Source organism: Macaca fascicularis, chromosome 18, assembly GCF_037993035.2.
Source record: "Macaca fascicularis isolate 582-1 chromosome 18, T2T-MFA8v1.1".
In the NCBI taxonomy this organism is placed as follows: domain Eukaryota; kingdom Metazoa; phylum Chordata; class Mammalia; order Primates; family Cercopithecidae; genus Macaca; species Macaca fascicularis.
The window spans coordinates 73,524,997-73,597,085 of NC_088392.1; the positions used below are offsets into that span (position 1 = coordinate 73,524,997).

Genomic DNA, 72,089 nt, shown 5'->3' on the forward strand with positions numbered 1-72,089 from the left:
ATAGCCTCAATAAAAAATGATAAAGGGGATATAACCACTGACCCCACAGAAATACAACTACCATCAGAGAATACTATAAACACTTCTATGCAAATAAGCTAGAAAATCTAGAAGAAATGGATAATTTCCTGGACATTACACTCTCCCAAGACTAAACCAGGAAGAAGTTGAATTCCTGAATAGACCAATAGCAGGCTCTGAAATTGAGGCAATAATTAATAGCCTACCAACCAAAAAAAAGTCTAGGACCAGATGGATTCGCAGCTGAATTTTATTGGAGGTACAAGGAGGAATTGTTACCATTCCTTCTGAAACTATTCCAATCAATAGAAAAAGAGGGAATCCTCCCTAACTCATTTTATGAGGCCAACATCATCCTGATACCAAAGCCTGGCAGAGATACAACAAAAAAAGAGAATTTTAGACCAATATCCCTGATGAACATCAATGCAAAAATCCTCAATAAAATACTGGCAAACCGAATCCAGCAGCACATCAAAAATCTTATCCACCATGATCAAGTGGGCTTCATCCCTGTGATGCAAGGCTGATTCAACATATGCAAATCAATAAACGTAATCCAGCATATAAACAGAACCAAAGACAAGAACCACATGATTATCTCAATAGATGCAGAAAAGGCCTTTGACAAATTTCAACAGCCCTTCATGCTAAAAACTTTCAATAAATTCGGTATTGATGGAACATATCTCAAAATAATAAGAGCTATTTATGACAAACCCATAGTCAATATCATACTGAATGGGCAAAAACTGGAAGCATTCCCTTTGAAAACTGGCACAAGACAAGGATTCTCTCTCTCACCACTCTTATTCAACATAGTGTTGGAAGTTCTGGCTAGGGCAATCAGGCAAGAGAAAGAAATCAAGGGTATTCAGTTAGGAAAAGAAGAAGTCAAATTGTCCCTGTTTGCAGATGACATGATTGTATATTTAGAAAACCCCATTGTCTCAGCCCAAAATCTCCTTAAGCTGATAAGCAACTTCAGCAAAGTCTCAGGATACAAAATCAATGTGCAAAAATCACAAGCATTCTTATACACCAGTAACAGACAAACAGAGAGCCAAATCATGAATGAACTCCCATTCACAATAGCTTCAAAGAGAATAAAATACCTAGGAATCCAACTTACAAGGGATGTGAAGGACCTCTTCAAGGAGAACTACAAACCACTGCTCAGTGAAATAAAAGAGGACACAAACAAATGGAAGAACATACCATGCTCATGGATAGGAAGAATCAATGCTGTGAAAATGGCCATACTGCCCAAGGTAATTTATAGATTCAATGCCATCCCCATTAAGCTATCAATTACTTTCTTCACAGAATTGGAAAAAACTGCTTTAAAGTTCACATGGAACCAAAAAAGACCCCGCATTGCTAAGACAATCCTAAGCCAAAAGAGCAAAGCTGGAGGCATCACGTTACCTGACTTCAAACTATACTACAAAGCTACAGTAACCAAAACAGCATGGTACTGTTACCAAAACAGAGATATAGACCAATGGAACTGAACAGAGCCCTCAGAAATAATACTACACATCTACAGCCATCTGATCTTTGACAAACCTGACAAAAACAAGAAATGGGGAAAGGATTCCCTATTTAATAAATGATGGTGGGAAAATTGGCTAGCCATAAGTAGAAAGCTGAAACTGGAACCTTTCCTTACTCCTTATACGAAAATTAATTCAAGATGGATTAGAGACTTAAATGTTAGACCTAAAACCATAAAAACCCTAGAAGAAAACCTAAGTAATGCCATTCAGGACATAGGCATGGGCAAGGACTTCATGTCTAAAACACCAAAAGCAATGGCAACAAAAGCCAAAATTGACAAATGGGATCTAATTAAACTAAAGAGCTTCTGCACAGCAAAAGAAACTACCATCAGAGTGAACAGGCAACCTACAGAATGGGAGAAAATTTTTGCAATCTACTCATCTGACAAAGGGCTAATATCCAGAACCTATAAAGAACTCAATCAAATTTACAGAAAAAACAAACAACCCCATCAAAAAGTGGGCAAAGGATATGAACAGACATTTCTCAAAAAAAGACATTCATGCAGCCAACAGTCACATGAAAAAATGCTCATCATCACTCACCATCAGAGAAATGCAAATCAAAACCACAATGAGATACCATCTCACACCAATGGAAGATACCAATCTCACACCATGAGATACCATCTCACACCAATCTTTCAATGGAAGCATTCCCCTTGAAAACTGGCACAAGACAAGGATGCCCTCTCTCACACCAGTTAGAATGGCAATCATTAAAAAATCAGGAAACAACAGGTGCTGGAAAGGATGTGGAGAAATAGGAACCTTTTACACTGTTGGTGGGACTGTAAACTAGTTCAACCATTGTGGAAAACAGTGTGGCGATTCCTGAAGGATCTAGAACTACAAATACCATTTGACCCAGCCATCCCATGACTGGGGATATACCCAAAGGATTGTAAGTCATGCTCCTATAAAGACACATGCACACGTATATTTATTGCAGCACTATTCACAATAGCAAAGACTTGGAATCAACCCAAATGTCCATAAGTGACAGACTGGATTAAGAAAATGTGGCACATACACACCATGGAATACTATGCAGTCATAAAAAAGGATGAGTTTGTGTCCTTTGTAGGGACATGGATGCAGCTGGAAACCATCATTCTCAGCAAACTATCGCAAGAACAGAAAAGCAAATACCGCATGTTCTCACTCATAGGTAGGAATTGAACAATAAGATCACTTGGACACAGAAAAGGGATCATCACACACTGGGTCCTACTGTGGGGAGTGGGGAAAGGGTAGGGATAGCATTAGGAGTTATACCTAATGTAAATGACGAGTTAATGGGTGCAGCACACCAACATGGCACATGTATACATATGTAACAAACCTGCACGTTGTGCACATGTACCCTAGAACTTAAAGTATAATAAAAATAAATAAATAAATAAAATAATTGAATAAATAAAAGACAAAGAGTGTCACACTGGATTCAAGACCTGTCAATACGTGGTGTTCACAAAACCCATCTCACGTGCAAGGACACATAGGCTCAGAATAAAGGGATGGAGGAAAATTTACTAAGCAAATAAAAAACAGAAAAAAGCAGGGGCTCAGTCCTAGTTTCTGACAAAATAGAGTTTAAATCAACAAAGATCAAATAAGACACAGAAGTGCACTACATAATGGCAAAGGGTTCAATTCAACAAGAAGAGCTAACTATCCTAAATATACATGCACCCAATACAAGAGCACACAGATCCATAAAACAAGTTCTTAGAGACCTGCAAAGAGACTCAGATTGCCAACAATAATAGCACAAGACTTTAACAGCCCACTGGCAATATTAGATAGATTATTGAGACAAAATTAACAAAGATATTCAGGACCTGAATGCAGCTCTGGATCTAGTGGACCTGATACATATCTATAGAAGTCTCCGCTCAAAAACAATAGAATATACATTCTTCTCATCATCACATGGCACTTACTCTACAATTGATCACATAATCAGAAGTAAAACACTCCTCAGCAAATGCAAAAGAACTGAAATCACTAAAACACAAGCCTCTCAGACCACAGCACAACCAAATTAGAACTTAATATTAAGAAATTCACTCAAAACCACACAGCTACACAGAAATTTGAACAGCCTGCTCCTGAATGACTCTTGAGTAAATAATGAAATTAAGGCAGAAATCAAGAAGTTCTTTGAAACTGATGAGAACAAAGAGACAACACACCAGAACTTCTAGGACACAGCTAAAGCAATGTTAAGAGGGAAATTTATAGCACTAAATGACAATATCAAAAAGCTAGAAAGATCTCAAATCAACAACCTAATATCACAACTAAAAGAACTAGAGAATCAAGAGCAAAAACACCCCCAAATCTAGCAGAAGACAAGAAATAACCAAAATCTGAGCAGAACTGAAGGAGACAGAGACATGAAATGCCATTAAAAAAATCAATGAATCCAGGAGCTAGTCTTTCAAAGAAAAAAATAGATAGACTGATAGCTAGACTAATCAAGAAGAAAGAGAAGAATCAAATAAACACAATTAGAAATGATAAAGGGGTATCACCAATGACCCCACAGAAATACAAACAGCCATCAGAGAATACTATAAACACCTGTATGCACACAAACAAGATAATCTAGAATAAGTGGATGAATTTCTGGATGCATACACTCTCCCAAGACAAAACAGGAAGAAATGGAATCCCTGAATAGACCAATAACAAGTTCTGAAACTGAAGCAGTATAAATAGCCTATCAACCAAAAGAAAGCCAAGAAGCAGACATATTTACAGCTGAATTCTACCACAGGTACAAAGAAGAGCTAATACCATTTCTACTGAAACTATTTCAAACAATTGAAAAGGAGAGACTCTTCCCTAACTCATTTTATGAGGCCAAAATCATCCTGATACCCAGACCTGGCAGAGATACACCACCACCACCACCACCACCACCACCAACAGCAAAAAAAAAAAAAAAAACTCCAGGCCAGTATCCCTGATTAACATTGATGTAAAAATTCTCAATGAAATACTGGCAAACTGAATTCAGTAGCACATCAAAAATCTTATCCACCATGATCAAGCTGGCTTCATCACCAGGATATAAGGTTTGTTCAACATGCACAAATGAGTAAATGTGATTTCATCACATAAACAGAACTAAAGACAAAAACCACATGATTATCTCAATAGACACAGGAAAGGTCTTTGATACAATTTAACATCCCTTTATATTAAAAACTCTCAATAAACTAGGTATTGAGCGAACATAACTCAAAATAATAAGAATCATATATGACAAACCCATAGCCAGTAGCATACTGAATGCGCAGAAGCTGGAAGCACTCCCCTTGAAAACTGGCACAAGACAAGGATGCCCTCTCTCACCAGTCCTATTCAACATAGTGTTGGAACTTCAGGCAAGGGAAATCAGGCAAGATAAAGAAATAAAGCATATTCAAATAGGAAGTCAAACTCTTTTTGTTTGCAAATGTCATGATTCTATATCTAGAAAACTCCATCATCTCAGCCCAACAGCTTCTTAAGCTAATATGCAACTTCAGCAAAGTCTCCAGATACAAAACCAATGTGCAAACATCACTAGAATTTCCGTACACCAACATATTTAGGGGGAGAAATTCATCTGTGGTGTTGTGTACGGCAATAGTTAATTGATCTCACTGTTATATATGACTGTGTAAATATACCAAAATTCGTTTACTTATTCTACTATAAATTGGATTTTTTGTTTTTGACTCCACTTAAGAGTTGATGTGAACAGAGCTGCTATGGAACATTCTTCTATATGTCCTTTGGTGTCTACACAAACTTAGTATTGTTAGATGTATAAGAGTGGAATTCCTGGGTGATTGTGTATGCATATGCCAAGTGGTTTTCCAACATGGCTGTGAATGTACACTTCCACCACTAGTGTACAAGAGTTGCATTTGCTTTGTATTATAAGTAGGATTTATGCATGCATATACCTACTGTAGCTGACAGTATTTATTCTCCTGCAAGCCCCCTTCTTATTTCTAAAGACTTTTCTTTTCTTAGGCATAAGTTAGGGATCGTGTCCTCAAATGCCCCAATATGTGGGGACAGAGTAGCACGGGGAATAAATATCAAGCTTCCAAATGGTTCCTTTGAATAGCCTCTCATTGTGCTTGAAGTGCAGAAAACACACCCCCACTTCTTCCCGTTAGAGAGAGGAAACTCACAGTAAGTACAACAATAGATTTCTCTCTTTAAATATGTTGGCAAAATATATATAACATAAAATTTGCTATTTTAACCATTTTAAGTGTAAAATTCAGTGGCATTAATCACATTCACAATGCTATGCAACCATCACTACTATCCATTTCTGGAACTTTTTCTTCATCCAAAACAGAAATTGTGTACATGTTAAATAATAACTTTCATTACCCCCTGCCCCTACACCTGCTAACCACCATTCTACTTTCTGTCTCCATGAATCAATACCTTTCTCTTGTCTTCCTCACTAAATTCTCTGCCTACACTTAAGAAGCCTACTTTTCTATGGCCTTTCTACAGGTGAAATGCCAAAGAGTCATGGAATACATTCTAGAATACTCTTTTGAGTGTTTCCATCTTGGTTTGACACTTAACTTTGGGATTCCATTCTCTGTATGTGTTGATGGCTCAATCAAAACTTTTAAACTTTTTAAATTTTATGAAATTGCTTTACATGAACATGCAACATTGGAAAAAATTACTTTTTCCCTTTAATCATCTCTGACCTCTGACTGCATTTTTTTTACTGTCCTTCTAAAGAGTCAGAAATTTTTCACTGAAGAGTTGCCATTAGCTTTTCTTGCCGTATGCAGCTGCTGTATGAACTTTCTGTTTTTACTTTGACAATTTAGGTAGCAAAGTGTTTCCCAATTTGAAAAATGTGGGTTTAATATATCTACTGTGCATCAATTGGACTGGGCTGAATTTAGCCGATGGCGTAGGAGTGCCTCAATAACTCAGCATTGCTATAAATGTATCATCCTGCTAAAGAATGTTCTTACGTATTTGCAAAGCTCTTTGGCCTCTACAGTAAATTGAACATAATGAGAACTGGTAGTAAAGTATTAGAAATTTTCTCTTCGTGGTGACACAGGTAGAAATTGCTCATCATTGTGATCTATTATCTATAATGAGTTTTCTTGAAATCTCCTTATAATCAAAACAAATTATTAAACTCTCACAGGATGCTCCAAACTGGATAAAGAATACATATTCCCTTCTATAGAGTTTATCATCTGCCTAATATGAAGAAATATATATAGATTCATAAGTAATCTTCCAAAATTGTGCTGTCATTTCTTGGCCAGAACTTTACATTTTTCCAAAGCTAGGCTTAAACATGAAAGGGCCTCAAGAGACCTTTAATCTATGATTATTTCCAAGAAGCTGCTCAAACTGGGTGTAGAGAACTTTGCACCAACTATATAACAGACAGTACCAGTTCTCAAAGAGCTTAAATAATCCCACAGACCAGCAATTATCTCACAAAAGTACAAGTAGTCGTCACCTGCAGTAGAGAATTTGGTGCAGCAGAGAGAGCTTCCCTGTATAAAAGTTTTCCTATTTAGGCTCTACATCAGAGGTCAGCAAACGTTAAGGGCCAGATGGTAAAATATTTTAGACTTTGTGGACCTTATGGGCTCTGTCACAACTGTTTCCTTTGCCAGTAAAGTGCCAACATGGTCATAGACAATATGAAAACAAATTGTCATGGATCCTTGGGATGTCACTTTGCCAGCCAGAAACCTCTGTGGCCAGTGGCACTTTTGCCCAAGTTTTGCTTGGGCCTGCTAGGCTTGTTCTGCTCACTTGACCTGGCAGGCTGTGCTCGGCTCGCACTACTGGCCCAGATCCCATGCTTGCCAAGGACGAGCCAGGCACAGAGTGGGGAGGGGTGCATGAGTGAACGAGTGCAAGGTCTGGCCACTGTGTACAACCGGGCACACTGGCTGTGGTGGGGTGGGCAGCTCCAGGTGCTGTCATGGGCACCAGTTTCCTGTGAGGCTATGGGTGGGCCAGGAATACTGCCAGCAGTTTCCACTGCAGGCACTGGGGAATGCAGTGGTGCCTGGAAGCTTGGAGATGCCAGGAACTGCAGAGTCCCAAAAAGGGTGTCACAGCCCTGGCGTGGGGAGCTCCTAGGTCTGGGCTCCCTGAAGGGCTGCAGCTCTTCACTCCTTTTCTCTCTTTTCTCTTTCTTGTCACCCACAACGTAGTGAGTTGGGGGTGGGGGGTTCAGCACTATCTGTGTTACAGCTCTTTTAGTACCACCATTCAGCAAGTCCCAAGTTCTTGTCTTGTGTCCAGGAAGAAAGAGGTAGGCGGACAACTGGAGGATTAGCAAGGTGAAGAGAGGTTTTATTGAGCGACAGTACAGGTCTCAGGAAACCTGGAGTGGGTAGCTCCTTTCCACAGGGTGGTTGTTTCATTGTCTCTGCAGCCCTGGGCAAAGAGGAGATCCAAATTGTGTAGCTCCTATCTGCACTCAGTTCATCCCATCATCTGTCAAAGTCTGGCTGAGTCCGGGTTTTTTATGGGATTGAGAGGGGAGAAAGTTCATGACGATTGGTCCATGGGTGACCATGGGTGGGCCTGGAAAAAGCACCATAAGTTCTCACTCTGGTCTGCGGAACAGGCACCCTGGCCCCTAGTCATCAGGCTGCCCCTGGCTTGAAGGTGGGGCTTCACTGGGGACCCAACCCTTTCCACCAAAGAGTCTGTCTGCCTCTTGCCACCATCAACCTGCCATCCACGGTGCTGAGGTTGTTCAAGCGTAGGGTCACCTGCAGGCCTGCACCAGGTCACTCTCAGCCCCACACTTGGCCTCTCTTCCATTCTTGTTAGTGCCCAAAGTCTGGAGGGGGCCAAGGCCGCAGGGGGCTGGTATGTCAGCACCACCCTGAGTGCATGCCAGGTCATGACAGTGCCTGGCTCAGTCTCAACTTTGCTCCAAAAATCAGAGCAGACACTGGCAGCAGAGAGAGGCCAGGCAACAGGAGCAGGTACTTCCAAGCCTGCAGGGTCAGGGGGGCTTCCTAGGTTACCGAGAGTGCAGGGATGCCTGAATCCACAGCTGACACTAGGCAGCTGCAGCTGCATCCAGGATGGTGGGGCTCCCGCCTCACCAACTTGGAAGGGGGCGGGACTTCTGTCTGTTTCCAGCTCCTGCTGGCTCCACAGAGTGCACAGCCTTAGCCAAGTCTCCCCCACTGCAGCTGGCATCTTTGTAGTGGCCACTCCAGATGGGCTGCCGCTGCCATCAATCCCCCCTTGAAGAGGTACAACTAACTGCTGTTAGGATAGGGACAATAACTGCTCTTAACTGCTTCAGGCTGAGAGGGGCCATTGTTTTGGTGAATATGGGAGTCAGATCTCTCTCAGAGGCCTATCTAAGGGTCCTTAGTATAAAACGGAGTCATTGTCTGAGCATCTAATTGAATAACGCTTGGAGTTTGATGGCCTCTTGAGAATAAACAAATTTTAGAAGGAGGCTAAGTATACATCTACCAAATATGAGTATTATACAAAAAGGAGCTAAAAGGAAAAAAACAGACTATTCTGATAACACTGTTGTGGCTAGAGCAGATTCACCCCGGTGGAAAAAATTTAATTTTGTATGGGGGAAGTTAAACTTTAATAGAGAAATTGTTGTTTAGGGGTGTAGCTAATCCCTTGGGAGTTCAGGATTAAGGAGTCCTTGACAAAGATGCCTTATAATGAGGAACAGAATAAAGATGAGAACAGTAAGGAAGAAGTCTTCTCAACTACAACTAAGGGGTTAGAAAAAATACTGGGTTAAAAGTTTTCCTGAGATGTCCCCCACAGTTGTGCTAAGAGAGAAGGCAGGGGGCTGAATTGGAGAGGAGAAATGAAAGGCTCACTCCAGTATCCAGGAGGAGGTCCACCTTCCTCTCTTCAACGTCTAAACCACTGGAGCTGGGGTGAGGGGACTCAGGACCCATTAATCCTGCTGGATCATTTGGGCTGGGCCAGGTGTCCTGTGTCTCCAGAGACACTCCGCCCTCCAGTGATCCCCACTGCAAACTGGACAGGGTCAAGGTGGTTTCCTCCTGTTGTCCAGACAGTCCTCCTAAACTGCCCTGGCTTACCACATTTGTAGCAGTTATCAAGCATATCCAGGGACTCTGGGGTTTGTGAGCAGGTAAAGTGGCTGTTAGAGCCTCTGCCTTTTTCTTGTGTCCCATTTTCCTGCCTTGGGCCTCCTTCTGATCTCTATTGCAAAACCAAGGGGGGCACTTTCAGGAGGTTCTCTAAAGCACTATCTGGTCAAATGGCCTATCTCTGCAGCTTCCTCCTGATGTCAGGGGCTGCGTGAGTAATAAATTTATCCTTTAGAATTCGTTTTCTTTCGACTGAATCAGGAGATAGAGAGGGGTGCTTTACCAAGGCCTCTCTTAGCCTTTCCAGGAAGGCAGTGGGATTCTCCTCTAATGCATGGTCTATCATGGATAGCTTGGAGTAATTGACTGGCTTAGTCCTAGTTCTCCCTAAGCCCTCCGGTACACACACCTGAAAGTGCTTCCTCTTCCATTCTCCGATTTCTTCATTGGGGTCCCATTTAGGGTTCTCCAGTGTTACTGCTATTCTTCCAATTGGATAAAGCTCATCCCCTTCTGTGGCATTAAATGACACCCAGAGTTCATCTCCAAAATTCTCTGCCACTTGTACAGCAGTCTGCTTTACAGTGGTAGTGAGGATCTGATTCAAAAGTAACATAACATTCTTCCAGGAGCGTTCAAATACTTGGATTAAATTCTGGAAAGCATCTATATACTTATCAGGGTCATCTGAAAACTTGCCAAGATCCCCCTTAATTTGCTTTAAGTCCTGTAGAGAAAAGGGGACTCGACCTTAATGGGGCCATATTCACCAGGCCTCTGTTGTAGGGGCAGGAATGAGATTGGGACCTGCCTAAAATGAGGATTTCTAGGATGGGGCAAGCTTGAGAGACAACCTGCATAAGGAGGAGTGGAGGGAGTTGATCCCCCCACAGGAGATACTTCTGGGTTTGCTTCCCAAGTTCCCTGGGATTGCACCTTGCAACCTCTCCTGAGATGGCTGCTAGGAGGACTGAATCAATCTGACAGTCTTGGCAATTTACACTCCTGCAAGGGAAAGACAGCCTGCACATATGGGACCTGGGACCATTTGCCCTCATGTCTACCGAAAAGGTCCAGCTGCAGGATGGTACTGAAATTAATGCTTCCTTCCTGAGGCCATGCTTCTCCTTCCTGCAGAACATAATTCAGTCGCACCTTCGAACAAAAGTATATGAGATATTTTTTCTCCAGAGACTGACAGTCAAAGGAGCCACAGTGATTCAGGATACACTCTAGAAGAGTGTAGGCTGAAGATGATTTGTTACCCATATAGAGGAGAGGACAGAGGAGAAGAAAATGCATTTTTCCCTCTCTCCAGAGTCTGAAGGTCAAAGCAGTCCCAGTGGTTCAGGATTCACTCAACAGGAGTCCAGGCTGAAGATGACTGGTTGCCCATTTGGAAGAGAAGACAGAGGAGAGAAAAGAGGTGCTCCAGAGTCTGAGGGTCAAAGGGGTCCCAATGACTCAGGATGCATTACAGAGGAGTGCTGGCTGAAGATGGTTGGTTACCCATATGGAAGGAGGGAAAAGTCACTCCTTTGTTCGTTTTTCTTCCCAGCAAATACCGGGGGTACATGATGAAGAGAAAAACAGGCATCCCCTTCTTTCTCCTGACCTTATATCTCTGAGTCCTGGTGACCTGCATGTGCTGACCATGGGTGCAAGTGCAACCTTCACCCATGAAGCAGAAAGGTATAGTCAGCAGGAATGTTAGCACTCACCTACTCGATGCCTAAGCCTCTGACTGTCAGTAACCTTTGAGTTTCCTAGAACTTATCTATGCCATGAATGTGAGCATAACTTCCATCCATGAAGCAGGAGGGCCTAATCGGAAGGAATTAGTCATGCTCACCTGTGCTGTGCCCCTAGACTTCCCCTGTCTTCTGCCTCCAGATCTCTCAGACCTAGGGCCTCAAATCGAAGCTTGGGAAAAAAAGGTGCCTTGGGAGAGTGTAGGGACCCATTAAATTGGGCCCAGATGGCCCTTGCTAAATTGCAGCCAGCAACTGGTGAGGCTGCTCCTCCATTGCTTCCCTATCATAAGAAGGTGAAGCTGTGGGACCAGGTCCTCCTCAAATAAGGGAGAGAAAGGGATTCCCAGGAATTAGAGACCTGGCCTAACAAGATGCCTCCCAAGAGGAAAAAATTAGTAGAAAATCTCCCTGTATTTGCAGGTCTTTATTGACTCAATATGGTGGAGGAAAGAGAAAAGAAACAGCTTAAATACAGGGGAGGGGAAGGTGCTTGGAGGAAAAGCCTCTTGTCCTACGCAACATGGGAAAGAGAAGTCTCAATTGTTATTGATTCTAAGAATAGACAGACACTAAATTGTTCCAGTTTACACCCCTGATGACCAAGCCAAATACACATTCTACCCAGTAATATTATCTTTGTGGTTTGCAAGAACACCCTTAACATTGTATATAAAGAAGATCTAGGAGCCAAGGAAGGAAGGAAGGGAGGGAGGGAGTGGGAGAGACAGAGAGGGGAGGGGAGGGGAGGGGAGGGGAGGGAAGAAGGGAAGACTGGAGGTTCTAGTGCTGACACCCTAACAGGCAGTTGGGAACCGGAGTTAGTCTAGGGGCCTTTGGATAACACCAAGGCGTAACCTCAGTCACATACCATCAGTTGCCCCAGGACCTTTTCTGATCCCACATGACAACTAGACCTTTGTGAAGGAAAACTGGATTGGAACAAAGCCAACATTCCCAACACCCAAGGTTGATGGGGGATTGACAGTGTCTTCTTCAGCAAGCCTGTCCTCTGTGTCTTAAGTCCAGCAGCCACATGAGTTGCTTTTAACAGGCTGATAGAGGTGTGGCAGTTTTCTTTCATTTTGGCTATTGTGGAGTTTAGGGACTCTGAAAAAAGGACAGAAAGCAGCAAATCCACTTTTACTCACCCTTCCACAGATCCCGGATGAGCCCCCCAAAATGCCACAGGATCCTTCTGGTATCACTTCAGCTGGAAACCTCTGTGGCCAGTGATGCCTTTGTCTGAGTTTTGCTTGGACCTACTGGGCTTGTTCTGCCCACTCGGCCTGGCAGGCTGTACTCAGCTCATGCTTCTGGCCCAGATCCCATGCCTGCCAAGGGCAAGCCAGGCACAAAGCAGTGAGGTGTGCATGAGTGAGTGAGTGAGTGTGGGGTCCAGACACTGTGTACAGCCAGGGATGGTGGTTGTGGCACATCAGGCAGTTCCAGAAGCCGGAACAGGTGCTGCTTCCCTGCAAGGCTGCTCTAGACAAGGTGCATTGCAAGTGGCTTCCACTGTGGGCACCAGGGAACGTGGTGGTGCCTGGAAGCTTGGAGATGCCAGTAACTGCAGAGTCCCAAAGAGAGTGTCATAGCCTTGGCTCAAGGAGCTCCTAGGTCTGGTCTCCCTGAAGGGCCACAGCTCTTCTCTCCTTGTATTTTCTCTCCTTCTTGTCATCTGCAATGTGGTAAGTGGTGGGGGGATGCATGTTTCAGCCCTGTGTGTGTTACAGCTCTTTTAGTCCCACCATTTGGCAAGTCCAGAGTTCTTGTCCTGCATCCAAGAAGAATGACATATGCAGAAAATTGCAGGGTGAGCAAGGCAAGGAGTTTATTTAGTGACAGTACAGCTCCTAAGAAACCCAAAGTGGGTAGCTCCTATCTACCTGCAGGTCATCCTATCCCCGGCCCAAGTCTGGCTGAGTCTGGGGTTTTATGGGCTTCAGAGGGGAGGAAGTGCATGCTGATTGATCCATGGGCAGTGATGGGCAGGCCTGGAAAAAGCACCATAAGTTCTCACTCCAGTTCGCTCCACAGACAGCCCCAGCCCAGCCCCCAGGCTTCAAGCCATCCCTGGCTTGAAGGTAGGGCTTCACCAGGGACCCACCTCCTTCTGCTTAGAAGCCTGTCTGCCTTTTGCCACCATCAACTTGCTGTCCATGGTGCTCAGGCTGTTCATGCCAAGGGGCACCTGAATTCCTGTGTTGAGCCACCCTCAGCTCCTGACTCGGTCTCCCTCCTATGCTCGCCAGCACCCAAAGTCTGGAGGGGGCCAAGGCAGCAGGGGGCTGGTGTGTCAGCAACACCCTGAGTGTGTGCACATCTAGTCGGGTTATGATAACACCCAGGCTCGACTTCAATTTTGCTCCAAAATCTAAGTGGCTGCTGGGAGCAGGGAGAGGCCAGGCAGCAAGAGCAGGCATTTCTGAGCCTACAGGGGCAAGAGGCTTCCAGGGCCCCCAAGAGGGGAGGGATGCCTGGGTCTGCAGCCATGGCTGGGTGGCTGTAGCTGTGTCAGGGAGGCTGGGGTTCCAGCCCCACCAACGTAGAAGGGGGTGGGACTTTTTCCTGTTCCTTCTCCTTGAGAGAAGGTCATCTTCGCAGGGGCCACTCTAGACAGGCCACCTCTGCTGCCATAAAAATGTTACAGTTAAACTTTATTAGTATCACAATAAAACTTTACTCAAACAGGCAGTAGGCATGATTTTGTTCACCATCCACAGTTTACCAATACTTGCTCTACATTGTCTTGAACTTGAAATTGGTTATTCATAACTTTGCATTAAAAATTATCCTTTGCATACATTTAAAATGTAGCTATGTCTGTAAAAAGTCACACATGCCAAATTCCTCTGTATGGTGTTGCAGACCCCACCCCACATTCATTCCGTCTGAATTATTCTCTAGCTACTTCAGTTTCTAGTAAGCTGACAGCAACCTATTTTAAGAGCCTGAATCTTTCTTCTTTTATGAATGAGGATGTCTCCAGAACTAGGTAGACATCAGTGTTAATCCCTCCAGAGCAAACGTCAGCCATTGGAAGATGGGAGTCAGAGGGTAAGTGGAAGCCTCCCTGTCCCCAAAGAGATAACTGTGAGACATGATCCATATGGTGTCTCAGAGGATCCCAAATAGGATTAAGCTCCAGTTGCCTAAAGCATAATCAGTTCATTACACGCAATTTATTGGCATTTTTTAATTTCCCGGTCTCTCTTTCTCATTTGTGCTTCCTGGAATCACACTTCCCAAATCAACTGCTTGCACTGATATTCTTGCCTAGAAGCAAGTGAGATGCATGCAGTGAAAACCTGATGAGTGAGAAGGAAGAGAAATTCTGACAGTGGGTAGATGGCACTAAAATTGATGGTGGCACATAAAAGACATAATGTGAGGTGTTGAAACGAGCCATTGAGTCCAAAGACATAGCTCAAACTCCCAACTTGCCACTTACTGTATGATTATCTGACTTTGGACAAGTTATCTAAGCTCTCTGAAGCTGTGTTTTCTCATATGAAATATAGGAAAAGATCTCTCCTTATGTTTTTTTAAATAAATGTTTTTAAGTTTTAGATTCTGTGAAAAATTGTGATGATAGCACAGAATTTACGTATTCTCGGTACCCAGATTTTCCTATTATTTGTTTCTTAGATTAGTATGATACATTTGTTACAATTAATGAGCTAGTATTGATTCATTGTTATTTACTGATGTCCATACTTTATTCAGATTTTCTTAGTTTTTACCTCACACCCTTTTTCTGTTCCAGGGCCCCATCCAGTCTAGCATATTTGTCAAATGTCCTTAGGCTCCTCTTGCTGTGGTAAATCCTTACACTTCCCCTGTTTTTGATGACCTTGACAGTTTTGAGAACAATCGTCAGCTATTTTGCAGAATGTTCTTCCACTGGGATTTGTTTGATATTTTTCTCATGATTAGACTAGGGTTATGAGTTTCTGAAGGAAGATCACAGAGGTAAAGTACCATTTTCATTCCATCATGCCACGGGTAGATATCAGTATGATTTTCAAAGTTCATGTTGACCTTAATCATCTAGCTGAGGAAGTGCTTGCCAGGGCTCTACACTATAAAGGCAAATTTCCCCCTCTATCAATACTTTACTCTGAGGAAGAAAGTCACAATGCATAGCTCACACTTAAAGAGTGAAGAGTTTTGCACTACCTCCTTGAGGATGAGGCATAAATTAATTTAAATTCTTTTTTTTTTTTGTCTGAGATTTGTCTCTTCTCTTCCCATTTATTTATTAATCTTATTATTTACTTATATGACTAAGGATTTGTGGATATTTATATTATATGTGGGGTTCATACCCAATTCTACCTTATTTATGTTGTTGCTCAAATTGTTTCAATTTGGTGAGTGAAAACTCTTGAATCCTGTGCTCTTTGATACATCCCCCATCAAAGTGAGCTTTTCCAAAGCACTTCCTTACTTTCTTATGCTACAAGATGACTCAGCCTGTATAATTCCTGTCCCAATCCAGTCACCTATTTCTCCAAGAATCCCTGATTCCTTTAATTGAGAATGTTATTAGAAGCCAAGGTCTGGGTGCTAGGTGTGCTCACTATGTTGTTCTAATTCTTGAGTGAGATAAAAATAAAGAGCCTCAACATAAGACTCACATGAACTATTAACAAACTTTAGTTAAATATTCATTCTGACTAGCTCCAGCCCTGATAAGGATAGTTCTTAATAAAGTCTTAGCATATTTCTGAAATAGTAAGGAATTAATGTTATAATATCCTTTGTATATTTCAGGGAAAGAGAAACAGATTTCCTTTTTCAGAAATTAGGCAAAGAAAGGAAATTATGACCAAAGTAAGTAAAAAGGAGGACATAATGAGAGAAGAGCAGTAATAAACGAAATGGAAATGGACAAAGAATAGGAAAAACTAACATGTTAAAAGTTGGGTTCTTTTTGAAAACGTTGATAAAAATGGCAACACCCTAATAAGACTGATGAAGAAAAAAAGATCAAGAAAAATTACAGATTACTGGCATAAGAATAAAGTAGGGAATAATATCACAGATAACACAGACCAAAATGATAACAAGGAAATCTCTTTAACAACATAAGGCCAATAAATTCAACAACTTAGATGAAATAGATAAATTTCTTGCCAATTACAACTTATCAAAACTGATATGTAGAGAAATAGAAAATATGATTAACTTTTTTTTTTGACGGAATCTCACTCTGTCGCCCAGGCTGGAGTGCAGTGGCCAGATCTCAGCACACTGAAAGCTCTGCCTCCCAGGTTCATGCCATTCTCCTGCCTAAGCCTCTGCCTCAGCCTCCCAAGTAGCCGGGACTACAGGCACCCGCCACCACACCCAGCTAATTTCTTGTATTTTTAGTAGAGACGGGGTTTCACCATGTTAGCCAGGATGGTCTCAATCTCCTGACCTTGTGATCCGCCCGCCTGGGACTCCCAAAGTACTGGGATTACAGGCATAAGCCACCGCGCCAGGCCATGATTAACCTTATATGTAGTAAATAATGGAAGTCAGCCGGGCCCAGTGGCTCACACCTGCAATCCCAGCACTTTGAGAGGCTGAAGTGGGTGGATCACGAGGTCAGGAAAGCGAGACCACCCTGGCCAACATCGTGAAATCTCGTCTCTATTAAAAACAGAAAAACTAGCCAGGCATGGTGGTGTGTGTCTGTAGTACCAGCTACTCAGGAGGCTGAGGCAGGAGAATCCCTTGAACACAGGAGACAGAGGTTGCAGTGAGCTGAGATTGCCGCCACTGCACTCCAGCCTGAGTGAGGGAGTGAGACTCCATCTCAAAAATAAAAAATTAAAAATTAAAATTAAATTTAAAACAATGGAAGTCATAATTAAAGCTTTCCCACAAAGAAAACTTCATGCCCACATAGCTTCACTGGTAAATTCTATCACACATTTATGAAGAAGAAATAATATGGATTTTACACAAATTCTTTAGAAGAATACAAAAGAAACATCTCACAATTTGTTTTATGAGGTCAGCATAATCCTTCTATCAAGCCTGATATTATTTTTAAAAATAATTACAGACCAATGGCATTAAAGAACATAGACAAGTTAGCAAATCAAATCCAGTGTGTTTTATTACAACATGACCAAGTAGTATTCACCTAAAGAATGCAAGGTTCGTCTAAGATTTGAAAATAATTCAATATAATTTACTACATTAAAGAACAAAATCACACAATCATTACTTTAAAAGAACAAATTCTCATCAAAGAAACACTACCCTTACATTACACTTACTGGGAAAATATGAAAAGCTTTTCACTTGAAAATCAGAAGCACGACACGTATGTTTACATTCATAACTTCTAAGCAACTGTACTGGAGGTCCTAGGTAGTGAAATAAGGCAAGGAGTAAATCACAAGAAGCCTAAAGATTAAAAAAGGAAAAAGTAAAACTGTCTTTATTCATAAACACCATTTTTCATGTAGAAAATGCAATGGAATCTACAAACAACTAGTAGAACTAGTAAATAAATTTAGTAAGGTCTTAGAATGCAAGGTCAACATACAAAAAAGCAATTGTATTTCTAGACATTAGCAGCAAACAATAGAAAAATGAAATTTTAAAAGCACTGCCATATAAAATAGCATCAAGAAAACATAAAATAGTAACACATTTAATAAAAGATAGGCAATATCTCTACAATAAAAACTATCAAAAACCTCTAACAGAAAAATTTACTAAATGAAAAGATATAGCATATTTATAGACTGTAAGATACTATTTTGTTACGATGTTAAACTAGAACAAGGAACAGAAAACTATTTCTATAAAGATTCAGATTGTATGTATTTCAAGATTTGTGGACCATACAATCTCTGTTGTAACTACTCAACACTTAATTTACAAGACCAATCAACCACAGACAATATAAAAATTGATGAGCATGACTATGTTTTAATGAAATTTTATTTTAAGAAAAGATTGCAGGTCACATTAGCTTGGAGCCATAGTTTGCCAAATTATAATTTAGAATATTAATTTTGTTTATATTAAATACTAGTTTGTTAATGCTAGTATTAATAACATGAATATATTAATGTTAATTTAGCATATGTAAGGAACTCCTATAAATCAGTTTTAAAATGTGAACAACCCTTTAATAAAATGGGTACAGACTTAACTAGACACTTTACTAGAGAAGATATACAAATGGCCTACACATACATACACAAAGGAAATAAATGGCCAACACGTGAAAAGTTTTTCAACACTTTTTAACACAAATCAATTAAGTTCTACTTTCTTGAGAATAAATAGTGTAGCCTTTTGATTAGTTTAATCCACAGAGAAAGTACTCTGATTTTGATTAAGAGATGTAGTCTCCCTTCTCACTACAGAGCTACTTACGCTAATACTGGGTGGGAGATGATGGGAGCCCCCCATGTTGGAGAAGGTGAACTTCCCAGCACTGTTGGAGCAGGGTCAGAATTCAAGGTACTACAGATGCTTTTCCTTAAAATCTAGTCATCAGTTTTGTTGAATCTATCTGTGACTTTTAAAAAATACATTTCTGAACTAAAAATGACACTACCGTTCAAACTAGCAATCTCATTACTGGGTATCTGTCCAAAGGAAAATAAATCATTTTATCAAAAAGACAGCTATAATGGGGCAGAGCAAACTGCCTACATAGTTAGTTCTCTGCTGGAACACCAAAGTTTAACAATTATCTGCACACAGAATATTGCCGTCACAAGAACCAAAAATCAGGTGAGCAATCATAGTATCTGGTTTTAATTTCATATCACAGAAAGAGGCCTTGAAGAGGGCAGGAGAGCCTTGAATCACTGATACCACCCCTCCTTCATCCCCAGCAGCAGTTATGTAGCAAAGAGAGAGGAACTTTGCAATTTGGGGGAGAGTGCAGTGACTGAGGAACTTTACATTGAACTCAGTGGTGCCCTGTCACAGTAGAGAATAAAGCTGTGCTGGACTCAGCCAGCACCTTCACATGGAGGGAGCATTTAGAACAGCCCTAGCAAGAGGGAAATTGCGCATCCCAGCAGCTAGAACTTGAGTCAGCAAGCCTCGCCACCGTAGTCTGAAGTGCTCTGGGGTCCTAGGTAAACTTGAAGGGCAGTCTAGGATACAAGGACTGCAATTTCTAGGCAACTTCTAGTAATAGGCTGTGCTTAGAACCAGTGGACTAGCATGTGACCTAGGGAGACACCAGCTGGTGTGAGGAAGGCAGTGTTTGCCCAATCTCTCCCTCAACCCCAATCAATGCAGCTTGCAGCAACAAATGTGACACCTTCCTTCTACTTAAGGAGAGGAGAGTGAAAAGTAACAAAGTCTTGCATCTTAGGAACCGGCTCAGACATGGTAGGATATGGCAGCAAACAAAGGCTGCCTTATCGTGAGGCCCTAGGTCTTGAACAACATTCCCAGACACACCTTGGGCTAAAAGGGAACTGCTTCCTTGAAGGAAAGGACCATTCCTGGCAGAATTCATTACCTTTGATGAATGGTATGGCTCTGTGTCCCACCCAAATCACATGCCGAATTGTAATTCCCAGTGTTGGGGGAGGGACCTAGTGGGAGGTGATTGGATCACGGGAGCATATTTCTTCCTTGCTATTCTTGTGGTAGTGAGTTCTCGTGAGATCTGGTTGTTTAAAAGTACGTGGCACTTTTCCTTCACTTTCTGTCTCCTACTCTGCCATGGTAAGACGTACTTGCTTTCCCTAAGCCTTCTGCCATGATTGTAAGTTTCCTGAGGCGTCCCAGCCATACTTCTTGTTCAGCCTGTGGAACTGTGAGTCAATTAAACATCTTTTCTTCATAAATTACCTAGCTTCAGGTAGTTCTCTATAATGGTGTGAGAATGGACTAATGCACCTGCTGACTCAAGAACCCTTGGGCGCTGAATAGCCAGCCAGCAGAAATACCCAGAAAGTACATCATGAACCTTGGGCTCTGAGACATGCTGGCTTCAGGGTTTACCCAGCACATTTCCAGCTGTTGTGGCTATGATGAAAGGCTCCTGTTTGAGAAAAGCAGAGGTAAAAATAAAGGGAACATTGTCTTACATTTTTAACACCAGCTTGGCCACGGTAGGGCAAAGCAACAAGAAGCCTCTCAGAGTCCCTAAGTCCAGGCCTAAGTTCCTGGACAGAATTTCTGAACCTACCTTTGGCCAGAACAGAGTCCACTACCCTGAAGGGTAAGTTCCAGGCCTACCGGCATTTACCACAAGCTTATAAAAGTGCTCTTGGGATTTAAGTGAACATCAATAGTGACCTGGAGAAGCCCCATGGACTGATTGTGGTGGTGACCATAGGGAGAGGCTCCTCTGCCCGAGTAAAGTGGAGAGAAGAATGGGAAGGACTTTGTATTGTGGTGTGAGTGTCAGCTTAGTTGCAGCAGAATATAACATTAAGTAAACTGGTAAGGTGTTTGACTTCAATTCCTGGCTCCCAGACAGCATCTCTGCACATGTTTGGTGGCTGGAGGAACTTACCACCCTGAAGGGAAGGGCCTTAGGCAAGACTCAGTGCTGTGCTGACTTTAGGTCTCACCCTGCACAGTCCCCATGGTGCAGGCCACAGGGGTGCCTGCATCACCACATCCTGAGCTCCAGGTGTCTCAGCACACACACACACACACACACACACACACACACACACACACACACACAGAGCCTCCATTTCTTTGGGAGAAACCAAGGGAAAAGAGCAAGAGTCTGCGTGGTAATCAAGATAATTCTTCCAGATCTTATTCAAAACCACCCAGGTGTTGCTTCCATGAGTCTAAAAGAACTACAGCAGTATTCGGCTTGGGGCCTAGGTTCTTTTCAGTACCTGGAAAGTCTTTCCAAGGACAGGTACAAACAAGCACAGACTGTGAAAACTATAGCAAATACCTAACTCTTTAATGTCCAGACACTGATGAACATCTATAAGCATTAACACTATTCAGGAAAACATCTCACCAAATGAACTAAATAAGGCACCAGGGACCAATCCCAGAGGATCAGAGATATATGACCTTTCAGACAGATAATTCAAAATAGCTATTTTGAGAAAACTGAATAAATAGCTATTTTGAGGGAACTCAAGAAAATTCAAGATAACACAGAGAAGAAATTCACAATTCATAGAATTAATGATTAGATTTATTAATAAATGATTTATTAATGATTAATTAATGATAGAATTAGTGATTACATTAATTCTATCAGATACATTTAACAAAGAGATTAAAATCATTAAAAAGAATGAAGTAAAAGTAACAACCACCATTACCATGGGTAGTGTTAATTACCGTTGTTAACTAGAAAGACTAAATGATAAACCAATCAAAAACAATGACTACAACGACTTTTCAAGATGTAGACAGTACAATCAGACATAAAGAGAAACAACAAAAAGTTAAAAAGTGGGGGATCAAGTTAAAGTGTACAGTTTTTCTAGTTTTCTTTCTGCATATTTGTTTGTATATGCAATCTGTGTTGTCATCAGTTTAAAATAATAAGTTATAAGATAGTATTTGCAAGGCTCATCATAACCTCAAATCTAAAAACATACAATGGATATGCAAAAAATAAAAAGCAAGAAATTAAAGCATACTACCAGAGAAAATCATCTTCACTAAAAAAGACAAGAAGGAAGGAAAGAAAGAAAGAAGATAAGACCACAAGAGAACCAGAAAACAAATTTTAAACCAGTAGAAATAAGTCCCTAGTAGTCAATAATATTGACTGTAAATGCATTAAATTCTCCAATCAAAAGACATAGAGTGACTGAATGGATTTAAAAAAATAAGATTCAATGATCTGTTGCCAATAAGAAATATAGTTCACTTATAAAGACACACATAGACTGATAAAAGAAATAAAAACAGATATTCTATGCCAATGGAAACCAAAAAAGAGCAGGAGTAGCTATCCTTATTTCAGACAAAATAGATTTCGAGACAAAAACTGTAAGCGACAAGGAGGTCACTTTATAATAATAAAGGAGTCAATTCAGCAAGCAGACATAATGATTGTAAATATATATGCACCAAATACTAAAGCACATGATATATAAAGCAAATATTATTAGAGCTAAAGAGAGAGATAAACCCCAATACAATAATGGCTGGAGACTTCAACACCCCACTTCCAACTTTGGACAGATCTCCCAGACAGCAAATCAACAAAGAAACATCAGACATACTCTATACTATAGACCAAATTTATCTAACAGATATTTTTCAGAACATTTTATCCAGTGGCTACAAAATATACATTCTTTTCCTCAGCACACAGATCATTCTTCAGCACACGGATCATTTTTAAGGATAGATTGTATGTTAGGTAAAAAAAGTCTTTTTTTGTTATTTAGTTTTTACTTCATAATCATAAACTTAACTCTGCAATCCAGCTAGGCATGGAAGGGAACACGAACCCCAAAGGGAACTGCAGTGAGAGCACAAAGATTATAGCATACTGTAAGCAAATGGGGTAGAGGAGTACTCTCCTGAGTTACAGAAGGAATAGTTTGATGGTTAAGATAAAACACAAATCAAACTTATTAGAATTATCCACAGTCAGCAATGGTAATCTTCTTGCTGGTCTAGCCATTCCTGGACCCAAAGTGCTCCATGGCCTCTACAATATCCATGCCTTCTTTCACCTTGCCAAAGACCACATGCTTGCCACCCAACCACTCAGTCTTGGCAGGGCAGATGAAATACTAGGAACCATTTGTGTTGGGTTCAGCATTTGCCATGGACAAGATGCCAGGACCTGTATGCTTTAGGATGAAGTTTTCATCACCAAATTTCTCTCCATAGATGGACTTGCCACCAGTGCCATTATGGTGGGTGAAGTCACCATCTTGACACATAAACTGGAATAATTCTGTGAAAGCAAGAACCCTTATAACCAAATCCTTCCTCTCCAGTGCGGAGAGCATGAAAGCTTTCTGCTGTCTTTGGAAACTTGTCTGCAAACAGCTCAAAGGAAATATAGCCCAAGGGCTTACCGTTGATGGCGATGTCAAAGAACATGGTGGGGTTGACCAGGGCTGAGGTACAGGGCTCTCAGCAGCAGCAACATCTGCAAAGTAAAACAAAAAGTCTTAAAACGTTCCAAAAATTGAAATATCAAGCATTTCCCTGATCACAATGGAATAAAACTAAAAATCAATCAAGAATTTTGGAAACTATACAGACACATGAAAATTAAAATCTATGCTCCTAAATTGATCAGTGGGTCAATGAAGAAATCAAGAAGGAAATAGAACATTTTTTTGAAACAAATAATAATGGAAACACAACATATCAAAACCTATGAATTATAGCAAAAACAGTACTAAGAGAGAAATTTACAGCTGGATGTGCCCACATCAAAAAAAATTAAAACATCAAATAAATAACCTAAGGATGCATCTTAAAGAACTGGAAAAGCAAGAACAAATCAAACTTAAAACTAGGAGAAGAAAAGAAATAATAATGATCAAAACAGAAATATATGACTTTGAAATGAAGAAAACAAGACAAAATATCAATGAAATAAAAAGGTGAATTTTTGAAAAGATAAACAAAATTGACAAATCTTTAGCCAGACTAAGAAAAAAAGAGAGAAGACACAAATAAATAAAATCAAAGATAAAAATAGAGACATTACAACTGATAACAGAAATTCAAAGGATCGTTTGTGGCTACTATGAACAATTATATGCCAATAAATTAGAAAATCTAGAAAAAAATGAGTAAATTCCTAGACACATGCAACTTACCTAGATTGAACGATGAAGAAATCCAAAACCTGAACAGACCAAAGACAAGTAATGAGATCAAAGCCTTAACAAAAAGTCTCCCAGTTAAAAAAAAAAAAAAAAAAGCCCCAAACCCCAATGTCTTCACTGCTGAATTCTACTAAAAGTTTAAAGAACTAATACCAATCCCACTCAAATTGCTCCAAAAACATAGAGGAGGAGGGACTACTTCCAATACTTCCAAACTCATTCTACAATGCCACTATGACCTTGATAACAAAACCAAAGACATATTAAGAAAAGAAAAATATGGGCCAACATCTCTAATGAACATTGATGCAAAAGTCCTCACAAAATACTAGCAAACTAAATTCAACGACACATTAAAAAGACTTTTTTAAAAAGATCATTCATCAGGACAAGTGAGATTTATCCCTGGAATGCAAGGATGGTTCAACATATGCAAACCAAACAATATAATACATCATATCAAAAGAATGAAGAACCAAAACCCCATGATTATTTCAATTGATGCCAAAAGGCATTTGATGAAGTTCAACATTCCTTCATAATAAAAACCCTAAAAAAACTGGGGATAGAAAGAACATACCTCAACATAATAAAAGCTATATAGCTTTTATTCTACAGACCCACGGCTAGAATCATACAGAATGGGGAATAACTGAAAGTCTTTCCTCTAAGATCTGAAACATGACAAAGATAGCCACTTTCACCACTGTTATATAACATAGTACTGGAAGTCCTACTTAGAGTAATCAGACAAGAGAAGGAAATAAAGTACATTCAAATTGGAAAGGAAAAGGTCAAATTATTATTGTTTGCAGGTGATGTGATCAGATATTTAGAAAAATCTAAAGACTCCATCAAAAATCTACTAGAATAAATGAACAAATTCAGTAAAGTTGTAGGATACAAATTCAACATACAAAATTGAGTAGCATTTCTGTATGCCAATGGTGAACAATCTAAAAAAAAGAAATTAAAAAGTGATCCCAATTAAAACAGCACACATAAAATTAAGTACCTGGGAATTAACCAAAGAAGTGAAAGTTCTCTACAATGAAAGCAATAAATCACTGATGAAAGCAATTGAACACGACACAAAACTGGAAAGATATTTCATGTTCATGGATTGGAAGAATCAATACTGTTAAAATGCTCACACTATTCAAAGCAGTCTGCAGATTCAATGCAATTCATACTAAAATACAAAAGACATTCTTCACAGAAACAGAAAAACAATCCTGAAATTTACATGGATTCACAAAAGACCCAGAATAGCCAAACCCCATCTCAAGAAAAAAGAACAAAATTGGAGGAATCATATTACCTGACTTCAAATTTTACTACAGAACTGTAGTAATCATAACAGCATTGTACTGACATAAACACAGACACATAGACAAAGTGAAGAGACAACCCACAGAATGGGAGAAATTATTTGCAAACTACCCATCTGACAAGGGATTAATAACCAGAATATATAAGGAGCTCCACCAACTCTATAGGAAAAAAGAAACTAATAATCCAATTGAAAAATGGACAAAAGATTTGAATAGACATTTCTCAAAAGAAGACATACAAATGACAAACAGGCATATGGAAAGGTGCTTACCATCACTGATCATGAGAGAAATGCAAATCAAAACTATAAGGAGATATCAGCTTACCCCAGTTAAAGTAACTTATATCCAAAAGACGAATGGGGGCAAGGATGTGGAGAAAAGTGAACCCTTGTACAATGTTGATGGGAATGTAAATTAGTACAGCCACTATGGAGGACAGTTTGGAAGTTCCTCAAAATCTAAAGACTGAGCTACCAAAGAATGCAGCTATCCCACCACTTCCCAAAAGAAAGGGAATCAATATATTGAAGAGATACCTGTATTTCCATCTTTGTTTCTACACTGTTCACAATAGCCAAGATTTTGAAGCAATCTAAGTACCCAGCAACAGATGAATGAATGAATAAAATATCTTTTTGTACATATACACAGTGGAGTACTAGTCAGCAATAAAAAAGAATTAGATCCCATCATTTGCAGCAACATGGATGGAACTGAAGATCATTTTGTTAAGTGAAATAAGCCAAGCAGAGAAAGTGAACATCACATGTTCTCACTGATTTGTGGGATTTAAAATTCAAAACAATTGAACTTATAGAGATAGAGAATAAAAGGATGGGGCTACCAGAGGCAAGGAAGGGTAGTTGGGGGTGGTGGTGGGATAGTTGAGCATGGTTAATGGATACCAAAAAAAAGTAGTTAGAAACAATGACTAAGACCTAGTATTTGATAGCAAAACAAGATAACTATAGTCAATAATACTTTAATTTTACATTTCAAAATAACTAAAGGAGTATAATTGGATTGTTTGTCACACAAAGACTAAATGCTTGGGAGGATGGATACCCAATTTTCCATGATGTGACTATTACACATTTAACGCCTGCACCAAAATATCTCATGTACCCCATAAATGTATATACCTGCTAGGTACCACCAAAATTATAAGTAAATAACTTAAACAGAAAGACACATGCTCCAAGTCATGGAATCAACATAGGTGCCATGGTAAACAGGGTAAAGAAAATGTAGTGTCTATATATATATATATGTATATATATGTGTATATATATATATAATGGAATACTATGGAATATTATGCAGCCATAAAAAAGAATGAGTCATTTCCTCTGCAGCAACATAGTTAGAGGACATTATCCTACATTAAATAACACAGAAACTGCAATTCAAATACCACATGTTTTCATTTATAAGTGGAAGGTAAACAATGGTACACAAGTACATAAAAGTGGAAACAATAGAAGCTGGGGACATCAAAAGCAGGGAGAGAGTAATGGAGGCAAGGGTTGAAGAACTCTCTATTGGGTACTATGTTCATTTCTTGAGTGATGGGCTCACTAGAAGCCCAAACCCAGCATTATACAATATACTCATATAACAAATCTGTACATGTACCCCCTGAACCTATAATAATGAATAAATAAATATACATTTTGTAGACACTCCCCATCCCCACAATGAAAACTGCAGCTGATATTAGCTTCTTCTGTTCATTTTCTCCAATTACTTTTTATTGTATGCTTAATCTGTTATTTTGTGAGGGTTGAAAAGAAAAGGAGAAAAACAATTAGATTTTGTTCTTCTCTTACTTAAAACTAACTGATCAAATTAAGACATTGTGTAAATAGAAACAAAGTTTGATTACATTAACACATTTTAATATTTGACAAACTCAATCATTTCCCCTACAGATATGCCACACATGCTTAAGAAATATTTGATACTTAACAGATGAAAGGCATCCTAGGATGTATATGAAGAACTGATCTTTGGAATTTCACAGTTTAGTTTAACAGAAGCTGAGAAATCAGGTAAATCTGAATTCAAATCCCCTATCTGCCTTTTAACTATCTGTATGAGGCTGGAGGAGATATGGTGACTCCTTTGTTTCCTCATCTGGGAAGTGGGTATAGTAACACCTACTTCACATGTCCTTAGGGAAATAAATGAGATTGTGCACATAAAGCACCACACAGTATCCAGACATACTAGCAACTAGATATTAACTGCTTTTCCAATTTCCTTCACAGATTAAAACGTCAGCTGTAAAGAATTAGGTAAGGGGTTGCCAAGAATACCATGCACCAAGCTTCAGAAGTACACATGGTCTTTATCCTTCTGACCTGTAAACATAGAAAGGTACTGATCACCCAGTAGTGATTGTGCAGAGCACAGAGCATCCTCATTGCACTCAGAACACAGAGACTCTGATTGCAGAAACAGCAACTAGCAAAAGCTCTGCTGAAGACACTGTGCCTTCCTAGAGGTAAAGATATCATAGAACTTCCCCTTTCAAATATTATTTTCCAGTTTGTCTGCCCACATTCATGGAAGTGTTTAATCTCACTTTCCTTATGAACTTGGATAAATAATTGATTATGATAGTGAGTGTTTGCTATGCTTACATTCCTCAAAGCAGATTTCATGATGCATACCAGGGTCCTGAGAGACACAGATAGAAGCAAACATCAATTTCTTGTCATACCCTGTATACTTTCATTCATACCTGCACAGAATTTCTCTAATTCACAAGCCAAGGAATAGACCACATGTTGAACTACAGCAATGCATTATGCATTGAACTATAGCAATGCATTATGCGTTTTACACAATTAATATAGTAGTGCCTACCCCAAGAACCTTTTGATGTTGCTGACATGTCCACAATGATTACATTTCTTTCTCCTCCATGTCAGAGGTTATGGCTGTAATTTCCTGCTTTTAGAAAATTATAAATTTTCTTATCTCATACTATGGCAAGATAGTATCTTTTTGAATCCTCCCCAAGCCTTGCCTTTATTTCTCAACACTCCAATATTAACATGAGAATGACCGAGGCACGTGCACATGCCCTCATGCTGGTGTGCAGACCCTTTAGAATCTCTCCATATTCATCTTATATGCTAAAAGAAACCCACACCACTTAATTTACCAGAATCGGTTTAAATATTCTAATGGCTACATGAAGAATCAGTTGTACCAATCTGTAAAAATGTATTTAAAATTTTTAGAATAGCTAAAGCAATTTTTTTAATAGAAGCCAGGTTCCAAAATTAAGGACTCATTGGAATGGTTAATGTATAAATATCAGTAATCTGATAAAAATTCATTTTAAACAGAGGTCTGCTTCTAAGGACTTGGATTTGGAGACAGAAAATTAATCATAAGAAAAAATATTAACTGGAAAATAACATCAAATTTTATGAAATCTGGAAACTTCAGATAATTGCATAGCAAGGTGCCCAAAAACAGAGCTTCTTTTTTTTTTCACTAACCAGCTAGTTGGCCCGAGTACATTGTTTTATCTCTGCAAGTCCTAGTTACCCTGACAACAAAAGAGAAATTATGACATAATTTGCTTCATAAAGTTGCCATGAAGATTGAATGAACTAATGTGTGTTGAACTACTTAAACGACAAGGACAAATGCATTCTTGAATGAGTTTTCCCATGTTTCTCTCCTTCCCAATCCTTTAAAGGAAAAGGGATTTTTCTTTTTTCTTTTCTTTCTTTAACTTTCCTTTCTGTTCATTGCATTTCTTTAACTTACCCTTTAAAGAATTCTAGCATTGCTTACTCCATTCTCAGGCTTTTGTGATATAGATTCAGAATAGTGGTGGGGGCCATTGGGTGGAGAGTAACAATGCCAGAGAGAAATAAAAAAGAAATAGACAAACCCTGCAAAAACCTCAGGGAGAGTGAGAAGCAGTTGTCTGAGAGACATCAGAGCAATGACGTATTGCATATTTTAGGAGAAGAAAAGACTTTTGAGATGTGTTGAGATCTATGTTGCTGTGGGTTCACGATTGAAAACCGTTTAATGATCTTTAAGAAATGCAAATAAATATTGGCATTTCCTTTTAATCACTTTCGCTTGATGGACAGTGCTTCTTTGACTGTGACTCTGTACAGATTCTGAGTCACATGGGACTTCAGCTTAAGTTACCACCACAGTGACAACAATGATGATGGTAACGATGATGATGATGATGATGCATGATCTTCCTGTACACAAGGGTGTGGGGGAGCCATCATTACTAATTTTCCATCGAAACAGGATACTGGTTTTGGTTTTGGTCAAAGTATACGCAAAGGAGATAGCATTAAAAAAAGTTCTGCCTTCTAAATGGCAAATTGATACTATCTCCTTGAGGAATTATAAGCAAAATTGTAAAGTTTGTAAATTTAAGCAATATTTGACACAATAGCTTCTCTAAAGTCCCCAAACTGGACAACAAAAGTCAGTCAGAAATTCCTCAAACTTTTTTTTCCCTTTTTTTTTTTTTTTTTTTTTTTTTTTTTTTTTAGAGACAGAGTCTTGCTGCGTCACCCAGGCTGAAGTGCAGTGGCACGATCTTGGCTCACTGCAAGCTCCACCTCCCGGGTTCATTCCATTCTCCTGCCTCAGCCTCCTGAGTAGCTGGGACTGCAGGCACCCACCACCACACCCAGCTAACTTTTTGTATTTTTTTATTTTATTTTTTTTTTTTTTGAGACGGAGTCTCGCTCTGTCTCCCGGGCTGGAGCGCAGTGGCCGGATCTCAGCTCACTGCAAGCTCCGCCTCCCGGGTTCACGCCATTCTCCTGCCTCAGCCTCCTGTGTAGCTGGGACTACAGGCGCCCGCTACCTCGCCCGGCTAGTTTTTTGTATTTTTTTAGTAGAGACGGGGTTTCACCGTGTTCACCAGGATGGTCTCGATCTCCTGACCTCGTGATCCGCCCGTCTCGGCCTCCCAAAGTGCTGGGATTACAGGCTTGAGCCACCGCGCCCGGCCAACTTTTTGTATTTTTAGTAGAGACGGGGTTTCACCGTGTTAGCCAGGATGGTCTCCATCTCCTGACCTTGAGATCCACCACCTTGGCCTGCCTAAGTGCTGGGATTACAGGCGTGAGCCACTGCGTCCAGCCTCCTCAAACATTTTGATATAAAAGAAACCACACCGGAAGTACAGAATAGGGAAAGCCAAAATCAGATTAAGAACAGCTTGTAGTAATTAACATTTAATAAGAAAAAAACCTTTGGTTTTCCATTTCTACTTCTGTAAAATAATGAAAGGAGTTAAGGATAATACTGTTCCAAGAGGCACTAACATCCCAGAAAGTTGTCTTTGAGATAGAAATGGTGAAGTAAAAAACAGAGCTGAGTAATCCAAGCTCTGAAGGCTTCACCTGAGCTCCAATTAAAGAGAGGTATTCTCAGGCCAGGGGTGGCAGCTCATGCCTGTAATGCCAGCACTTTGGGAGGCCAAGGTGGGTGGATCACCTGAAATCAAGAGTTTGAGACCAGCCTGGCCAATATGACAAAACCCTGTCTCCACCAAAAATACAAAAATTAGCTGGGTGTGGTGGTGGGTGCCTGTAATCCCAGCTACTCAGGAGGCTGAGGCAGGAGAATTGCTTGAACCCATGAGGCAGAGGTTGCAGTGAGCCCATATCGTGCCATTGCACTCCAGCTTGGGCAACAGAGTGAGACTCTGTCCCCTCCACAATCAAAAAAAAAAAAAAAAAAAGAGACCTATTCTCAAAAACTTTATTGATTGAGTATAAAATTACATATGAAATTTTTTAAAAGGAATTCTTCAGTTGAAAAATGTTTTATATTAAATAAGCAGGTCTACTTATTGCTAACTCCTAAATGCCTCCAGATGTAATACATTTTAAATATTGTTCAAAACAATATTTTCCATGTAAAATCTGTACAATTGGCTGGGCGCGGTGGCTCAAGCCTGTAATCCCAGCACTTTGGGAGGCCGAGACAGGCAGATCACAAGGTCAGGAGATCAAGACCATCCTGGCTAAAACGGTGAAACCCCGTCTCTACTAAAAATACAAAAAATGAGCCGGGCGAGGTGGCGGGCACCTGTAGTCCCAGCTACTTGGGAGGCTGAGGCAGGAGAATGGCATAAACCTGGGAGGCAGAGCTTGCAGTGAGCTGAGATCTGGCCACTGCACTCCAGCCTGGGCGACAGAGCAAGACTTCGTCTCAAAAAAAAAAAAACAAAAAAAAACTGTACAATTGTGTTCAACCAGTAATTTATTCTTAATGTTTTCATGATGTAATTTTACTAAACAATAGCATTTTATTAGAAAGGCCATTCTTAATAAATTAAGTATTCAACTCTAGAATTTAAAAAAGCAAAAGCAAAACAAACTCAACAAAATCAATAGATTAAAAAATGAATTACTGTGACAATGGTAAAATCCTAAGCACAGTGACCAATACAGAATAAGCCATCATATACTTTAGCTAAAGAAAAAAATAAAAGATTGATTAATAGTTTAGAAAGCAGAAAATTTATAATAATTAACAAACCAAGAACTGAATAACTGGAGTGTATGAGGTGAAAAGAGGTGGAGTAGGAGACAGTAAAACAGACCAAACAGGCCTGCCAGGTGTGGTGCCACACCTTTGATCCCAGCATTTTGAGAGGCAAAGGTGGAAGGATCACTTGAGCCCAGGTACCCAGGAGGCTGCAGTGAGCTATATTCATGCCAATGTACTCCAGCCTGAGTGAAAGAGCGAGACTTTGTCTCTGGAAAGAAAAAACAAGACAGACCAAACATTATCAAATCTGATTAAGGAAGAAAAAAATCACAACTCAAACAAATATACTAGAAATAAAATAATACACAAGTGATATAAAAGATACACCAAAAAAGTAATCCAGAGATAGTGGTGCTTGCCTACACTCCCAGCCCCTGAGGAGGCTGAGGTGAGAGGATTGCTTGATCCCAGGAGTTTAAGTTCAGCCTGGGCAATGTAGCAAGATGCCATCTCTTGAAAAAAGAAAAAGAAAAAAATACATTGTGTACATTTTTTCAAGTGAGGCTAGATTTTATTCTAATCAGCAAATTTTCTCAATTTCTGTCCTACTAGATTTATTGTTTTCCTTTTTCACATATTAAATTACTTTCCATGATGGGGATAATTTTCAAGTGATTCATTCTGTTTAGAATATATAGCAAACTTTTTCTAAAAAAAAAGATTCTTGTCCCACACTGGTTTACTTGTATGTTCTTTCAAGATTTCAGAAGAAAGATAATTTCCATACTGTATAAGCTACTCAAAGGATATTTAAAATTATGTCATGCCAACACAACCAGCAGTTAGAAGAAAAAATGTCTCAGTGATTAAGGAGTATTTGGGCAGATCATTTTATTTCTTTCTTTGAACTCCTTGGATTTACAATTTTAAAAATCATATGCATCCACTAGCATTTTCTCAGTTCTGCCATTAAGAAAATTACCCATTTTAACCAAATAGAAATTAATGTTCACTCTGGCCCTGCTCATGCCAGATCTCAGTGGTATCACTTCCATCAAACAATAAATTGCTGCTGAGGCTGCCTGGCCTTATGACATGGTGGTTGTGACAGAGCACAGGTCACGATGGGGAGCTCTAGGTCTATGGTCACTAGTCCCAAAGTCAGGCACTCCTTATTCACATCTAGGATGGTCAAATAGCACTCCTATTTGAACTGTTTAGTAAGTGTAACTCTCTGATGCAAATGACGTGGATTGCTGTAGAACTATACGTGTCCTCATCATTATTCTCCTATTTGGCATTTTCTATGAACTCCATACAATGTCTTTTTCCCACCAAAGACACCTCTAATGCTGGATCTTATTGTGTCCCGAATTGGTTGCTTGCAGTGGGTTCTTGGTCTCATGGACTTCAAGAATGAAGTCACAGACCCTCTCAGTATTACAGCTCTTCAAGACGGTGTGTCCAGAGTTTGTTCCTTCAGATTCTCAGATGTGTCTGGAGTTTTTTCCTTCCAGTGGGTTCGTGTTTCACAGACTTCAGGAATGAAGCCGCAGACCTTCGCAGTGAGTGTTACACCTCTTAAAGGTGGTGCCTCTGGAGTTGTTTGTTCCTCCTGGTGGGTTTGTGGTCTAGATGACTGAAGCCACAGACCTTCGCAGTAAGTGTTACAGCTCTTAAAGGTAGTGCAGACCCAGAGTGAGCAGCAGCAAGATTTATTGCAAAGAGTGAGAGAACAAAGCTTCCACAGTGTGTAACGGGACCCAAGTCAGTGGCTGCAGCTGGCTCAGGTGGCTAGTTTTTATTACCTTATTTGGCCCCACCAATATCCTCCTGATTGGTCCATTTTATAGAGTGCTGATTGGTGCATTTACAATCCTTTAGCTAGACACAGAGCACTGATTGGTGTGTTTTTACAGAGTGCTGATTGGTGCATTTACAATCCTTTAGCTAGACACAGAGCGCTGATTGGTGCGTTTTTACAGAGTGCTGATTGGTGCATTTACAATCCTCTAGCTAGACAGAAAACTTCTCCAAGTCACCACTGGACCCAGAAGCTCAGCTGACTTCACCTCTCAAATATCACCCAAGTAGTACCATTACCAGTGTTGCAGCCTGGACCTGACACAGACTTCTTTTCTGCTGTAGACATTACTAAAGCTGGAAGCCTTCCTTTTAACTTACTACATGACTTAAAGCTATATTTCCAAGTATTGAACAATAAGCTACCCCCAAAATGGAAAACAACAACAACAACAACAACAACAAACTCCATCAGGGCCAGGTGCAGTGGCTCACGCCTGTAATCCCAGCACTTTGGGAGGCTGAGGCAGGTGGATCATGAGGTCAGGAGATCAAGACCATCCTGGCTAACATGGTGAAACCCCATCTCTACTAAAAACACAAAAACAAAATTAGCGGGGCATGGTGGTGGGCACCTGTAGTCCCAGCTACTCAGGAGGCTGAGGTGAAAGAATGGTGTAAACCTGGGAGGTGGAGCTTGCAGTGAGCTGAGATCATGCCACTGCACTCCAGCCTGGGTAACAGAGCAAGACACCATCTCAAAACAAACAAACAAACAAAAACTCCATCAGTCCATTTTAGTGGTGGAAAGTACAAAATGCAATAATTTGTCTTTTATTCTGTAAGGGTATTTCCTGCTGTGCTTCAGACCACTGGACTCCTAACAATTTCAGTGATGTATTGAGCCCCTAAATCTTTATTAGGTTTATTCCCCACTCTATGGAAAGCATGTACATATAATTAAGAAAAGGAAGAAAAATAAAAATAAAAAGCCTGATGAAATAAGTTATATGATCACTTTTCTTCTATGTCCATATGATATTCCAGAATTAATACAAGAACAAATGAATGAATGAAGGAATGATTGCTTCTTATTTATCTGTGCCTGAAGAAAACTTAGCTATCAACCATCCTACACTCTTCATAAAAATGAATTTTTTAAGAAACCAATCAGGATTAATTTAGCAAATCCAAATGAATAAGATGCTAGAAAATGTTGCTGTTTTTCAATATATGCCACTCTTCTACACCTCAAGTATGTAATTAGAAAACCAACTCCTGGTTAATTCGGATATACCAAATCAACATATGGAGAGAAATCACTGTGCAATTATATTAAAAACAGATTAAAACATTCGGAATGAATCCATCTTTTTGTTATTACTGTTTTCAACATCTTTTAGAGCAGGCTCTGCTAATAGTCCTTGCTTTTAGCCTTCCATTATTTTACCTTCAGATTGAAAGTATGTTCTTTTTGTGAAAATTATTTGATGTTCAGAAGAATCAAAACACTTTGTGATATGATTTTGAAACCCTCTCGAGATCTTCTATGCCACTTTAAGGCAATTCTTCCTATCAATAGGTATTTGAAATCTCTCCCATGCAAAGTATTATTTTCCTTAGTTCATGAATCCAACCTGCAAGTTTAAAAATAGGTTGCACATGTGAAAAATTCCAAGTAAAATCCCCTGATAGAAAGTAACGTGATAAAATAGAAAGACTCAAGACTCTAGTCATTTTTGATGCCTTCATAGACCATGATCTGGAGCAGCATAGTTAACTCTTTCAATACTTTATTGTACAAAGAAAAGATAAACAATCACTCGAATCTACCAACTTAGCATGATAAATAAGATTGTCAGAAGAAATGTTTGTCAACATCAAATGCGTAACTCAAAAGATGGCCTAAAAATTCATAATTTCTAGTGTTCTTTTTGTCAAGCCAAGCATGATTCTTTGGTCTTACATGTCCCAAAGGATCATAGTATCATTTATTTGCTCATGTAACTACTAAGGGCTTTAGTGGCATGCAGCTCCAAGCTAATTACCAGTAATTTTCATGGATTTGTATTTTTCCCTCAGAAATCCAGCCTGGGTATGATGAAGAAGGAGGAAATGTTTTTTGCTCAACCTAAATGTTAGCTTTTAGTCATAGTCTAGTCTAAATGTTGTGCTTCTAGCAAAAAACATCACCAGGTCGCTTCTCAACAGTATATCCCTATTACTGCCTCCCTTACCAAATTCCATGAATTAAGATTAATTAGTGTAAAAACCTCCTGTTTGAGGGTATTAAGTATAGGGGCTATTCACTCATTAATGTTAAAAAGCACTAAGCTAATTCAGGCTCAATACTTGGGAGTTTTTATTGACGTGAAAAGAAGTAGGAAAATTCATCATGGAGAACCAATTACTTTGAGAGGGAGGAGTAGACCAGAATGGTGTTGAAAGATTTGAGCACATGGAGGACACTGAGTGCCTAGAGGATGTGGTGGGGTATGGAAATGGAAGGGAAAAAAAGAGAGGGCTGGCTTGCCAATTAAGTGCCCCCATATTAATTTTTAGGCAATCTCACTGGAGGTTTATCTTACCAACCTTGTTAGAGTAGGTAGACAGACAAACATGAGTAAGAAAGGCAGTCTCAGAGGAAGCAAGCTCTGGAAACCTTGCTCCACTAGCAATCAGAAGAAAACAATGTCCACATCTGGACTTGTGGTTAAGATTATCCAGCCCTAGCAGGAAATGACTTCAGTAGGGACTTTCCTCAGTAGCAAGCATGTGCACTTTGATTTGGCTCACCCTAACAGTAACCTTTTGCTCATTAAAATAGTAAAGACCACACCCCTGGGTGAAGATTTAAAATGCTAGTGATACAACTGACATATGTACTGGCATGTACAGCCACAGCACATGCACATCTCAGGGATCACCCAAAACATGCTTGCCAGTAACATCCCTTCGTGCCCCTTTCATGAATAATCACATAAAACTCCCACAAAGGAGCTCCCACAGTGCCAGTTTGGGCTGTCTTATTCTCAAGCAGCCCACTGTGACCCAGATATCGGGGGTCCTGTCATTTTAAATAAACTTTACTACTGCTTAACTATCATTGCATGTCTCTTGATTGAATTCTTTCCTCTGACGAGATAAGAACCTAGGACCCCACACTTCCTGGTCACAATTTCTCACTACAGTAATTCGAATTTGCTTAAAAAACTGCAATATTCTGCTTGCCATAATTAGTTCTATCCCTCCCAGTCCCATACAGTCTAATTCCAATCCTGTAGTATTCCTTCAGTTCCTTCCTACTCAGCAATAAAAATGAGAAAGGAGAAAATAGAGAAAAGAAAGACAAAAGCTAGTAGTGCCAGTTGCCTGCTGACAAAGGAAAAAGCCAGATTCCTGCCTTTGCGATCCACTATTTCTTGCTCTGTTCCATGAAGAATTCTCCTACTCAAGTCAGCAGCTTGAAACTATTCTCCATAAATGAGTTGGATCTCCAGGATTTGCATAATTCAGAATAAAGTCACTTATTCTTTTTCAAGTATGGAGAGCTCATTATAAAGTAAAATCAGTCTTATACAGAAAAACAGAATGGCCACTGACAGAAGATGATAAAAGATGAGTGAAGTTGCAAGGTCAGTGCCTCTGTCTGTCACTCAGACTCCAGGCAGCAGACAGAAACCACATAGTAATCTGAGCAAGAAAAGTTTAACATAGAATTATTAGCACGGAATTGGAATAATGGAAAATTGGCTATGAGAGTTAACGAGGATTCTTAAGAACACAAGAGCAACAGATATAAGGGAAAACCAATGTCCTTAAGACGAGGGAACTCACAGTGGGGCCCCTCCAAGCCTGAAATGCATACCTCTCTGAATACTGGGAAGTCCTTAAGGACCTCACCAGTGTTTCTTGCCGAAAATCTGCCCTCTAGGGTGCCAAGAGGATCTGTTGGCCACTGAACGCTTCTGGAATCATGCCCTGTAGGAGCCCAGTGCAAGAAAAATCCCTAACCCTGATAACTCTGCAGGATACCAGAGCTGGAGAAAGCTGTGCTATTGCAAAAGTTACGTACCCTGAAGGATCCCAGGGTTAGAGAAAACCACGCTGCTACGACAGCTGATCTCTGGAGAAAGCATCTGTGGGAGACCAGCACTAGAGAAAGTGCACAGAGGTTAAGGCTGGCAGGTGAATGTACGAAGGGCATCAGGGAGTGAAAAGCCCAGTTACCAGCAAGGCATCATTGGGAGGTCTTGGGTGCATGGTGTTCATGTAAGGTGGTTACCAGGTTAGAGTCAAATTGGGACTTTTCAAAATGACTGTGCAGTCTGGGTACATAGCAAGAGTAGAGCATGACTGAATGCAACCCCATCCCAGTATACACACACATACTGCCGATAAATCCATGTAAAATTAGCACACCACCACCAGCAGCAGCAGCAGCAGCAGCTGTGGAACTAGGAAGCCCTCTTTCTCCAATCTCCCTCCAGCTCCCTCTACTGGCAAAGCTTGATATTTTACTTGCTGCAAAGAAATGCTTCATTACAGTGGAGAATGTAATTGAAGGGTAAGGTGGAGTAGAAGCAAAAAATTGGCAACTGTCGTATGGCTAGTAAAGTATCATAAATTTCGGCCATGGGCAGTGGCTTACGCCTGTAATTCCAGCACTTTGGGAGGCCGAGGCGGGTGGATTACCTGAGGTCAGGAGTCCGAGACCAACCTAGCCAACATGGTGAAACCCCGTCTCTACTAAAAATACAAAAATTAGCCAGGCATGGTGGCACACGCCTGTAATCCCAGCTACTCGGGAGGCTGAGGCAGGAGAACTGCTTGAGCCTGGGAGACAGACGTTGCAGTAAGCTGAGATCGTGCCACTGCATTCCAGCCTGGCTGACAGAGTGAGACTCTGTCTCAAAAAAAAAAAAAAAAAAGGCGTCACAAATTTCAATCAATGCACAAATAATAAATAATTACAACAAAATCAATCACAGAGTCCTGAGCTGACTTGGAAATCCCAAATTAAGATACAATGTTGGATAGGTAGTAACTAATATTAGCTTCACTTTCATTACTTGCAAAATATGTGTTACTCACCTCAATTCACCAATTGAATTTAGCAAATAAAAATGGAAAAATTAAAACCTCTCATCGTTGGTGACTACCCCCAAAAGCTTTCTTTCTCAGCTATTCAATCCTCATAGTCTAAAGACTGAAGCATTTGATTCTTCTCACTCTATAACTGTCTTACTCCTTGCTTTCATGGAATCACCATAATTATCTTAATTTCTGCTGCCAAAAATTTAAAAACTTAGAATCTAACATCATGATTTTTATAATCTGGTGCATGTTTCTATCTCTATTGTTACTACTCTAATACACTGTATAATATTGTCACAGTTTAATCTACCTAATATACTTTTTGTTACATCAAGTTTTATTTTAAAAACTAACCATCTTATGTTTGATCAAATTAAACTTTCTTAGACTTGCATAAAATGTCCTACATTCAGCTGCCTCAGATGACTTTTTCCAAGCTATTCCATTAGATAGCCTTTGGGTTTGTATGACCAAGAGGCATCTGTCTATAGGGCAGTGGTTTTTTACTCCTTCTGGCATTGTCACCTTGTCTCCTAAAGCAAGAAACTGATGTCCCGCCCCCCACCACCACCCAAGAAAAGAATAGTCTCTATCAACTGTCTCATTTATCTTTTTGGTGCTGTTTTTTAAAAGGACCTGAAAACACTTGGTTCAGTACCTTCTAGTTGCTCTTGTGTGGGAAGAGTGCACTCAGGATGCATACATTCTCTGCTCCTCCAGACAGTAAGTTTATAGAGGGGTACAATTTCTTTTCTGGTGGGTATATTAATGTACCAAGCAGAAAAGCAGTAAAATGAAGTATAGTTGGCTGTAGATCTAAATCATATTCTCCAATCCAGCTTTCATAAAATGGAAATTTGGTTTCCATCTGTTTTATTCACGTTTTATGTTTCATATGATTCCACATTCTGCAGGAAAAGAATAGTGTAACTTAATTTTCTCCCTAAGCCCCAACCCTGTGCATGCCATGAGACTATGGTAACTTAGAGCTCACACTGGGTCATAAGAGGTTAAAGGGAATAGCTCCATTTCGTGTGCCATAAAGAATGACTTATATAGTTCAGATTTCAGCAGTCTTAAGGTAATGCTATTGGTAGTAAACCATGGCTCTTTCTACTGGGGGGTCATTGAAGCCCCTCTCAGAATCCAATGAAAGCTAAGAAAACTCTCTTCTGAAAAATTCACAGTATTACATTAACACATATGTTTGAACAATTTCAGGATATTCACAGACTTCCTAAACCCTAAAAACTGACCCTCACCTGTTCCATGGACGTTAGGATAAGGACTTCAAAGTAACTCTTACTATGTTTATTCCTTTTTAATTTAAACTTATATTCTTCCTCCTACTCTGATTTTATCTTCCTGCAGATTTCATTTTCTTCCCTACAATGTCCACTGGTTTGGGTTATTTTATCTAAAATTTAAAATTATTTATTCGTGTGTTTCTTGCTTCCCAGGTCCATGTTCTAAGGTTATATGGTATTTATCCGTAGAAATAACTAATATCCATGCCATGACAGCATGATACAGCTATTACAATATGCACAAAATATTACCTCTGAACATGGACTCCTGAAACTAGCATTTGGTGTGGTTGAGCTGAGTTCAATGTTGAAAGTGGAAATGATGCCTTTAAACCACATACAAATGCAATCAGATATAAATATGAGTAGGTTTAATAAATTTGGAGCACTTAGGCTTGGTCAGTATTATCAATATGCCTAGAATAGAACTGTTGAGGGTTTTAGGTTGAATTCACACATAAAATTGATTAATAGGGAACAGTTGGCATAATTCTAATATTCATTGACTTTCAGATTATGCCAATTTTTGTATAGAATTAAACATGCAAATTAAAATTATTCATATTATGCAACATGAACATAATAGCATCTGCAGTCCTTTGCATATAACAGCCTGTTAAATGTGAGTTTCATCCAAGGACCTAGGGGATAACAGATAATACCTTCCAAAGGAAGTGCTAGACCACATGCAGACTTTACCAAGACCTCTGGAAACAGTTGACAAGCCTCATCCCCGACCCACATTAATTGTTTTTTTTGCTTGTTAGTTTGTTTTTGTTTTTGTTTGTTTGTTTTTTGAGACGGAGTCTCGCTCTGTCGCCCAGGTTGGAATGCAGTGGCGCAATCTCGGCTCACTGCAAGCTCTGCCTCCCGAGTTTAGGCCATTCTCCTGCCGCAGCCTCCGGAGTAGCTGGGACTACAGGCCGCCTGCCACCACGCCTGGCTAATTTTTGTATTTTTAGTATAAACGGGGTTTCACCTTGTTAGCCAGGATGGTCTCGATCACCTGACCTTGTGATCCACCCACCTCGGCCTCTCAATTTTTTTTTTTTTTTTTTTTTTTTAATCAGATGTTGGATGTTGAAATATTTTGTTTTTTTGTTTTTGCGGGTTTTTTTTTTTTTTTTTTTTCAGATAGAGGACCTTTGGAAAGATTCTTCCCCTGAAGTTTTTTTGTGTGAGAACTGCAGTAGTGTTCGGTGGTGTGCAGGTAAATGTTTAACAGTCCGCTCTCTGGGAAAGAAGAAAAACAGCCTGGGTTTGTTGTGTTTGCTAATTTCCATGGTGTAAATACTCCCACCATGGCTGATTTCAGGCTGCCAATGTGAAGTCGCTGAGTGCATAATTGAAAAGAGGTGTGTAGGATCTCACCCTGTGTTTCTACATTACAGGCATAGGAGTAAATTAGCTCAAGGACATAGATAGTAGTAAACAGAGTAAAATCATTAGGAAGCCGTGATTTTTTTTTTTTTTTTTTAGTATTTATTGCCTTTGTTTTTAATATTTAATTATAAGTTTATATAGCTTGATTTTAATGATGGCTGTGGTTAGCAACCAATGTAAAATTTCTGAAATTTTGACAACAAACTCTGGTGAGTCAATTTTGGCCAGCTCTAGCACGCCCCTGAATTAAGAGGTGTTGCTCCTCCTGCTGACTCTGGAGAAACCTAGTGCATGAGAAATAAATCCCAGAGTTTTAGCAAAAAATCCAAATGCTTGATAACATGTCCTGTACATTAAGCCATAGAGAAACTGACACTTTTATCAATTGTCAGTGAGAATGCAAAATGCTGTGACTTTTATGTATGTTTGGCAATACATAATAATGTATGCATTTGCCCTTTCTTCAACGAGCACACTTCTAAGTATCTTCCCTGAAAAGGCAATTCCGCAAGTATGAAACATGTGTACAAAGTTATTTACTGAGGCATTAGATATAATAGCAAAATATTGGAAACAAATCAAATGTCAATCAGTAGAGTAGTGGTTAGATAGTCTATGGGACACCCACACAATGAGGTACTATACAGTCATGAAAAAGGTCTCTTTTTACTGATTGAACTGATCTCCAAGACTGATAGTTCATCTTTTTAAGGTGCAGAATGGTGTATATAGTATGCTAGCTTTTGTGTAAGAAAAGGAAGAAAATAAGAATATGAATGTATGTGTTTCCTAACAAGAAATGCTGAAAGAATAAACAAAAAATATCTTTGGGGCCCTGGTTGAGGGGGATACATTGGGGTAAATCAGAATGGAAATGGAACCTTTCTGAGAAAATCTTTTAGAAATATTTTTACTTTGAATCATGTAAATATTTTATATATCCGAAATACCAAATTTAAAGAATTTCAAAAGTAAACCCTAAAACTGGAAATGTATTAAAGCAAATGGACCTAACAGATAATATTTGGAACCCCATACTCTGAACATATATCATTTATGGATATAAAAACAAAACAAAACAAATTGCAAAGAAATTCTAACTTTCACTCAGTAGTTATATTGTTAAAAGTAATATTACAATTGTAGTTTTCACATGTTTAAAGGTATGTTTCTGCTATAGTTTGAATGTTTGCACTCTGTCCAAAATTTATGTTAAAATTTAATACAATTACAATAGTATTAAGAGGTGAGTTCTTTAGAAAATGATTAGTCCATGAAGTCTCCATCTTCATGAATGGATTAGTGCTCTTATAAACGAGATGGAGGGTGCTAGCTAGGCCCTTTTGCACTTCCACGCTTCCACCATGTGAGGACACACCCTTGGTCCCCTCCAGGAAAGACACAGCAACAAGGCGCCATCTTGAAAGCAGAGGAAAGAGTGTCCTCACCAGACACCAAATCTGCCAGTGCCCTTGATCTTAGGCTTCCCAGCCTCCAGAACAGTAAGAAATAAATTTCTCTTCTTTATAAATTACCCAGCCTAAGGCATTTTGCTATAGTAGCCCGAATGGACTAAGATAGTGGCAAAGTAAGGAAAAAGAGAAAACCACTGAATTGGAAATGTCAATACCAATATAAACTTGGGGCTTTTAAAAATATATTTCCTCAAGAACATAAGAACTTGCGGTGAAGAGAAGAATTAAATTTTTTTTCAGCATGTGATTGAGATAACACATCCTTCCGAATTCAGATACTCTGGCCTAAAAGTCATATTTGGAGCAATGTCTGGGTATATGAGTGTGAACAAATGAGCTCTAAAACTGGAGGCACATCAAGGGTACCCCACCTAGCTATGTAGGGCCCTTCTCACAAAAGACATTCCAGAAATGGTCAGTAAGCATCTGCCAGGATATGACACCCAAACAATTCTCATCTGCTGATTTCTTTCTCCAGTTGTGTTTAGGACTGAACTACACAACCTTTCCATGTCTTAAACAACAAGTTTTGGGTGGAGAGGGATCTTAAAAATGCCAGACTTCTTCCTAATAAGGACAGAAAGGTGCTCAGGAAGGAAATAGGAAGGTGCTCAATAGGAAGGAAATGTATGTTCTGACCTCTTCTCCCTGATGTGTGTTTACAGTGTAGACCACAGCACATACAATAGCATTAAATCCTAATGTTTAATTGAGCATACATGAGCAACAGCAACCATTCGGCTTAATTTTTCTGTTATAAGTTGGAATGTCTCTGTGTGTATGTCTGTGAATGTGCTACCGAACATGCACTGGCACACACTTGCTTGTGATATACTCTGATTAAGCAGGAATCAGTGCACTATGAAGAACAGCCCTTTCAATCTTAAGCTGGGAGAAATAGCACATTCCAAAGAGCAAATTGATGTTCCCATAGTAATCTTAATTATTAGCTAAACTTTGAAAGAAAAAGCAAACATTGATATCTAGTAAAGTCAAATGTGGAGGGCTGAGTAGTGCAGTCAAATGAATTATTTAATCTCCCACTCTCAGCATAATCCCCTTGTTTTCGATCCTCTTATCTCATGTGTCAAAGAATAATGAATTCCCCAGAATAAATGAAGTTGCCCAAAATATAAATTTCTCATGCAAAAATTATTAATCTGTTTGGGGATTCTTCTGTAATTTTTAAGCTACACAAAATATTAATAGAATTTGGCTTTCCTTGACATCAATTTGAGCAGCTGACATCAAACTGACTGACAGTGGATAAAGTACACACACAGCCAGGCAAAATTCATCAGTCTCCTGCTTAAATCTGCATCTCCACAGAAATTCTTGGTAATGTGTCTTTAGTTACAGAAATAAGATGCTGAGAATGGTACCTTCCAGCATGTAAGGAGTTGACTATCCCAGGAAAATTTTCCCAATTCATTTAGTTTGCAGCCTCTGACAATGTTAGTGACAGGCATGTCGTGGGGTGTTAGCCACAACTGTGAGAACTGCCACCACATTCTTTGTTTCATCTCTCATCTGCTCCTCCAGGCTGTAGAGTCACCAGCTCAGCTCCGCAGGCCCCAGTCATGCATTTCAGAATAGGACAAACTACAATTCAAGGTGACAAAACTTCTTCATGATCACCAATCTCCCCAAAACTGTCCCTTTGGCCCAGCCTATTGGTCTTTTTAAAATTTCTGGCAAAGGGATCTCTTTACAGTGTTTGTATATATGGCTTTGAAGGTGTCAGTACGTTTCTTTGTATGTTTTATTGGATCAGGACTGATATTACAGAAAAATGCAGATACACAGAAATCAAAAGTCCTGTCCTGGCACTGTGGCTCATGTCTGTAATCCCAGCACTGTGGGAGGCTGAGGCAGGCTGATCACTTGAACCCAGGAGTTTGAGACCAGCTTGAGCAATGTAGTGAGACCCCATCTCTTAAAGAAAAGAAAAAGAAATAAATAAAAAATGTTACTGTTGGAACATACTTTAGAGATGATACCATCACTGTTCACCATGCTGCATCTCCCAGGAATGAATTCTGAAAGGGAGAATTGTATGTTGGGAGTGAGTGAGGGTGTAAAGTTTTTTATTTAACTTTATTTGAAAGAAGTTCAAATTTACAAGACAGTTGCAAGTACTACTATATATCTTTTGCTTAAACTCACCAATTGCTAATATCTTGCTACATTTACTTTATTTCTCATAGATATAGAATAATTATTATTATTAAACTACTTGAGAGCAAATTGCAGGTACCATAATCCTTCACCCTTAACACTCCCTAAATATTTCAGCAGGTATCTGCTAAACACAAAAGAATTACTATACTTTGCATAGCCATGTTAAAATGATGAAACTCAGAAATTTTAACATTGACATACTACTATCATCAGTCACATTCAGATTTTACCAAGACTGTCTGTATCAGTCAGGGTTCTCCAAGAGAAACAGAACCAAGGAAAAAAATTATACACACACATACATACACATACACACACAGACACACACACACACACGGAGATTTATTTTAGGAATTAGCTCACATGATTATGGAGGCTGAGAAGTCCCACCATCTGTCATCTGCAAGCTGGAGAACCAGGAAAGCTGGTGGCGTAATTCAGTCCGAAGAGTGCAAAGGACTGGGAGGGGTAGTGGAAATGGCGAAAGTGCTGGTGTAAGTCCTAGTTCAAACTTTGCCCCAAAACCAGGAGCACCAATGTCCAAGGGCAGGAGAAAATGGATGTCCTAGCTCAAACACAGAGAAAGAGTTTGCTCTTCCTCTGCCATTTTGTTCTATTTCCACCTTCAACAAATAGGATGCTGCTTGCCCGCATTGGTGAGGGCAATCTTCTTTACTGTCTACAATTTAAATGCCAATCTAATCTCGAAACACCCATCCAGACATGCCCACAAATGTTTTACTAGGTCCGTGGGCATCTCTTAGCCCACTCGAGTTGACAAATGAAATGAACCATCACATGTCCTTTATAGCATTTCTGCTTCAAGATCTAATAAGGTTCACACATTGCGTTTGGTCAGCAGGTCTCTTTCTTTGCCTTTCTTTGTCTTTCATTACATTGACATGTTTGGAGACCAGAATGCTCCCCAGTTTGGGTTTGTCTCATGCTTCCATGTGGTTAGGCTTGTGTCATGCCTTTTTGATATGTCCTTGTTAGTGCTTCACATTAGGAGATGGCACTTGATGTCACTTCATCCCACAATTGATGGCATTAACTCTGTTCTCTTGTTGAAATGTTAACCACCAGTTTGCTCCACTGTAAAATTGTCATTTTTTTTCTTTAAAATTAATAATTAATCTGTGGAGAGATACTTTGGGACTGTGTAAATATTCTATTCTCTATTAAACTTTTACCTGATAGTTTTGGCATCCTTTGATGAATCAATTATAACTACAGTGGTTGGAAGTGGTGATTTCCTTACTCCTTTATTCTTTCTACATTTACTGGTTGGTATTCTACTCTAAGCAAGTATTTTACCTGATCCCTCAGTTATATGCTTGTTTGTTTTTAAACTTACTTAAAATAGTTTGCTCATTATCATTATGGACTATGTGTGCCTATCAAGATTTATTTTGATGTTCTAACTATTCTGGATTTGGCCAGTTGGAACCTCTTCAAGCCAGCTTCTGTGTCTTTTTGAAATACTCGTATCACTTTTTGAGCACTTTCTTATTTTCTGAAACAAATAGATGTTTCAAGTTCATCTTTGCATTTTCCCTAGCCCAGCCCTGCAATAAGACATTTCTTCAAGAAGGGTCTCTGGTTCAACTTAGAAATGGTATTTGAAATCAAGATCTGATGTTTGTCTAAATCTTGATGGCACAACAGAAAGTCCTTGTTATACAATGAAACACGCTAATCACATGAAAATAGTCTCCCTGTACCCTGCTCCCCACCCTGTCAAAAAGGAATGGGTATTAGAAGAGATGGGTTGTTTCTTCTCAGGCATTTTTTGTACTTCTTCTGCCCACACTGTATTTGCCCATCCCCTGCCTTTAAATTCATACGAAAGCAGAGCTTTTGTGAATATGGCTGCAGTAAACATGGCAGTGCACATGTTGCACTGATGTACAGATTTCAATCCCTTTGATGTATAACCAGAAGTGGGATAGCAAGGTCATATGGTGTTTCTTTTTTAGTGTTTTGAGGAAACCCTCTATTGTTTTTCATACTGGTTTTACTAATTTACATTCCCACCAACGGTGTATAAAAGTTCCCTTTTCTCTACATCCTTACCAACACTTCTTATTGTTCATCTTTCAATAATGGCCCTTATAACAGGTATGAGGTGATAACTCATTGTGGTTTTAGTTTCCATTTTCCTACTGATTAGTGAGGTTGAGCTTTTTTATCATGAACCTGTTGGTCATTTGTATGTGTTCTTTTGAGAAATATCTTTTCAGGTCATTTATCCATTTTTAAATTGGGGTTTTTTGTTTGTTTGTTTGGTTTTTTTTTTTTTTTTTTTTTTTTTTTTTTTGCTATTGAGTTGCTTGGGTTCCTTATATATTTTGGATATTAATCCCTTACCAGATATGTGGTTTACAAATTTTTTTTCCACTCTGTAGGTTGTCTCTTTATTTTGTTAATCATTTCCTTTGCTGTGCAGAAGCTTTTTGGTTTGTTTCAATCCCATTTGTTTATTTTTGCTTTCGTTGCCTGTGCTTTCAAAGTCATATCCAAAAAAAACCATTGCCAGACCAAAGTTGTGGAGCTTTCTTCTATGTTTACTTCTAGTAGTTTTAAAGTTTCATGTCTTATATTTAAGTATTTATTTTGAGGTAATTTTTGTATATGGTGTGAGATAAGAAACCAACTTTATTCTTTTGCATGGACAATAGAATACTATTCAGCCCTAAAAAAGAAGGAAATTCTATTATTTGTGACAGTGTGGATGAAACTGGAGGATATTATGCTAAGTTAAATAAACCAGGAAAATACTACAATAATCTCATTTATATGTGGAATCTAAAAAAGTCAAACTTATAAGAGCAGAATGACAGTTACCAGAGGCTGGGAGAGGGGAAAACGGAGAGTTGTTGGTTAAAAAGTACAAAGTTTCAGTTAGATATGTGGAATAGGTCAGGATCTACTGCACAGGAGGGTGACTATAGTCAGTAATAATATATTGTATATTTCAAAATAACTTGGAGAGTAAATTTCAAATGTCTCACCACAAAAAAAAAATGGTAAGCAACTGATGGATGTTAATTTAGTTTGATTTAATCATTCCACATTGTATACAGATATCAAAACATCACATTGTACCCCACAAATGTATAAATTTATGATTTGTCAATTACAAATAATATTAATTTTATAGGCAGGCATGGTGGCATCCACCTGTGGCCCCAGCTACTTAGGAGGTGGAGGCAAGAGGGTCACTTAAGCTCAGGAGTTTGTATAATTCAGGAGCATTAAGTATGATTACAATGCTGAACAACATCACCACTACCTAGTTCTAGAACATTTCATCATCCCAAATAGAATCCCTGTACCCAATAAGTAATCACCATTCATACCTCCCTCCTCCCAGCCCCTGGAAACTACTAATCTGCCTGCTGTCTCCGTGTATTTCCCTATTTTGAATATTTCAAATAAATGGAATCATACAATTTGTGGCCTTTTGTATCTGACTTATTTCACTTAGCATAATGTTTCAAGCTTCATCCAAGATGTAACATGTGTCAATACTTCATTCGTTTTATGGCTGAACAGTATTCCATTGTACAGCTATACCACATTCTGTTTATCCATTCAACAACTGATGGATATTTGAATTGTTTTCACCCTTTGGCTATTATGAATAGGGCTGCTATAAACATTCTTGTACAATTTTTGTTTTGAACAGTGGTTTTCAATTCTATGAAATACATATCTAAGAATGCCATTGCTGGGTCATATGATAATTCTGTGTTTAAGTTTCTGAGGAATCTTCAAATTGTCTTCCACAGCTGCTGCACCACTTTACACTCCCATCCTATAGTACTGTCAGAAGGTTCCAGTTTCTCCATATCGTCACCAACACTAATTTTTCTTTTTTGTTGTTATAATCATCTTAATAGCTATGAACTGCTATCTCACCTCTCATCACTGTTTTGATTTGCATTTCCCTAATGATCAGTGATGTGTAGCACCTTTCCCTGTACTTATTGGTCATTTGCATGCTTTCTTTGGAGAAATGTCTACTCATATCTGTTGCCTGTCTTTTAATTGAATTGTTTGTCTTTTCATTGTTGCATTATAAAAATTCTTTATATATTCTGAATATTAAAACTTTATCAGATAAAGTTTTTTTTATTATTTTTTTCATTACATGCATGTATCTTGCAGACATACGATTTTTCTCATCTGTGGATTGTCTTTTTATTCTTTTAATACTCAAAGTATTTTTTGATACAAAAATGTTTTTAGGCCAGGCGTGGTGGCTCAAGCCTGTAATCCCAGCACTTTGGGAGGCCGAGACGGGTGGATCACGAGGTCAGGAGATCAAGACCATCCTGGCTAACACGGTGAAACCCCGTCTCTACTAAAAAAAAATGCAAAAAACTAGCCGGGCGAGGTGGCGGGCGCCTGTAGTCCCAGCTACTCGGGAGGCTGAGGCCGGAGAATGGCATGAACCCAGGAGGCGGAGCTTGCAGTGAGCTGAGATCCGGCCACTGCACTCCAGCCTGGGTGACAGAGCAAGACTCCGTCTCAAAAAAAAAAAAAAACAAAAAACAAAAATGTTTTTAATTTTGCTGAAGTCCAGTTGAGCTATTTTTCTTGTTGTTGTTTATGTTTGGTATCCCAGCTAAAAAACCATTTCAAGGCAAATCCAAGGTATGAAGATTTACCTATTTTCTTCTTTGAGTATACATTTTTAGCTTTTCAGTTTGGAGATTTCTCAAAGAGCTAAAGATAGAACTAACACTAATCCTAGCAATCCAATTACTGGACATATACCTAAAGAAAAATAAATCATTCTATGAAAAAGATCCTTGCACTCATATGTTTATCACAGCACTATTCACAATACCAAAGTAATGCTGTCAACCTAGGTGTACATCCACAGTGGACTGGATAAAGTGTGGTACATATACACCATGGAACACTACACAGCCATAAAGAAGAATGAAATCATGTCCTTTGCAGTAATATGGATGAAGCTGGAGGGCATTATCTTAAATGAATTAACACAGAAACAAAAATATCACATATTCTCACTTATAAGTGGGAGCTAAAAATTGGGTACACACAGACATAAAGATGGCAACAATAAACACTGGAGATTCCAAAAGAAGAGGAAGGAGGGAGGGAGGAGGTCAAAGACAGAAAAATGTTCTACTGAGTTCTATGTTCACTATCTGGATGACAGAATCAATAGAAGCCCAGACTTCAGAATCATACAATATACTCGTGTAACAAACCTGCACATGTACACCTGAATCTAAAACAAAATTTTTAAAATAATAATAAAATAAAGTTTTAGCTTTTATATTTAGATTTTTGAATCATTTTGAGTTTTTATATAGGGTGTGTAGTACAAGTACAACTTTATTCTTCTGCAAGTGGAAATTCAGTTTTCCAAGCATCATTTGTTGAATAAACTAGTTTTTCACCCATTAAATGGGACCCTTATTGAAAATCCACTGAGCATAGATGTATAAGTTTATTTCCTGGACTCTCAATCCTATTGTGTTGATCCATATATCTATCTATATGCCACTACCATACTGTTTTGATTATTATAGTTTTATAGTAACTTTTGAAATCAGAAAACTAAGTCCTCCAACTATGTTCTTTTTCAAGATTGTATTGGCTATTTGGGGCTCCTTGCAATTTTTTGTGACTTTTAGAATTGGCTGTTTCATTTCTGAAAAATAAAGGTCCCTGGAATTTTAATAGTGATTACATTGAATCTGTAGACCACTTTGGGAAGTATTACCATCTTAACAATATTAAGTTTTCCAATCCATGAACATGGGATGTCTTTGTCTTTACATTTATTTAGATCTTCTTTCACTTATTTCAGCAATGTCTTGTAATTTTAAGTATACTGGTCATGTACTTTTTTAGTTAGATTTATTTCTAAGTACTTTATTCTTTTTGATGTTATTGTAAATGAAATTATTTTTTAATCTTTTCAGATTGTTAATTGCTAGTGTATGAAAATACAAGAATAAACATTTTTAGATTTCCTACTTTGTGTCAAACAACTTCTATAAATTATTACAGTTAGTCTCAGAGCAGCCCTGTGAGTTAAATATTATAATCTCTATTTACAAATGAAGCAAGTAGAACCCAAACATGTTGAAACACAACAAGGGGATACTAAGAGAAAGAGACAGAGAACTGAATTGATATGTATAGATTCCAATTTTTTTCAAGCCTACTTTCATGTTTTTGCTTGTCCTCTCATCTCCAGCCTCTATGTATCTTTTGGTTTAATTAGCTCTAGGCCTGAGCACATGCTCCTCCCTGAACATGGACCCCCATCCCATGCACCTCACTGGGCTTACTCCTACTCGTCCATCAGTCTCCAGCTGAAATGTGACTCTTTCAGGACAGACTTCCCTGACCCCCTCCCCAGTGGAGACCGCATAACATTTCCAGCTTATGCAGTCATCCTAGCATAATTTGCAAGATAGTTCTCTTTCATCTTCAGAATTGTTCCAGTTTGCTTGATAAATGATCATCCTCTCCATAGCCCTTTATGTACCCATGGCCCCTTATCCACCTCTCCTTGTCTGTTCTTGTGGTTGCTGGTTTGGATGTCCTCTGAGAGACCTTGAGCTCCCTCAACAGGCCTGTGTCTGTGTTGTGCACTGCCCATATCCCTAGCAACTAGCATGGCACAGAGTAGGCACTCAGCAAACCATTACTAAATGAGCAGGTTTTAACAACCAGCAAAAAGCCTATCAGACATGAATTCCCACCTTAACTGTCACCAAGAAAGACTAGACTTGTGTTTCTACAATGCCACCACTCCTTTCCCATATTCTCTTGCATTTTCACTTCAGAATCAATTCTACATAAGGATGCAATCTTATACCCTGTTCCTCTGGGTCTTTCTTTCTAAAGTATGTATTGATTATTTACAACACAGCTACAACCGAAAGGAATCACAAATGGTTCATATAAATATCTCTTATGCCATGGAAATTTATTTTCTGAAAATGAAAAGTAACCCTATAGTCTATTAATTAAGCAGTACCTATAAAATCAAATGGCCCAAGTATAATGAAAACAATGCATCTACATTTTGAATCATTTAAGATGTTTAACCAAAAAACTAGTCTATTATTTTTCTCAACCTAGTAACAATGATCAACCTTGCTTTTTAAATAGAATTAATTAAATCATACGTTATTCCATGAGAAAAGTAAGGTTTAATTTAGGATTAATTCAGAAGTGTAAAAAGTTCCTGAATTTTCTAAGACATGGATTAATTTATACGGAACATTTGGAATAAATACTTCCTTGCATCATTTGAAACCTTGGTGGCTGCCTTCTAACAAAAAAACCTTGACTTTTTACAAATTGAATATCTCTGTACCTTCATGTATGAGGGGAGGGGAATTCACAGGGAGTAAAGGGGTATATTCCCCCACCCCCACCTCACTGTTAATTTAGCCTCATGTCTTATAGGAAGTTGCACTGGGAATGTTGCCTAGCATGATGCTTAAGAAGTTGGTTAGGGAGTCACACAGACATGGGTTGAAAGTGGTAGCTTAGTAGCTACAATTCCTCTTGAAGATTACTTAATCTCTCTGAGTGTATTTTCTTAACATAAAATTTAAATAACAGAAGTTGCCTCCCAAGTTTGTGGTTAGGATTAAATGAGATACTGGGCCAGGCGCGGTGGCTCAGGCCTATAATCCCAGCACTTTGGGAGTCCGAGGCAGGCAGATCACTTGAGGTCAGGAGTTTGAGACCAGCCTGCCCAACTTGGCGAAACCCTGTCTCCAATGAAAATACAAAAATTAGACGGGCGTGGTGGTGGGCACCATAGTCTCAGCTACTCAGGAGGCTGAGGCAGGAGAAACACTTGAACCCAAGAGGCAAAGGTTGCAGTGAACTGGTATCACGCCTCTGCGCTCCAGCCTGGGCGACAGAATAAGACTCTGTCTCAAAGAAATAAATAAATAAAAATAAATAAATAAGATACTGTCAAAAGGTTCTCAGTAAATGCTCTCACCCAGTCACCTCCTGGTGACTGAGACCTATTGCTCTGTAAAGGTTTAATCCCACAGACAAGACCTCAGAATGCACAAGCTTAAATTCTCTCATCACTTTTTACAGCTTTTCCCCAGCCCTGCTTCTGCAAAACAAAGGCAGGTGTAACTATGGCTCAAAAGGTTAAGTGGGTCTTCTCATCTTACCCCTGTTGAGAGGAAAAGCAAGGGACAAAGAAGTAATCAACACTAGATTTTTTAAAGAGATGCAAACAATTTGGACCCAGACACCCTTCCAAAGCTTAGCAAGAGTTTTGTGAATGAAACTCAGCCTCACACTCTCTTTCCAGCCTACAAAAGGAGGCAGAAAGCAAGGTAAGGGAATCAGAGCAGGCATGGCTTAGGTAGCACTGTCAACAAAAAAGAGTCAAACTCTGTAAAATATTTAAAGAATTTATTCTGAGCCAAATGTGAGTGACCATGGCCCATGACACTGCCCCAGGAGATCCTGAGAACATTTGCCCAAGGTGGCTGGGCTACTGCTTTGTTTTATATATTTTAGAGAAACATAAGATACCAATTAATACATGTAAGATGCACATTGGTTCAGTCCAGCAGGACAACTCAAAGGTGATGGGGGTTGTGGTGGGGTGGGGGGGGTGCTTCTAGGTCATAGATTTTAGGATTTTCTGATTGGTAATTGCTTGAAAGAGTTTACCTAAAGACTTGGACTCAATAAGAGGGAGTGTCTGGGTTAGGATAAGGAGTTGTGGAGCCCAAGGTCCTTATTATGCAGGTGAAGCCTCCAGGTAGCAGGGTTCAGAGAAAATAGATAGTAAATGTTTGTAATCAGACATAAAAAGGTACTGGACTCTTAATTATCTCTTGGAACAAGAAAAAGACCTGGAAAGGGAAGAGGATTCCCTATAGAAGGTAGATTTTCCCCACAAGAGACAGCTTTTCAAGGTCATTTCAAAATATGTCAAAGAAATATATCTCGGGGTAAAATACTTCAGTTTCTTGCAGGGCCTGCTATCTCTCATGTTGGTATTTTATCACAAAAAGTCTGTTTGGTCAGTCTTAAGGTCTGGTTTAATGTTAATGCTGGTCAGCTGTGCCTGAATTCCAAAGGGAGGAAGGTATAATGAGGTATGTCCAATCCCTCCTTCCCATGATGGCCTAACCTGGTGTTTCAGGTTAACTTCAGAATGCCCTTGGCCAAGAGATGGGGTGCATTCAGTTAGTTGTAAAGTTTAGAATTTTATTTTTGGTTTATAGCGTTTATAAATGGAGTTCTCCCTGGAAAGTAGGGTTGAGGATTTTTCATCCCTACTGGAAACCAGTGAAGGGAGACACTCCAAAAGATGACTTGTTGAGATTGAGAGCACCTGCAAGAAGGTGAGGATGGAATCCACTCTATTGCCACACCTCTCCTAAGCCAGGGGGCTTCTTGGACTACTCTACATGTAGCCAAGCATAAAACAAACAAACAAAAAAAAAAAAAAAGGAAAGGGGAAAAGGCAGACCAAAGAAAGGAGGAAGCACATTGCTATTATAGCAAGGATCCATGGCACACTAGTGCAGGAGGGCTGGAGTAGTCTTGCTTGTGCCCACCCAAGAGCTTTCTGCCAAGCAAGGCAACCCTCAAATGTAGGCAGTTGCAGGGTGAAACACAAGGAGACTAGTGGTCCAAAAAAACAGTGATAACTTTTGAGTTCTTCACAGGGTCTCTCAGTCACCAAAACATACAATCCAATGTTAAATAATATCTCCTGTGTCAAAGCATCGAACAATGGGGAGACTCTGAAAGTCCCTACAAGGAAACTCACACGTGTGCCAATAGAGACTCAACTTTTAGAAGCCTGCTACATGCAGAGCTTTGATAGCGGTTCAGAGATGCAGCAATAACAGACACAATCAAAGGAAGAGACACTTGCCCCCTTCTATCTCCCTCTTTCCTGTGGCTGTTCCCAGAGGAAAAGGGGGTTCCAAAGAGAGAAGAGACCTGGGAAAGCAGAGAACACTGTCCCAGCCTGGACTCTTTACACCTGAAGGTCACTGGCTGTGCTCAGATGTGAGTAAAGTACAGAAGAGGGAGATTTGACTGAGCAAGTTTGAAGGTAGTGATATAGACTCATATATCTTAAAATCTTGCTACTCAAAGTACAGCAAGCAGTGAGCATACTGATGTGGGCTGGGAGCTGATCAGAAATGCAGAATCTCATGGCCCATTCCTGGAAGTCCTGAATCAGAATCTTCATTGTAATAAGACCCCTGGTGGTTTGTATACAATTAAAGTTTGAGAGGCACTATCCTAAAGGCTCAAAGAGGATTCTACCTTGGAGATTTAAAAACGTATCCAGGAGTTTGTTTTCTCTCTCATTCCTATTCTCTCTCACATGCGCTGTCGCTCTCTCTCTCTCCGTCATAAATATTTTTAACTTGAAGTCAATAGGGAAGCATTGGAGAGACAAGGACAAAAATGGGGAACACTAGAAGAAAATTTAACCACCATGTGGGAAGCCATCTGCAGCCAACACGTTGCTGGCATGCCTCTGGCCCATATATCCACAGAGCAGAAGCTGACTAGGCAAGAACTCTTAGCAGGCTTTTGAGGTCATGGGGTACCGAGAAATGTACAGTCAGGACTCCCAGTACTGTGAGAGGCCAAGCATCAAATCACATCTGAAAAAGGAAGTGCCTTCATAATAACTTCAATCAAAATTAGCAGCAGGCACCATCAGTGTCCTTTATGACAAGCAGGTTCTCATTGTATAAAGACACACACACTTGGAGAGGAATCCAAACAGATTCTGGGGCCATGGCTTTTGATAAACATCAATTGGGGCTGATTAACAAAAACCAAGCCACCTGAGGTCATTGTAACACCCCCACCCCCACCCCGCCACCTTCATTTTGAGTTCTGAAGCTTGCTCTTTTTTTGAAGCCATCAAGATTTCGCATGATTATAACAGAACACTAGGCAAGAATTTTTTTTAAATCTGTATTTCTTGTCACCTCCACCACTAGGTAACACCAGGGAAGTCACAGTTTCTGTGAACTTTGACAAATCTACTATAGCTATTATCAAGATGAGGAGCATCGAATTTGGAGTTAGAGAAAATGGGGTTTGAGTCCCAGTTCTGCTGCTTAATATAGCAAGTGATCTGGAGTAGGTTTCTTTGAGAGACCTGTGAGAAATGGTTTCTGACTGTTTCTTCCACTTCCAGTACTTAAGGTATGGAGAAGAATTGTATAAATGGTACTGTGGAAAGAAAATGCCTATCAGAGAGGTGAGTCGCCCCAAGAGGGGATGCACACTAAAGCAATGAAGCAGCTGTAGCAAACAACACTGGGTCACTGGCCACTGTGGGGGCCCATTCTTCCCAGGCAGATCACACATCTCAGAGGAAGCCTTGGGCATCTGGCAAGCAACTGTGGGCAGGCAACTCCCAAGGAGGGCTGAGGAGCTTGCAGTATTAATGAATCCTGTATTCTTTATCACCAGTTGCTATGGTTCAAATGTGTCCCCCAGAAATTCATGTGTTGGAAACTTGATCCCCAGTGCAACAGTGTTGGAAGGTGGAGCCTGAAGGGAGATGTTTAGGCCAGGAGGGCTCTGTCCGCAGGAATGGTTTAAAGAGAATTGTGAGGATCAAATGAGAAAAAGCATGTGGGGCTATTTTATAATATGGATATGGTTTGGCTGTGTCCCTACCCAAATCTCAACTTGAATTGTATCTCCCAAAATTCCCATGTGTTGGGGGAGGGAACCGGGGGTGGGAGTAATTGAATCATAAGGGCTGGTCTTTCCCATGCTATTCTTGTGATAATGAATAAGTTTCACGAGATCTGATGGGTTTATCAGGGGTTTCTGCTTTTGCTTCTTCATTTTCTCTTGTCCCCACCATGTAAGAAGTGTCTGTCACCTCACTCCATGATTCTGACGCCTCACCTTTAATTGTAAGTCCAATTAAACCTTGTTTTCTTCCCAGTCTCAGGTATGTCTTTATCAGCAGCATGAAAACAGACTAATACAAATACATAAAGGGCTATTTAGTACAGCAAAGTTTATGTAGGAAAACTATTTTATTCACATAGAAAGCATGAGAAAAAACACAAATATGTTTGCAAGAGCTATGATATCTAAAAATCATTACAAGGCCAGGCAGAGCGGCTGACACCTGTAATCCCAGCCCTTTGGGAGGCCAAGGTGGGCAGATCACTTGAGGTTAGGAGTTCAAGACCAGCCTGGCCAATATGGTGAAACCTCTTCTCTACTGAAAATACAAAAATTAGCTGGGTGTGGTGGCATGTGCCTGTAATCCCAGCTACTCAGGAGGCTGAGGCAGGAGAATGACTTGAACCCAGGAGGTGGAGGCTGTAGTGAGCTGAGATCACACCACTGCACTCCAGCCTGGGCAACAGAACAAGACTCCATCTCAAAAAAAAAAAAAAAAAAGAAAGAAAAAGAAAAATTGTTACATTACATGGTATTCTTAATAAATTGTCCAAAAAACCACAAGGGCTTCAAGCAGCCTATGAGAATTTGTTTGACAAAAATATTAGGCAACAAGAATACCAGTAACATAAAAGCCATCTCTAGTCACTGCCTCTTCAAGAATATTCTCTATGTGCTCCACAGGAGCCAAAAATGATTGGACATTTTCTATTCCCCATTCCTCAGGACTTCCCAATTTCACTCTACTTAACTTGAGATCGGTTTCTAGCTATCATTCAAGAACTATATTCTATTATTTCTGAATGAAATATATTTTGTTTTCCAAATATATTTTCCTTCTCATTTTCATTCAGAAGTTGGAGGCAAGATGGCTTCCACTTTGATGGCAGGCTTCCTGGTTTGATCAAATTTGGCAAAAAGCAAGAACAAATATTTCTGACCCAGAGCTAATGGCTCCAGCCTTCAAATAACATTTGAAATAAAAGTCAACTTTGAAATTCTTCCTTAATAAAATGTTTAAAGGTAATGGAATAAACTACTTCAAATGTATATGATTTTTTTCAGAAATATGCATAAACTCACTAATTTTTGTTAGACTTTATATTTGTAAACATAGTTCAATTTTTAAACCTATATTATAGAAATGCTCAAATAGAGTGAGATCCTTGTACAAAAACTTGTGCACCAAAATTCTTATTCCCTTTGCCTAGAATGCTCTTTGACAAATATACACATGGCTTGACTCCTCACTTTATCCAGATCTCAACTCAAATGTTTTTTCAGAGAAACCTTCTCTGCACATCCTGTCTAAATATAACAAACATCACTCCCTATTCCTCAACACTACTGTCTTAGTTTGTTTTCTGTTGCTACAACAGAATACCACAGACTGAGTAATTTATAAAGAATAGAAGTCTATTTGGCTCATGACTCTGGAGGCTGGAAAATCCAAGAGCACAGCAATAGCAGCTGGCTAGGGTCATCTTATGCCAGGAGGGTAGAAGGCAAAAATGAGTACACAAAAGACAGAGGAGAAAAGGAGGCTGAATTCCTGTAATAACTCATCCATCCCCATGATCAGGGCATTAATCCATTCTTACTCCCAAGGGGAAAATTAATTTATTGCTGAATTTTACTGCAAAGAAAATTTACTGATTTTTTTCAACAAAAAGAATAATGAACAGACTCACCATAACTTTGTGGCTTTCATCTTTAAATCTAATTTGTCCTTTAAGCTGGGAGCCAGTACTGTAAGTAATGGTTTCTGTTGCAAGCAGGCAAGTTAAGGGCTCTGCCCTTATGAATGTATCATCTCTTAAAGGTGCCACCTCTCAACACTGTTGCATTGGGGATTATCAACATATGAACTTTTAGGGGACACATTTAAACCATAATAATTATTTTATTTTTAATTAGAGCATTTATCCATATCTAACATTGCATTATGTGTTTATTGTGTATTTACTTGTTTGCCTTCTGCATTTACACAAAAGCTTCACAAAATCAGCAATTTTATTTTGTTTACTCTGTATCCTCAACTCCCAAAGAGTATATAATCATACTAAGCGTAGAATGAATAGATTCTTTTTATGCTTAAACTCATTACCTCTTCCAAGGATTGATATTCTTCTATATTTTCTTCTAGTGGGAAGATAAGTTAGAGATCATAAGGAAACTGAGGGCCAAAGTATATAGCATGACTTTTTCAAGGTTACATACTTAATTAGTGGCCAGTCCAAGCCTAAAATCTGACTCCTAGATTCCATTATACCACACTGACTTTGACTTTCTAATAATATGATGATACTTCCACTTGAATAGAGTACAGCAGTTAAAAGCATAGGCTCTGACCTCAGACTGTCTGTTTTCAAATTCCATTTCTGATGCTTATCAGCTATATTTGGGTAAATTATGAGGTCTTCATGGCTCAGGCTCCTTTTTTACACTATAAGGGTAATAATAATCATGTTGTGGAATTATTGTGAGCATGGATATTTCCTAGAACAGTAATTGGAACATAGTAATCAGTCAATAAGTGCTTCCTCACATACTATTTCTATTATTCTCTTATTGCCTAGCACTGAATTTTTTACAATATACAAAGTTCTAAAGTGTTCTTCTGTGAAACATTATTGAAAATTGCTGTTTGTTCCACCAAAATTCTGATTATTTTATTCTCAGAAAAAAATGCCTGTAGCTGTTTACTATGGTGGACATTATGTGGACTTTATAACTATATTATATACATTATATAACTATACAAGCATACCGATGGCATATACTGAAAGATTTGGATTTCAAAAAACCCTACATAAAAAGGAGTATTTTGTTTTGTTTTGTTTTGAATTGACCAATATTTCTGCTTTGCCATATTCCCTGAAATGCAATACAACTTAGGGCCATTCATGTAAGTTTCTTACTCTCAAGGGGAAAAATAATTTATTACTGACTTTTACCACAAAGAAGAACTACTATTTTTTCAACAAACAGTATGATGTACAGATTTACTATATCTTTGTGGGTTTTGCCCTTGAATCCAATCTGTCCTTTAAGCTTAGAGTCAGTTCTGTAAGGAATGATTCTGTTGCAAGCAGGCAAGTCAAAATTTGATTGCATTCTCAAGTTTGACTCGGTATTTCATTTATAGTTTATTTTTCTAATATATCTTCTTGGTTCCAACAATTAAAATATTAAGAGGATCCCCTCATATTCCTAACAATGAGCAATATCAACATTCCTTGGGGATTTCCAGTGCCACTGACAACTAAAATCCAGCACTGAAAAAGCTTCAGCATGAGGCCTTAGAAAAATAACTAATGGCAGACAGATTGAAGAAGGTAGTCAAAACTTGAAGAAGCAGTCCATATGCATAGGAGTTTGGTGGTATTTGTTTTGCTGTCTCTCCTCCATGCTCTGAAAACAGGGTGGCCCCAGTCATGGAATTGCATAGCAAGGGCAGCAGCAAAACTATCACCCCATTATTTCTGACCTGAGGAACAAGGAAAAGGAGACCCTGTGTTCCAAAGAATAGAACAGAAATATTTTTCCTCTTGCCACTTTGCACCAAGAGTGACTCCAGTTGCCAGAATGAGGAGAGCTGGAGAAGCACATCTCCTAATTCCATGTAGAAACTGGAACAAGGCCTAGATTCACTCCTGAGAGACACATATGGAAAAGACACAAAGTAGCATAGCAAAGAATTTAAGATTAGAACTACAATATAAACCACCATCCAAGTCTAGGCCAACTGCTTAGTGAACCAAGCCTTTATAACAAAGCCTTTGAGATTCAAATGACATTATAATTACCACCCATAGAAAGGTAGATAGAACCTATAGTCCGAGCCTAATTGGTTTGATTGTCTGCTAAAATACATACAAAAATTCAACATTTTTCAGAGAATTTTAACAGGACTCAGAGTTTTACAATGCAATATTGAAAATATCTAGCATATAATCTAAAATCACTCAACATATAAAGGCCCAAAGAAACATGAAAAATTCATTAAGTGCAAAGACAATTAATTGATGAAAACTCCAAATAGCCTAGATTTTAAAATCACCAAAGACATTAAAGGAGATATCATAACTATACTTCATGAGGTAACATGTCTTGAATGCCAGGCGTTCTCATAGAGAAATAGGAGCTATAATAATATGGTTCGGCTTTGTGTCCCCACCCAAATCTCATCCTGAATTCTAATCTCCAGGTGTTAAGGGAGGGGCCTGGTGGGAGGTGATTGGATCGTGGGGGCTGTTTCCCCCATCGTGTTCTCATGATAGTAAGTAAGTTCTCATGAGATCTGACGGTTTTATAAGGGACTCTTCCTGCTTCACTTTCTCTCTCACCTGCTGCCATGTAAGATGTGTCTGCTTCTACTTCCGGCACAATTGTAAGTTTCCTGAGGCCTCCCCAACCGTGTGGAAGTGTGGGTCAATTAAACCTCCTTTGTTTATAAATTATCCAGTCTCAGATAGTATCTTTATGGCAGTGTAAAAATGGACTAATACATATAAGAAGAAGCAAATGCAAAATTTTAAAGTGATAAATTTTAAAAATAATACCTGAAATAAGAAGTTTGCTAAATGAGCTCAATAACAGAATGGAGGTGGCAGAAGAAAGAACCAGTGAATTTGAATATTGATCAACTGAAATTTTTCCATCATAAGAACAGAGAGGAACACGATTGGGATAAAAATGAATAGAGTTTCATAAACCTGTGAAATAATACCAAAATGTAGAGCATTCACACCATTGAAGTCCCAGAAAGGAAAAAACGTGATTGATGCAGAAAGAATATTTGAAGAAATATGTGTTATACTTTTTCAGATGCCCACTTAATTCCAGAAATGATTTACTTTCTTACACAAATACTGTAATATATATTATCATCATTTTTATTCCTATTATTGTCTAATGAGTAGGTGAAAATATTAAGATAAGGAGATAATGAAGACTAGAAAGAGAAGATTAAGCCAGGAGTGAAGTCTATAAACTAAACAAATCTCCTGAGGTCTTATATATTTCCCAGAGGTGTACCACCAATTTGGACTTTGGCTTTTCTAGTAGCCAACCAGAAGGAGGAAAGAGGGTCAGGTATTTGAGTTACACTGGCTGTGCAGTGAAAATAACCAAACGCCTAGGAGCAACTGTTATTCCTGAAAATAAGATCACAAAGAAATTTCTCTCATCCATTCTCAGAAAGAAAACACTATACAACATCTTCTACATCTTTCCTATAGTAAAACAGCAATGAATTTCAAAAGGCCACTTCCCATAACATCAATCTTAGTCTGCTCAGGGGCTATAACAAATTTACCATAAACTGGGCAGCTTAAACAACAAACATTTATTTCTCACAATTCTGGAGGCTGGGAGCCTGAGTTTAGGGTGCCAGCATGGTTGAGTTCGGGTGACGGCTCCCTTCCTGGTTCACAGATGGCTACCTTCTCACTGTATTCTCACACGGCAGCAAAAGAAAGGAGAAAGCTCTCTCATATCCCTTCTCATAAGGCCACAAGTACCATCATGAGTGAGAGGTGAAGCTGGCTGGACCTCTGGGTCAGGTGGGGACTTGGAGAACTTTTCTGTCTAGCTGAAGGATTGTAAACACACCAATCAGCGTGCTGTGTCTAGCTGAAGGTTTGTAAATGCACCAATCAGCACTCTGTAAAAACACACCAATCAGTACTCTGTAAAATGGACCAATCAGCAGGATGTGGGCTGCACCAAATAAGAGAATAAAAGCTGGCCATGGGAGACAGCAGCGGCATCCTGTTCCGGTCCCCTTCCTCACTCTGGAAGGTTTGTTCTTCGCAATAAATCTTGCTGCTGCTCACTCTTTGGGTCCGCACTACCTTTATGAGCTGAGACACTCACCGTGCAGGTCTGCGGCTTCACTCCTCAAGTCAGTGAGACCATGAACCCACCTGGAGGAACGAATAACCCCGGACACACCACCTTTAAGAGCTGTGACGCTCACTGCAAAGATTCGCAGCTTCACTCCTTAAGTCAGCAAGACCACGAACCCACCAAAAGGAAGAAAGTCCAGCCACATCTGAACATCTGAAGGAACGAACTCCAGACACACCATCTTTAAGAAGTGTAGCACTCACCGCGAGGGTTCACGGCTTCATTCTTGAAGTCAGCAAGACTAAGAACCAACCGGAAGGAACCAATTCCAGACCCATGGGGACTCCACCCTCATGACCTAATTACCTCTTGAAGGCCCCGTATCCAAATGACATCACAATGGTGATTAGGGTTTCATATGAATTTTGGAGTGACACAAACATTCACTCATAGGAACATCCGTCCAATGTATCGCCTTTAGGCACGAGCAGAAGGGGCCCCTACTGTGGGACTATGTGCTTGTGTCCCTCAAGATTCATACGTTGAAGCCCTAATCCCCAGTGTGATGGCGTTTGGAAGATGGGGTTTGCAGAAGGTAATTAGCATTAGATGAGGTAACGAGGGTACACTCTTCATGATGGAATTAGTGCCCTCATAGGAAGCAGAAGAGACCAGAGCTCTCTCTTTCCACCATGTGAGAATACAATAAAAAGATGGCCATTTACAAGCCAGTAAGAGGGCCCTCACAGAGCCCCACCATGCTACACCCTGATCTCAGACATCCAGCTTCCAGAACTATGAGGAAACACATGTTTGTCCTTTAATCTTCCAAGTCTATGGTATTTTGTTGTGGCAGCTGGACTAGACTAAGACAGCCCACTCTTGAGTAAACCTGCTCCAGCTCTTCCCCATCTGTCCTCCTATCCTGAGACAAAAAGTCTGGGCTGAAGCTTCAGTGCCCAGCTAGAATCTCTACTACTACTTCTGGTCTCATAGCAGGTGCTCGGTACTTTGGAAACATCTATGGGTGGATGCTGTGTGCCCCACCCAGATGCCCTGAGGACTAAGGACTGGCCTCCCCAACACATGTGTGTGCTGCAGCAGACTCTCATTAGCACTCATTGCCCTTAAAATTACTTCCACCAAGAAAATCACCTCACCCGAAGTCACACCCCTTCCTGGGGCAGCCCACAACCAGTGACTGAAGTACTAAGGCCCACTCCCCTAACCCCAGCTTAGGACAACCCTGAAAGACCATCCAAGCTCCAGAGCTTCCCTTGGGATCATCAGAGGCTGCCACTGACACTGCATCGCAACCCTCCTCTCTGTGCCCAAACTTGCTTCCCCCCAGCCCTTCATTTCCACAGGGGTTGATCCCAAAAGAAGTTCACAATAAATCTCATGCACAGTGATCACAATCTCTGAGTTTGTTCGTGGAGAACCCAAACTTGACACCTGCCCTAACAATGCTGATGGCAGTTGCTGGGGCCAGGATGCACTGCCCAGCTACGAGGGGTGGTCATGTGATAACTGGTCATGACAGGGTGTGGCCGTGGACTGGGTGCCCATACTTATGCAAGAACTTTTTAGTTGAGAGATGGAGCCGGGGTAGAAGAGGAGGAGCCAGACAGCAGGACAACCCTCACTGTCATCTGCCTCCAGAACATCACAGAGTCCATTTTGAAGGTCTACTTGGCAAGATAGAAGGAGCATATACAAATATTTTATTTAAAAGTTTATTAGCTCAGCTTATAACTTAAATATTCAGACATATGGTATTTGGGCCTCACAAATATTAGGGACAGAACTACTTGTGTTAGATTCAATTATATCTTATCACTCTCTCAAACATATGCCTATCTGCTTTCTGAAATGTTTAAGTGCTTCCAAGGACGCTTCTGGTCCCTACATTAAGAATATTCCCCTTGGGGATTGTGATCTCATTGGATTCTTCTAAGAACAAAATCCTTAGGGTCTATGCTACAAGCAGGATTCTGAATGACTCATATCACCAAGTTGGTATGACATTTACAGTGTATTATCCTCTTGGGTGACGACAGATAAGGCCCACCTTGAACAAATATCTTAGGTAAGTTTAGTAGATAATGGTTGTTCCTGAGGATTAGAGGTCAGTGAGGGTTAGCGCTTCTACAACTTTGCTACTAAGTCGTAATGAACACAAGCCTCAGAACACACAGTCCAACGTTTATTTATAAACGTTTATTGAACAAACGTTTATAAAGAAGCATGTTTATAACATGTATTGTAAGCTCAATAAGCATCACTTTAGGTGATCCAACCACATAGATTCACCCAAGGCAAGTGCCACACATTCTATAGAAAATATTCTATTAAGCTCAGTCTGCATCAGGCCACCTGATTGCTTCCAACGTCTGGACCCAGGTCCGTATAAGGAGAGAAATGTGAATGAGTCCTCACTAGATTCACGAATCCAATCAACGCAAAAGGAAAGGAGAGCCTTTACATAATTTGACTAAGCCACATGATCTAGAACAGTAAGGGGTGTCTATTTTTAACACATTTGCATAGCCCATTATATGAATTAATAAATCACATAATTCAGCAATGAAAATATATTTCTAGCATTATTGTACCGTTGAGAAAAACCTCCAGTGTTGGTGTAGATAAAAGCGCTCAAGAACTTTAATAATCACCTCTGGAGTGAGGCCCTAATAAAATGATGGGATTATTGAAATGGTCAGTTTAAATGAACTAATACACTCGTTTATGTCATACTCTCTCTGCTGAAGCATTTTGAAACAAATTATAGTCATCCTACTACCATTTTATGTGGCATATGAGTCACATATGCTATGGCTTTTCCAAAAGCCCATAGCTGAGCTCCCATGTTTGAATATGACTCAATGAGCCTTTGTGGCAAATCTTTATCACGGCTCTATTTGTGATGTTCAGGAAACGAACACTTGAAAGATGACCTTGCATATAAAACAAATGTAATTGGCACTACCAAATATAATAATATTCAAATAGCAGATGTGAAACCTTTGAAAGACCCAGTAGTCTCAACTCCGAATAAACAACTGTAGATCCGATGTTTCATTTGGACTACAATGTCAGTGTTCTGTGTTCTGACAAACGTTTTGCTATTAGGTTAGAACTGCGATTACTTTTGCACCAACTTAATATTTAAAATGAGACATTTTGTTGAATAATATGTATCTTCTGTCAAATCATTACATTGGGACTAGCCATCAATGTCACCACCATATGATAGGGCAAATTAATACCATATATACAGGAGCTCCTTGACTTGCAATGAGTCCTGATAAACAACATTGTAAGGTGAAAATGCATTTAATACACCTAATCTACTGAACATCAGAGCTTATCCTATCCTTCCTTAAATGTGCTCAGCACAGTTACATTAGCCTACAGTTGGCAAAATTATCTCATACAAAGCCTGCTTTAAAATAAAGTGTTGACTATCTCGTGTAATTTATTGAATACTATGCTAAAAGTGAAAAACATAATGATTGTATGGATACTCAAAATATTGTTTCTACTGACCACAGGTCACTTTAGCACCACTATAAAGGTGAAAAATTCTAAGTGAAACCAGTGTATGTGGGGGATCGTTTGTACATACATCTGTGTGTGTGTGTGTGTGTGTGTGTGTAGTCAACAGAGGATTCAAAGTTGAATCAGAATATAAATAGCACCAAGGGGACTGCAATTAATAGACATTTATGAAACTTAACTTTAAAAGTAATATGTTCAATAGATCGTTTGATGAATGCTTGTACACATCCTTACTCAGTTCTTCCAAACTAAGCACCCTAAAAGTGGAAACGATGGTGGTGATTTCATCAATAATTTCACAAATGGAAAGTATTCTTAGAAAACACTTCTTTGGACAGCTGGCAGCCTAATAAAAGAATTAAGTGTTAGCTTTCAGCTGCATGGCTGTATTTAGCGTGGCTGGTTATCAATAGTCCATTACAGCACAGTACCCCTCCCAGAACACTCACATGTGTTTGAGAGAGATCAATTCAATTGTATGTAAACTTAGTATAACTTCTAAACAACTATCTCCAAGTAATTATTAAAGCAGAAGCAATGCTGTAAATGCCAAACTAACCAAGGCACACAAACTCTGTTTACTTCCTTGAGTAAACATTCAGGGAGAAATGCACTTATTTGAAAATCAGTCCCATTACTCAACTATTTGAAATTTTATCTCAGTATGTTCACGTAATATTTCTTTTTCCCTGACCTGTCTGTCGTCATCACACGTGACTCAGCATCTGCTTGGCAGGCTGCTGACGGCACATCATGAATGCATCTCATCCTACCTGCACAGTCAGAAGACAAATAGTTGAAGACAACAGCCACTACCTTCTTGATGTTAACCTTGTTCTGTCTCCACCTACCTCAGAGTTGCTGGCAGAGTTTATACCTTCTCCTGATGAAATCAGGCAGATTAAAGGTCACAGGGACCACAACAGAAATGTTTCAACAACAGACTCGTGATGTTTAATTTTTGTGTCAATTTGGCTAAGCCATGGGTCCCGGATATATGGCCAGACATTATTCTGGATGTTTCTGTGAGGATGTTTTTTGAATGATATTAAAGTTTATATTAGTGAACTTTGAGTAAAGCAGATCATCCTCCATGATATGGGTGGGCCACATCTGATCAGTGGAAGGCCTGAATAGAACAAAGACTGACCTTTCACAGCAAGAAGGAAATCATTCACCTGCACACGGCCTTCAGGCTTCAGTGATAATGTCAGTTCTTCACTGGGACCCCAGCCTTCTGGACTGCTCTGATGATTTTGATTTTGGACATGCATCTCCATAATCATGTGAGTCAATGCCTTAAGATAACTATCACTATGCACACACCCTCACGCATCCTACGGATTCTGTTTCTCTGGAGGTAACCATGACTAATGCAATACTCTAGCCCGTAAGTACTTATCTCATGGGGTAGCATAGTTGTGCCCTCAGGACTCAGTGTGATTCCACCTGCATAAATCCTGCAGTTCCTGGGACATTTGAACAAGGGTGGGGTGAGAAAGATAGCCTTTCTTGGTCTACCCACTCTGCTTGCTAAAAACATATCTATAAATGCCTTGAATTTGATCATTTTGTAAATATATTTGTGACTTATGTGAATGTAGCCACAGGTATCAATTTCTTTCAGAAAAGCAGGAACAGTCTGCATTCAAGACATCAATCCTACCTCTCAACAGGGGCGTAATGGATGTCTATTCTACTTTTAAAATTATTTTGGTCCCATAGTTCATAGCACACAACAAATACAAATACAGTCATGCACTAAATAATGATGTCTTAGTCAATGAGAGATGACATATACAACAGTGGTCCCATAAGATTAGAATACCATATTTTTACCATTCCCTGTCTTTGATTAAATATGTTTAAACACATAAATACTTACCATTGTGCTCCAATTGCCTACAGTATTCAGTACTGTCAAATGCTGTACAGGTTTGCAACCCAGGGACAACAGGCTACACCACCTAGCCTAGGTGTGCAGTAGGCTCTGCCATCTAAGTTTCTGTAAGTGCACCCTACAGTGTTCACACAACAAAATCATCTAGTGATGCATTTCTCAGAATTTGTCTTCTTTGTTAAGGGACACATGACTATGTACATTTTTAAAAAATTATTCAGCTGAAAACAATAACAATGGTCAGTAAGTAGCAATAATTTCTAGTTATTGAAGACTAGACACACCCAGGACACAAGATATACACTTCCTGGTCTAGTAGAACTCAGAGCAGGCCAGGAAGACTATTTCACTTGACCTCCCACCAGCTGTGATGACTCCAGCAAGACAGTTCCAGGAGCCTCAGTGCCTCACTATGGTCAACCTAGGCATAAGAGATTTTTCCAGGTGCTATTTTGGAAATGCAAATGGATAATTTTGCTGACAGTTTCAATTCCTTAATGTCCTACAAATAAGCTGAAAATAATAGAAGTTAGATGAGAAATACACCATTATATCATTCAATTTAGCTGCCAAGGGCCAATGTCAATGTATTCACGATTATGTAACATTTTACAATTCAGCAAAACATTTTTACAAAAATTATTTCTTTTTGAGACAGGGTTTTGCTCTGTCCCCCAGGCTGGAGTGCAGTGGGACCATCATGGCTCACCACAACCTCAAACTCCTGGGCTCCAGTAATCCTCCCACCTCAGTCTCCCAAGTAGCTGTGACTATAGGCACATGTCACCATGCCTGTGTAAGTTTTTAGCCTCCTTCCTTCCTTCCTTTTTCTTTCTTTCCCTCCTTCCTTCCTTCCTTCCCTCCCTCCCTCCCTCCTTCCTTTCTCTTCTCTTCTCTTCTCTTCTCTTCTCCTCTCCTCTCCTCTCCTCTCCTCTCCTCTCTCTCTTTCTTTCTTTCTTTCTTTCAAGATGGGATCTTGCTATGTTGTGCAGGCTGGCCTCAAACTCCTGGGTTCAGAAAATCCTCCCACCTCAACCAAACGTGCTGGGATTATAGGCATGAGCTACTATGCAAGGCTAAATTATTTCTTTTTATCCTTGCCAAAATGCTAAGATGGAAAGCAGGTAGATAATGTCCTCATTTTACAACTAAGCAAACTAAAGAAGAGACTACTTAGGTGACTTGCCCACAGTCACCCAACTAATAAGTTGTGCACTCAGTACAAAAACCCAGGTAACGTTATTTTTAATACCCTACAGCGAATTAACCTAGTGACTTACACTCGCCTAAACTCAGTAAATTTTATAATATTTTGCTAATTAGAAAACTCTAAATTAATAAATTTACTTATAAGTAGTCAAATGTTTATTTGATGAAATAATAAATAAACAAAATATCTTCAAGGAAAAGCAGTCACTATTCTCAAATACAGACAGCAACTGGAACTAAACTAGCAAAAGGCTGCTGGCAGAGACCTTTAGAAAATCTCCTACAACAAACAGACATATACTCCTTTATGATTAGTGCTTGTCAATTATGTATATAAATGACCCTGCTAGTAAACAACCCTGAGCCTTTGTCAACCACGAGCGAGTTTGCTTAAGCAAATTGCTGATGTAAAAACAATTCAATCAAATCCTGCGGGAATTATCACAAAATTAGAATCAGTGGATCCTGAGCCTAGAGTTTTAACAGTCTTAGGTGTGCTTCCTTCTCAGCTTTCCTGTAGCTAAATTATTAGCATACTTTCCCAAGGTTTAACCTTTGCTTTTCTTTTTAGATAACATAAAAAATTCCCCATGGAAATTAATTAAGATTATAAAAATAAATGACCGATGACAGTTTTATACTACTGAGCGTTGTTGCTATTCATACTCTTCCTTTGTGACATTATGCAAGATGATCATTCTGCCCTAATTTCCCTCTCTACTACATGTATCCCAAAAGGAAAGTTTAGCATCAAGAAGGTCAAAGCAGAAGAAAGTAGGAATTTTGCAACCACTACAAAGGTTAAGAGCAGACACTGCTTTGGTAAAATGTAGCTCCCTTGGGCTAATCCAAAACTGCATCTCCATATAAGTGTTTCTAGTTATTTCTATTTTCTTGGTCTTATAACAGACTTGTTATGATATAGCTATACTCTTCCACTAATTGGATCTGAAGGAAAGGATCCCTTATGTTAAGAGGAGAAAAAAATGCAAATATAATCTACGGCATTGAATATCAAGTGAGATGTGAAAAGCCTCAGAGAAGAGGAAGGTCGGAATGAATTGCAGGCCATGGCCCAGCGGAAAGTGGACTGAAGGGAGCAGTCAGAGGCTAACAGAGTGGTAAGAGTGTGGCAGATGTCTCAAGAGCCAAAAAAGAAAGAAAGAAAACCTCAAAGAGAAGCAGTGGTGACAAAAAGGATGGAGCAGAGACTTGGAAGCAAGAATGTGAAGCTCAGTTTCTGGAAGAATATATTCTGCTGATAGAAAACTCGGTTTCCGTCTAATTTTAAAACCTCAAAATGTTCAGCAGTGGATATTTCAAACTCCTACCCACAGTATGAAGTGGCAGATCGCCCTGGCCAACATGTCAGAATACCTGTGTTCTTCCGTGTGTTCATTACCAAAGAACAGCGCTCTTTATGGACCATGGGCATTGTGTCAAGGTGGCTATCAAAACCAGACTTCCACCACATCCCATTCTGCCCCTAATAGATACGTGCTCTTGGGGAAGCCAACGCTATTCAGAAAGGATTAGACTATACTAGAGAACTTCAAAGATTCCTTAGAGATTTAATGTCATACAAATTCTCGATGTACTTCCAAAACTATATCCCTGTGGCTTTTTATAATTTTAGAAATGACTCTGACTAGCCCAACCCACCCCTTATCAACACTGGTAATCATTTAATAGAGAAACATGAGTGTACTTCTGATTAGGAAACAAACTAATGCTGTCAGTAGTTACTGAATACAATCTTTTTTCATCAATTTAACTAATGTCCAGTTGTGTTTCTTTGACACTTCCCAGTGCATTTGTTTTGGTACATTCTTTAAAGTGGTCAGAAGAAGACTGGCAGGGTGGGTCACACTCTGGATTGAGGCAGGGCTCCATTTGTACTGAGGGCAAGTAGATGTCTAAGATGTCTGGGGGATTCTAACGATGCAAACACCTCTAAACTACATTGAAACCCTGAAGTAAGCCAGGGCCATGTATACATTCCTGGAGGCTGATTATAAAATAAAACATTTGAGGCTGAGCATGATGGCTCACACCTGAAATCCCAGCACTTTCAGAAGCTAAAGCAGGAAAATCACTTGAGACCAGAAGTTGAAGACCAACCTGGGCAATACAGTTTAAAATTATTTTAAAAATTATTTTAAAATTTTTTTAAAATAATTTAAAAAATACCTCGTCAAGGTAGTGCATGCCTATAGTCCCAGCCACTAAAGAGGCTGAGGCAGGAAAATCACTTAAGCCCAGGAGATCAA

General features: G+C 39.5%; 1 pseudogene; it reads right to left on the minus strand.

The window, feature by feature from the left end:
* Positions 1-23,039: 23,039 nt before the first annotated feature.
* On the minus strand, positions 23,040-38,438 carry LOC141409033 (peptidyl-prolyl cis-trans isomerase A pseudogene; annotated as a pseudogene).
* Between the last annotated feature and the right edge of the window lie 33,651 nt (positions 38,439-72,089).